Source organism: Diadema antillarum, unplaced genomic scaffold (genome assembly GCF_040938485.1).
Source record: "Diadema antillarum isolate AM-2024a unplaced genomic scaffold, OU_Dant_1.0 scf00000097, whole genome shotgun sequence".
NCBI classification, from domain to species: Eukaryota; Metazoa; Echinodermata; class Echinoidea; order Diadematoida; family Diadematidae; genus Diadema; species Diadema antillarum.
In genome coordinates this window covers 1631072-1689948 of record NW_027270986.1, presented here as the reverse complement: position 1 = coordinate 1689948, position 58877 = coordinate 1631072, and the positions used below count along the sequence as shown (strand labels likewise).

The following is a 58877-nucleotide window of genomic DNA, read 5'->3' as shown; positions in this document are numbered from 1 at the left end:
TGACTTCACTGAAAAAAAAAAAAGATTCGAGAGACAGGACTCGCGTTTCGATAATATACTTGATATGCCATGTTGACCGCTCGATACCCGTAAAACTCTTTCTGTATCTTTATACGTTTCATCTATAATCTAGACTATTTTGCCGACAAATTATTCATGACATTGTGCTACATTTCAGGTCATTATCCATTTTGACATTTCAGTGGATATGATTAGCTTCCACCTTAAATGAGGTGCATGAACTTTGTTAGATCACGTAAATGCTGGAATCAACTCATATACGCCTCTTATCACGGTGACGGAGTCTTCATTGCCTCATACTTGGTCTGTTATATCATCTGGATTCAAAGGTTGTTTATTCAATCTTGTAGATAACCTGTTCTGAGTGTTCTGTTCAGAGGTTTACTGGCATGCGTTAGCAATATTGACAGTGATGGCATAGACACCCGATCGACAAGTCAAAATGCTTACGTTTTTCAAAGTATGTATTCTGGCCCTTCTTTGTGGGATCGCATTCGCCCATATTGGTAAGAATTCCTACTTAACTTACAGCTTTGATTTCTGTAGAGCCTAGGCCTACACTATGTTAGTACTCGCATATCTTTCGCCATAAGAGCAGCAAGAAGTCATGGTAGTGGGAAATACATGTAGTGACAAAGATGTGACTAGTTGGATTAATCAATCATACCAAAATCATTCTAAAACAGCAAAATATAATGTTTCCAAAACAACAGGAGGGTATGACAAACTTGACAAAATAGAATACCTAGTTTCACACCCCCCCCCCCCAAAAAAAAAAGAATAGGCTATTGGGTTCGAGTATTTGAGTGCAAAGGCAAATTTGTATACATATCTCTACACGAACACGTCAGCATACAAATTCTGAGGGATTGACTCATGCAACAATTTACATAATTAACAAGACTTTTTTTTTGGAAAAAGCAGACATTCAAATGCAAAGAGTAACCACATATATAGGCCAGATATGATTTTTTTTTAAAGTATTAACATGTACACCGATGGGGAGTACTTCAGCGTCTCGGCTGTTATGAACGATTTTTGTTTGAAAAAAAATGTCAGAATAATCTTTTGTCTATCTGTCTTTCTATCTATCTATCTATCTATCTGTCCGTCTATCTAGCCAAATCAAGGAGATAAAAGGAAAGTCTTTCAGACTGTTTCAATATTAGTCGATTCTGAAATGGTAGCTGATGGGAACATTTCAAATCGCGCTTTGCTGATGAACACATGATAATGATATATTATAATAGATTAACTTGTAATGAATTTTGAACTCGACAATAATTATGGTATATAGTATCATGGCTTTAAACCAACTCAATATATTTCGGTTTTGATCCAGCATGTAATATGATTGCAAAGTCAGAAAAACAGCCAAAAGTGTGGTCAGTTGCTTATTGATATTTGTCTTTGGTCTGATTTGGTGGTTTTGCAAAGCTTCCCTCTCAGCTAGAAGATGATTAAAATTGGACTATAATCCTAATTATCTTTGATCGCCAGATATTATCAATTTGGAATATATTGGTTGAATTATGTATCATGTTTTCAGTGTCTTATTCCATCTGCCAAAGCAGGGTTCCCACTTAGCCGGGTTACAGTGCCGAGCTTTGGCGAGTTGTGGCGAGTTGCCTCAAAGGGGCACTCGCGATCACTCGCGTAAAGCTCTTCATGTAACTAGGGATAACTCGCGACAACTCGCGTAACTCGTAGTGAATCTGCAAAACTCCCCATGAACTCGCGAGTGGTTCCAAAATTTTTGAATATGTTCAAAATTTACTGCTTGTCTAGATGACTGACAAATTGGAGTTTCTCAGGAAAGGACAAGAATCCACTGGGAGAGCTTATTTTATTCTCTTGTTGACAGTATTTGCGCAGAAATTTACTGCAGTGCACAACCGGTGTAATTGAAAGTTGTTTTCATTCCCATAGTCTGGTGGATTGGACCCACTCACCTGTACGCAGATAGCCAATCCAGGACAAAGGCAATTTTGGTCCCAACTGTGTACCATTAAAACTCTTCTCCTATATTTGCCACCTTTTTATTCATTTATTGGAAGCAGATCCCTCACATAATGGTGTCTTGCCTACATCAGACAAATAAAGACCTCGGTACAGTTATAATAATGATTATTATTACACTGATTGCCAAGAAAACTACCTTGAAAATTGCTTATGATCTCAAGTAGGTCACACAGTGTACTCCTCAAGAGGCTTAAGATTGTTGTTACCAACCTCGTCAATATTAAAACAACAACGACTTTACAAGGACCTGTCACGTATTTGCCTAACATTCACGTCATTATGCGATCGATAGCGATAGCTAAGTAAATTCATGGTTAGTTTTGTATCAATAACTCAGTGATCAAAGTATTGTGCGGAGGAAACATATTGCGCATACATACTCGACTTATGAAGAATTTATATGTCTACCCAAAATGATGATGCATGTATGAAGCATATAAAAATTGAAACAATGAGACATGACTTATGATGTGGCTATTGTAATAATCAAGTTAAATAAGATTTTTGAAATAAATATAATGCATTGTTGATAACAAAAAGTCATGATGCGAAATTGAGTGAATCTGTCAGTGTGTATGATATGAAGTCGAAATAAAATTTATTATCCTTAACACAAAATTAAAAGCCTTTAATACCGAATATGGACCACGAGAAAAAAAATAGACGACTAGAATGATTTCATTCGAACGTCTGCCAGAGGATTTTGATTTTTTTAAAGATATAAATTTGGAAGTGAAAAGCATTTCTTGCGGTTTGTTTTTGCTTCGTTCGTTATATCGATGTGGTACAATATCATTATGTAGCCTTTGCCGTTATCCTAATAATTCTGCTCATTTACACCATACGGTGTCTTCTATCCTATCTAGTATACTTTGATAAAGAATAAGTAATGCTATAGTTTGCTAAACAGAATCCCAGCGGAAAACGCTAGAAAATCGAAGTGACTATTTAAATGCGCAAACACTACAATACTAGTAATGTTTGAATTATTCATAGGAGTTCCTGCAGGAGCTGCGGATGTTCGTCTCGTTGATGGTTCGGGAAGTTACGAGGGACGAGTAGAGGTCCTTTACGATTCTCAATGGGGGACTGTTTGTCACAATTACTGGGATATCGTGGATGCATCGGTCGTGTGTAAACAGCTTGGCTTTGCTAACGCCACAGACTCCTATCGCTATGCGTACTTTGGCGGAGGATCACCTGATCAGCCTATCTACCTAGATGACGTACGCTGCAGCGGGAATGAAACAGAGCTAACGGACTGCGAATACAGGGGTTGGGATGTTAAGGGCTGTATACATTACTATGATGCCGGAGTGAGGTGCTTTATAGATCACAGTGAAGGTAAGGATCGAAGGAGAGTAAAGATCTGTGGGATTTGCTTTTACCACATATTACTCTTTAAATACTTTTAGGATAATAGTGAAACGGACACACACAAACACATATATGTGACCCTGCCCCATAAAACAAACGAAAAGTCGTTAGACATGGATTTTTAGTTAAGGGTAGATTCTAAAAGAGCAGACTCTATGCATTAAAATGGTGCATAACTCAATTCAAATGACTCTCCTAGCTCATCTAAATGTTGGAAAGAAAGCAAACACTCTGGACTGAGCCAAGAGACTCTGAAGTAAAGAGTGCTATTTAAGCGCTTAATCTGTTTCAAGCCACGCTAGCTGTGCCATGAATTGGGTTTAAAAAACAGTGTGTAACTAACGGAGCAATAATAATGAAGGAATTATGAAATCAAGCTGAAACTAGGCATATTTTATTATCAAATTTTGTACATGATTAATGACAACTTTCAAAGTAGTAGCGTTATCCTTTCAAAAGTTATTAGAGTTGTAAGTGAAGAGTATTTACAGGGTTTTTTAAAAATGAAAAAGGGAAAAAATGAAAAAGAAACATCCAATCCCGCTGTTCTACAATAAAGTGTTGGAGAAAAGCTGCTAAAAACACAGTTTCGGCAAACTTTAACATAGACACGTGATAGAGTAGAAGAAGACTTGCTCTTTCAGAAAATACGAAAAACTCAAGATTGGCTAGGTTGACTCATTTCACCTATTTTCAGTCCTCACACAAAATCATTGCGTGCGACTTCTTGTTCGTTTCGTGATGCGCGGTCACATAATTATGTAAGCATATACTGCTTCAGAATTATTTGAGAAACTGCGAAACTATACAAAATGGCATTGACATTTATAACCTTTGTACTTCTAACAATGTATTGTAGCAATTGTGGTCGTGTCTTTATTTACATACGTAGCACTTATTCCAAATATGATTATCAATAAAGATTACTATCGGGAAGTGTATAGCACATCTAGTGGAAGTAGACATCATAAAAGAAGAGTAATGGTATACAGGGATGTTTTGCGTTTACGGCATTCATATTACTGCTAAAATCCAAGCTATTGTTTCAAGTAAAAACTTTGTTTGCTCTTGTTTATTGGGGAATTTGGGACCTAGCTGAAACTTATATGCGTAATTTCCTGCGTATGACCAATAATAAACTAAATGATGTAGTATAAAAGTAACCCTGGTTTGAAATATAGATATTACACTGGATGAGATTCTTGCGTTGAGTTGTTTTCATTGCAATGATTGGCAATGATAAAGAAGCGATAAAGGAAATCATGGGCATAACAGAATGCGAACAAACAACCTTCTGATCAATGAACACTACACCATCGACCTTCCTCTCGACTACCAGTGCTGGTTCTACACACACACACACACACAGACACACACACAGACACACACAGACACACACACACAAAATATTCGGTTTTTTTTTTACTCAAATACGTGAATAAATGTTGACACTATAACGACATACTTCTGCGAGTATAACTCACATGTATAACTCATGATTGAAAACACGCACTATGGTGAGTTTTATAATTATGATATTATAACGACTTGCCAAATGAGCATTATTTTTACTCAATCTAGTGAGTTGTTTAACCAATATGTTGCGTAAATTGCTCCACTATATGTGATGAGTAAAATTCTGCTTACTCAAAATAGTTTGTAATTCCGGGTTTTCCTCCAGCACTCTCATTTGTGACCGTGCACCACGAAACACACAAAAAGTCGCACCCCTTGATTTTAAGTGAGGAATCAAATAAGGTGAAATGGTTCAATTAAGTCTATATTGAGTTTTTCACATTTTCTGAAAGAGCTATCCTTCTTCTACATTATTCTCCAGTTTGATTTCTTAACATGAATGTAAAAGTTTGTTTTTAGCAGTTCGTTTCTACTACCCTTTTGGGGGATGAGTAGAATGATCAGGTGTGACTTCGAGGTCGCTTTTCATGTCTTGAAAAAAACCTTTGCACACTCTTCACTTTCAAGTCTAATAACTTGTGAAAGAATAATGCTACTGCTTTGAAAGTTAGCATTGGTCATGGGCAGAATGTCCTTATAAGACATACTTGATTTTAGCTTAATCTGATAATTCGTTCATATGTTGTTGCTACGGTGGTTTACATCAGGTGTTTTGTCCCTTTCATGGCACAGCCAGCACGGCTTGGTAAAGATTAAGTGCTTGAATAGACCGTGTACTTCACAGCCTCTTTTCTCAGTTGACACTTTTCCAGAGTGTGTGCTTTCTTTCCAGTATTTAGATAGGTTGGGGGAGCCATTTGAATTGAGTTATACATCATTTTAAAGCTTAGAGTCTGCTCTTTCAGAATCTGCCCTTAACTGAAAATCCATGCCTGGCGACTTTTTGTTGGTTTTGTGGTGCAGGGTCACATTTTATTCACTCATCACTGAATCATACAACTCGTTTGCTAAATACAGAAATAAACGGAGGATTGAATGGTTGAATGTAAATGACAATTATGAAGGCATTTCTTCTTTTATTGATAACAGTTGAAAGAAAGCATATCAGCGATGTACCGCTTTTGACACTGTTGAGTTCTTGAGATAAAGATGCTATACAAACGTGTATGCACAACAGCATTGCATTATCATACAGCTGTATTAAATGAATATTCGACTTTGACATTTCTTGACTGCAAACAACACGTAGTTAGTGCTAAATAAATGGAATACCAAAATGGTATTTTGGTATTCCATTTATTCAGCACTAACTACGTGTAATGACTAACCATTTTGATATTCCATTTATTCAGCACTAATTACGTGTTGTTTTGTTTTATGGCTACTGTACACATAAAGAAAAAGAAGCCATTCTGATTCTTCTTCATCAAATTCTCTGCTCTTCTCAGAGTCAACAGATTGCCCCAGATAGTACTTTCAGTTCCCGCTCATATTTCATTGCATGAACACAAATTATGATTTTCATGTGCAAGGCTGAAGAAATAAAAGTCGTCACCATATAACAGAACCTTTTGACAAAAAACAAGACCAATGTTTCAAAATCTTCATCTAACTTCTGGAACACCTTTTCTTAAAACACGTATGCTTGAACACAAAAAGACGACAACTGAAATGGTCAAAATATGAATCCCTAACAGGGAAGTTACACCTCTGCTTGAAAATACCTCGTCGGGAACAGAAACACCTGGTGGTAGCGGCTCCAACTGCCTTCAAATATCATTACTTCATTCTCAAAGGATAAGTGCAAGTGTAATCATAATCAACAGAGATCTAGTCTATGTTCTGCTTGTAGACAAACTTTCCGAACTGAAAGAGTAGATCCTTCTTAAGTTCTTGTTGCACAAAACCTGTGGCTAGTGCTTGGAATCCCATTACCCTTCTAGCTAGAGTTCAAGTTCTACAGTACCGGTAGCTTGAAGTAATTTGTTTATGCCAGCTGGTTGAGAAGAATATGTGTTGCACGATGAAGTTTTAATTATCTTGTTGTGTTGTGCAGCTTCACTTCAACGAAAGTCAGAATCTTCCAAGCCTTTGGAGGATACGTGACCAGAAGCAGACACCATGCCTTTCGGACTGTTTTGGTAGTGACAAGTTTCCCATCTTCGAAGAAGATGTTGCACTCTCCAGTGCCCACCCTGAAGAGAGGATGTACTCCCTGTTGTTGTCTTGTTGCTCCCTCTTTCTAAGATACAAGCACATAATAACAACATGGTAGATATCACTTTGCTGACAACTTTGATATGAATGAATATTGATAACACCTTAAAGAAGAAAAAACAACCAAAAGATTTACGTGGTCTAGGAGGTGCAAATGTATTATTAGAACACATCAGTGAAGTTTGAGGGAAGTCAGAAAATCTGTGTAAACGTATTCAATAGTACTGTAATTAGATTTAAGTTTCATAGTCACCATCTCCAGTTGAAGACTACTACAGTTCTTAGACGTCATGTATGGACAAAATTATAAAGAAAATAAAAGATATTACTTACATTTTTTTTAAGGTTGAGGAAGTCTCTCCTAGAAGCTCCGGCACAGACATCAAGAAACGAGACAGCTCAAATTCTGAGATCAAATAAAAAATGATTGTTCTAATTGGACATGCCTAAATGAATGAGGTGGGCTGAGCTCAGTAGGCCTACAGTTGAAACTTGGTCTCAAGAAATTGTTGGGAACATGGAAATTTGTTTTATAACTCTTCAAACTGTGTGAGGACATGTTTTCACTTTATTGATTGTTTGCAGGTACGACACAGGTATTTTTTTCTTCACTGGACCTTCAAAAGAAAAAGGGAGAAGTGGAAGCAGTATATGAAAGTATTTTCCCAACGATGTAATCAAATTCTTAACATGAATTTCATTCTGGAGTAATTTAATTATAAAACTGATAAAATCAAGATGATGGATAGGCATTCATGGGACCAACTATACTAAAAACATGTTTGGTAATAGGAACCTGCCTTAATGACCTTCCTTGTAAAGTAAAATGTTTAAAAAAAAATATGAATCCAGCATTCGAAGCTTCATGCCACGACATTCTTGCCTTCGTACTGTAGGTATTCACGTATAGAATAGCACAGTTAGCGCTGCAGGTGTCAATACACAAACAGTACAGTCATACACACTGACGCATGACCGAGTACGATGTGGAGCTATGAATTTCATGTCATAGAATTTACATTTAATAAAGTAACTTTGCTTTCAGATTAGTTGTCACAGACTTATTAGCTATGGAGCCATATAAGACTAACATGAGTCGATATGTGCAAAGTGCTTGTAATTGGGGACAATTTATGGCTCAAACTCGATCAATGTGTCAAACTCAACACCCTATACACCGCGAAGTATCCAACAGTAAAAACAGTGCATTGGATTACACAAAAGTCACTTATTTGTCCAGTTGCGCAGCCGTTTCTCATTTGCTCTTGGCCACTACTTTTCAGCCTTGGTCCTTTTCTTTGGATGGTTTGTTATGCTATTGAATTTTCCTTCATTTCCCCCCATTGCTTGGTCAAAATATGATGAGTTTTTTTTTTCCAAGATATTTGTCAGCTTTGTGTGATGATTTTAACAGGAAGATGAAAGCCAAAAGCCACTTGTAGTGTATATAGATTAGGTCAGTGGACAATGGTAGAGCGGTCAATTCGATACTGCTTTCTGATTGGTTTATTTCTTTATTGTTCAAGTTAAAGCTTATTTCATATTTCCACTTTCTCAGTGATGGGATTACAAAATGATTGACAGTAAAACAAGAGTACAAAATATATACAACCATATCTTATGTTTGGAAAAGAAAAAAAAAAACCCAAACATATCAAACACAAATGTAAATGGTCATTATCATCTGAGGATATCACAAGTCAATGTCAGAAATATGATGGGGCCTACCTAAAAACAATGATGCTTGTAAAAACTGTAGGTTCTCGAATTCATAGGCGTGAAATTATATGGAGAACGGACATGTTTATCTTGACCAGCTTAAACTGTACCAGTGCAAAATCAATTTTAAGAACTATTGAACCACATGAATATCGCTTAAACGAGACTCTTCATATTTCGCCGCGTTTACGAAAGAGTGCTATAACGGTACCGTTAGGTAACTTGGAGCTGCGGAAAGAGACAAAAAACTTGAACTGGGGGTATTAAAAAAGAAAAAAGTTGTTAAAACCGGGTAGTGTGTATCCACTAAGTAATAGCAGTTTTAATTTGCGTTTGAAGGTGAATAGGGATAAGGAAGAAGTAATATGTTGAGGGAGGTCATTCCAGTATATAGGTCCAGTAAACATAATTGTTTTCCTTGCAAAAATAGTGCGAGTACGTGGGAAGGAGATAGGCGTCACTCTGACGAGTGGGGTAACAATGAATAGAACGATTTCTTTTGAACATGTGGATAAAAACAATGATGTCATTAGATTGGATGTAGTACCTTTTAAAACCGAAATGATTTCTTAATGTTATTTTTTGATACTTTCTGGCTGGAAATTCAGCTTTTTCTTAGGATAGGTGAAAAAAAGGTCCTAGAAATTTTGATGAAAAAAAGGATGTAGTACCTTTTGCAACTCTAAATCATCCATTTATGATTTTGCATATAAAAGATGTAATTAATAGGGCAAGGTATGGAAAAGTGCTTATAATGTTAATATACAAATGATGCTCAGGATAGAGCACGAAATAATCCTGTGCATCATTTGTTTTATAAAATGGGTCGAAAATTCGAAAACTAACAGCATTTTTCAGCGTTTTTCACGTACCTTTGTGGGTCAAGACGTCCGAAGGTGTTCGTCCCAAACATTTACGCACGTCGCACTCGGAAATCCCGCACATACAGTATAAGTATGATGGGGGTTGGGTTTCCGGACACTTAAGTTCCCGCATGAAAACTTACTTATTTTACATAGAATATGCACCCTTTACCTTAAAGACTTGATATAGACTCCTCATATAGGCCTACTAGACAACATACTCTAAAAACGGCGTGAGAATTAACCTGCTAAATCGTTGGATTTGCCCTTCAAAGTGACTCCATGTACGCGTCAGGTCCCACAACGCTTGGTCTACTGTACTGTGTACGTATAAGAGTACGAGTATACGTACGCCACACATGTTATGCATGCACAAGGGAAGAAAGGCCGGCCGGCCGGCCGGCAGCCCGAACTAGAAGTTGTTTACAGGAATGACAGCGCGTACTGTATGCATGCAATTCAAAGGAGCCGCCGCGCGCACAGACGATCGGCAATAGGATTTAACACGCAGTGCAATGGGACTAGAATAGCCAAAGCACACGTGACTCATTTCAGCGCTTCCTATTGGCTACATTCTTGAACCCATTTTATAATACTGAATATTGTAATAAGGCAACATTTGTTATTTCATTTCTTTTTTGCCATGATAAAGGAAGTAGTACCAACGTTTTGGTTACAATGGTAACATAAACCACTAACAACATACAAAAAAAAAGAGGATACCTGCTCAGATTTTCATTTCACTCAAAATTAACTTCAATGAAGGCCACCAAATTTGATCCAGTATTAGTTCTTCAACCAATGAAGGTAGTAACGCTGGTTTGTTAGCAGTGACACTACCTTTATATCATTAGCCTTTTTTCAAACATTCAACAATTCAAAGTTCATAGGACAACAGAATTCAGTGTAATATTTTTACTGAATTAGAAAGATTAGCATGATTAAAAAGATTGCTCCATTGAACTTTCAAACTTATAAAATTCATATCTTTGTACTGTATTCCTCAGTAGATGGAACTTTCATCACATTCTTACCTGTGTAGTTATCTTTATCATCATTTCGAGAACATAATATCTTGGTCTTATGCAGCAGGCATAGGTGAATAAGCATTCTACAAAGCTGCCATATGCTTTTATATTTTGTGGTTTGATCTCATTTTTCTACGAAATAGATATTCAAAAAAAAAAGAAGAAGCTCAATGCAAGTCAAGATATTGAGCATTCAGTTTGATTAGTACTCACCGGATGCACGAGATAATGCATTATTTATTTGATGACTCATCAATTCATTTCTTTTTTTTTCTCCTATGCACTAGCTGAGATGTCCCACATGCACTTCATAAAAAATATAAGAAATATATATATCTGACTGTTATGATTGAAATGTTAGAAAAATACAAAAACATGATCGTCATTAAATCTTATATTTCTTTTCTGTAAGGTGACGTAAGATTGACTGACGGCCCGACGTCTAGAGACGGGCGACTTGAAATCTACCACAACAACGAATGGGGCACTGTGTGCAATACGACCTGGGGTCCCGAGGAAGCAGAGGTAACCTGTCGTCAACTAGGGAATGACGGAGTGAACAATGTGTACTACTCTCCCACACCTGGTAATGGATCTGTCCACCTGTCTCGCGTGGACTGTACTGGAAGCGAGACTGAACTCCTTGACTGTAATGTCACATTCAGCGATGATAGTTACACCCCATGCGCCGACGTGGGAGTAGATTGCTTCACTTTGCTAACAGATTCCTCAGGCAAGTTCTGAATTTGAATGCGAAATATAATTATATTTTCTGATCCCTATAGCTAAATTTTTTAATGAATCTTAAAACGCCGGATACTACTAAACCAATTGCATTAAATAATTTTCAATTCAATCTATTACATTTTGGATTCTTGTGATATTTTCATGGTCATTTTCAAATTTATTACCTTCACGTTATAAATGGATGTTAAGTTAGTTTCAGAAATAAAAACAGCAAGTTTAGTTATATTGGAGTCATACATCGGTTATACTTTATGAGAACAACTATTGTATGTTCCATTATAACCATAGAAAGCCTCTTGAAAGACAGGTGCTTGCTTATGATCAACGATGTTGCACCATCAGTAAATCGGTACCATTTTGTCATTATAAACTGCAGTTTACTAGCTGGTGCTGTGAATCACATACGTAACTACTTACCGTTTAACTCTTTATGTGCCACGTTCGCACGTCCGGCTCAGTCGACGGCGTGCCAACTTCGCATATTCTGCTCAATAAACAAAGCCGCCAAAACCGATCGATAAATCGCTAATCCCGCGGTACAATCAAAGCGTTTCTCGCGCTTTTGTTCCTCTCAAATACGGCTTGCATTCTATGTGGTGATTGACTATCAAGCGGTGTTCCCAACTAGATTTGCGTGTACATTCTAAGTTTCTGTCACTATTTTATGTGCAAATGTCATGCCTTTATAGTAATATAGCAACTGGTAAATCAAAAGAAAAATTGGAAATAGAATTGTTATACATTGTATATGGAAGCAAAGTTTGGCATTCCTCTAAACTTTGCTCACTATCATGTCCAGCTTAACAGAAATTTGTAGAAGTTATACAAATTGGAAAAACAGAATTCTTTCTCAAAGCATGACTACCTTCGTGTCTCAGAATAACGTGGCACACAGGGGGTTTCCACCATGGCACATAAAGAGTTAATAGTAACAACAAATATCTTGAGAGGTATAGTTGTATAGGCCGAAAGTAAAGTTGATGAGCATTATGTAAACTATACCGTAGAAGACTTGTACACAGCTGGCTGGTATTCCTATTTTTCTGGCTTATGCTGTGTTTCCACGAAAATGTCTTGAAGGTCTTCCAGGAAGCATGTCGTTTTACATTTTTAGCCAATCACACTTCTATGCTTTGATTTGATTTGATTTGATTTGATTTATTGGTTCCTGCATGTGGTAATAGATAGAAATTATGTCTTACGTCTTTAATTTATTAATCTTGTTATGCATTTATTTATATTTCTTCATCTCTTTGCAGCGACAGAAGGGGAAATTCGCCTTTCCTGGGGTTCGACGATACCTGCATTTGGTCACCTGCAAATATACCACAGTAACTCCTGGGGTACAGTTTGTACAGACGGTTGGGACGATTACGACACGCAAGTTGTTTGTCGGCAACTCGGTTATTTGCCTACAGGAATAATTTACGGTAGCAATCCTGATCCAGGATTCATTGGGCCTGTATATCTATCGGATGTCAGCTGTACTGGGGACGAATATAAACTTTCTAACTGCCCCCACGATGGTTGGGGAGACACCGGGTGTCGACACACCAAGGACGTATGGCTTCAATGTTCAGCCGATTACACTGGTACGTGTCTATTGATAAAATACGATGTATATTGTGTCAACTTCAGAATAATGACTTCAAGGCGGTGCACGCATGATCACACCATGCAAAGACAACGATGAAAGGTACATGAACGTACAAAAAGAACAAGAAAGAGATGAAAGCTAACAGATTCATTTATTTTTTCTTCGCAGAACAGTGATGATGGTTACTGTCATGAACAGAAAAAAAAAATCAGGTTACATGGAGAAGTTAGTCCGTTTGCTTGCAAACTAATATCCCCCTGTTAATCCAAATCTACAATGTATTGATTATGTTTGACTTAAAAAGTATCTTTAATGTTCTCGTTTATTTCTAGCTTCCTTTGTATCATATGCACATGAAAAACAATTAATAGTGATATCGTCACCATATCTAATTTACATGGGGTTTTGTGATTAACATCAGTCAGCCACATATTCAACTTCTATTAAAAAAAAGCCACAACCACAACGAAACATACAGCGTTGACTCTTTTAGGTGTAAGCATATCGTCATTGTTTAAAACACATTTAATCGCACCGCGCTAAAATCAAAGCAGCAATGAGGGGCTTAATCAAGATTCAAATTCACACATCACTATCTATTGGAGATACAAGAATGATCTTTGCTATCGCGGGATCCATCTGAAAATTAGTCTGATATCTTTGATGTTTAACAAATATCAGCAATTCATTGCCTCAAAGCCACCGATAAGTTCTAGTGTTCTGATCCTTGTACTCTTATCAGTACAACTGTCTATGATGACTTCAACTTCCGTGTTTGTCATAGTATTCATCATCTTATTATAAACCTGTGAGTTTCTTTATTTTCTTAATTTATCAACGGGGTGGTTCTCAGTAACTTCCCCATACTTTGACTTTCCGATGAAGGTAATGATATAGAATGAAAAGTTTCTGGGGCGATATTGCATTGAATCTGATCTAAAGAATTCCCTCCAAAACTGGATTAAGCCTACATAGAGTCAAGCGCTATCAAATGCACCTCGAAGCTTCAAGCGTAATAACATGCACTACCATCTCATTATACATGCACAACACAACGCATCTTACTTTTTCGAGGTGTCTATTATGCAGTGTTTGAATGACGCAATTTCGCTGAAATATATCAATTAGAATTTTGTTTATCAAATATGATTTAAAATGGGTTACAGATGAGAAGATGCAAGTCAGGGAGTTAGAATTTTCCTTGTCTCTTCTTATCAGCTGCAGATGGTGACGTCCGGCTTGTTGACGGGGAGAACTCCTTGGGAGGTAGAGTTCAGGTATTCCATGATCTGAAATGGGGCACGGTTTGTAATGACAGTTGGTCCTACGAGAACGCACTGGTTGTCTGCCGTCAGCTCGGCTACAGAGATGTCGCATCGTCCTACCATGATTTTGGTCCAGGGTACGGTCCAATCCTCCTCGGTGGAGTGGTTTGCTCTGGAGATGAAAATGCATTGACGAACTGCTCGCACAAGGAATGGGGTGTTACTGGCTGTACATCGCACGAACAGGATGTTGGGGTTATGTGCACGGAGAGGATACCAGGTAAGTGATGCCATTTCCCCCAAGTCAATTTTGTATGATTAGATGGAATTGCTTAAGACTGGGAAATGTTATGGAGCGGGTTTCTTTGTCTTAACGAACAATTGAACAGTAACTCTTACGGATTTCCAACGGATGTAATGCAGCGTCAAAAAAACAATAAAAAACAAAAAAAATAGCAAAATCAATTACCAATGACAGCCTGAAACCACGGATAACGACAAACGGGTTTGTAGAAACAGTTTTAACAAGGAGTGCAATATGTGTTGGGTCCAGCACATACCATGGCAATTCGTCAATGAAGATGTCAATGACTTTTGGCCGATGAAATGAAATCTTCTGAATATCGGAAGTCTTTATTCCGTAGTTTTCGAATTCTTTCCGATGTCAGTTTAGTGCAGGTGAAAATCGTCGTCGGATCGGAAACGAGTCGAATATTTCGCTGATGACAGCCATCATGGCTAAAGTACTCAAATAAACCTTCTGTGGTCTACCACTATAGTAACACGGGTTTGATGTGGTTGTTTATTGCAAAAGGAGCGATTCAACATAAGTAGGATTCTTGCACGGGTTGTGAGTGGCTATTGGATGACTACAGTAACGATTGATGAGTTACGAATGAATACAGTCACTATAAAGGTCCACTGTTAAAACTCGTGTTAGAACCCCTTTAGAACTCTGTTGATTGCAAGCAAACAAATGATGGCTATCATCTGTGTGTTACACCTATAAATGAAATGATAAATTTTATAATAGCAGTACCATTTATTGATTACCAGTTGATGTCAATGATTGTTCACTTCTTATTCGACTCATTTCTTAACAGTTCTAGATTGGAAAGTGCTTTCTTTTATTCATCGAAATCATTATATTTCTGTTTGTATGTGTGTGTTCCGTGCAATGCCGGACCAGACAACCACTTCAAAATGGCAGGATGGGTGATTGCACTTACCGTACTTGCATCCGTGGTTGGGTTCAGCTTTCTTGTTGGCCTCATCGCATGTCTTTGCTCAATGAAGGAGAAACCGTGGCGAGTCGCGACTTCAGGCATTAAAGACAGCAGTCAACCCTATGGGTACACTGACTCTGCGGCATTGGCACAGGATGATGCTATGTATCGCAGCCCAGATGATATCCAGTAGAGTGATGAGACATCACCTCCTGATTATTCAGAAGTCATGGCAGACGCACCCATGCCTACAAGCAAACCGTTGACATTGGCGATCCTTCTGGCGATACACCCATACAAGCAGGAGGAACGGATATGTCTTCTATAGATATTGGGGCAATGGATCGTAGTTAATCATTACACTATTTATCCATGTTCCATGAATTTTAGATATTCAAGGTTCATTGTATGGCAGCTGAGGAAGAATCTAAGGCTCGAATTCACCAAGGTGGTACAAATGAAACCATGGTTTAAACCATGGACAAAGACCGTAGTTTTGTTTTTTTTTTTATGGGGCGCCAAGTGTGGCATGGCCTATTTCGTAACAAAATCAGTTTACGAAATAGGCCATGCGACACTTGGCGCCCAATAAAAAACTACGGTCTTTGTCTATGGTTTCTATATTAACCATGGTTTCAATTGTACCACCTTCGTAAATTTGGGCCTGAGAGAGCCTTTGGCTTTGATAATCATCCGTCATGCGTCATCGTTATCAAGATCTTCTTTCTTGTATTAAGATATCAGCGGTTTTTTTTTAATTGTGTTCTCAAATTTTATCTTGTCAACAGCAGTGCCAGGGCTCCAGAGTGAAATACAATTTTTAATGTAATGTAGCTTTCAAGATTGAATGTATCACCCTTTGCGACCACAAGGATGTGATTACTAAAGTCTTATCCAAAGAATAAGTGCCCTTAGCAGTTAACGTATTGTATAGTTTATGTCGCAAACACTGATGATCAGGTATATATCGGTAATCGCGCTCTCTGGATCGCTTTCCTTTTGATGTACAAAATACTCTCTGAGGACATGTATAATCTTACAGAATGTGGTACGACGTAATATTGTGCAGAGAATATGGTGAGCTATAGCGCATAGCATTTGACATATTGAAATCTCATGATGATAAGTACTTGTAGACACACTATAGATGTGTACATAGCCGTGTTATCATTTTCCCCTGTCTATTTCTATAAACACGACTGGCATCCTTGAAGTTTTAGAGACATTAAACAATTGTTCTCACTCTCTCTCTTTTTTATTTGATGGTCACCTTGAATGTCTGAAAAATTAAGAGTTGCATCCCCCGAATTCTATTCAATATAAATCAAATCAAATCAAATCAAATCAAATCAAATCAAATCAAATCAAATCAAGACATATCAAATCAAGCCAGATTCGCATTCAACAGTCTCGAATCTTCCATTTATTTTCAGTTAATTCACTGTACGGGAATACCTTCAACAAAATTTCAATTTTTGGCGGCCAACTGGGATACATCGAAATCCTCAGTGACGCATGAATTGCATCACCTTAAGTCGCATTCAGCACCCTAGAAGTAGAACTATGTTTTGTTGGCCATATTGAATGTTTCTTGATTTTAGCGTTTTTCTTATATAATTCTTTATATTTTGGTAAAAAGCACCCCAATGGGTGACGCTGAATATTGTCAAATGTCAGGTCATGTAGTGTATACGTTGTTCTACATATGTGTCACATGTGACATTACTAAATCATATAATAAAGAAATTATAAAGGAGACGCAATGTGCCCCCCGACAGGTTTACATTATACTGTATTCAATTATCATGCATCAGTTAACAAATTTAGAAGCAGCTCTACACAAATGAATGAATGGAAAATATCGATTCTTTATCTTCGTTTATTCGTACCTTTCTTTTGCATTATACTTTGACTTCTACTTCTTATACAAACTGTCTAAGCAATTTGGTATGACAAATGTATACATGGTATTATGTACTACTTTTTTGTTGAATGCAAATGAAATAATGGGCATTGAATTTGATTTCATTTTTCTGATCAAAGCGACTCAAATACCAATAACGATAGTATGAACACATGCTCGAACTGCCAATGTATTTTCTAATGAATATTCTATAAGAGCTACGTTTTGTGTATCGAGTGATCCAAATCTTATAAAATCAGTTAATCACTCTTTTACGTCTATATCATTTCCTTCTTTAGTATCATTGTATAAATTTCTTTCCTCTTCAAATATTCATATCCGCATACATTTTGTATAATATTTTTACTTGTATTTCTTACCAATTGTTTAAACAATATAATTAGTCAAATGCATACTCTGTATGATATTGCCAAATAAAACAAATTCAATTGTGCATTGAAATATATATAAGTGAAATTATTTTATGCATATATTTGATTAGCTGCTACTAGCTTGTAACATTCATTCTGCAACATGTTAAAATGCCTTTACTGTCAGGCACATCTCCCTTTTTTTTTGGGCTACATGGAACAATAAAGCCTGCTTTCAAAAGATAATTATGAATTGTCCCGCACGATAAACGAAAAATCTGATCACAGAGAGAGAGAAAAAAAAAAACTCTCATCTTTCAGTTTCTGAACTGTTATAATGAAAGGAGAGCCGAGATAACCAATGGTTAAGAAGCAAACTTTTTTTTTTGGGGGGGGGGGGGAAGGGCGGAGGGAACCCAAGTCATAAGATGTCGTCAATGCAAACTTTCGCAAGTTGAACTGTGAACGGGATGTCGTTTCCCATGCCTTTAATAACGAGCTTCAGGTCTGTGACGCGCCCCTGTTAAAGACAACAGATATTACCCCACAAAAGGTTGACCAAACAATTATTTAATGTTTATGAATTTAGAGTTTTTGAAAGTGCTCACACTTCAGTATTAATTTGTCCATTGCGCCAGTTGTTCTTTTTCATCGAAACAGTTCATTAACAGTAGCAGAATTGTTAAAGACTCTTGGTCTACTCCCGTACACGGCTGTTTTGCACATTCCAGGAACACATAATCATAGCAACTGTGGTGTCATGTTAAAGATAATTGATATGGATTTCTTATAATGTCATATCTGATAAAATAATGCAGCGTAAACGAAATATGATATCTCCGATTTCATAAATGATTGCAGAAGTTGTTTTAAGGGGTAAAATTGTATATATGAGCCAGGAAGGAAAAAACTTTGACATCTGTTATTCTTCTCACTGTTCTACCTTTTCGGAAAAGTGCAAGAGTTGAAAAAATTGGTCTCCGTCGGGAGTCGAACCCGGGTCTTTGGTATGGAACGCCAACGCCATGGATTTCAATTAAGGGAGTATATTTAAAGCTTAAAAATGATATAAAACTCACTTCAAATGGACTTTCCTAACCTATTGAAATATCGGAGGAAAGCACACACACTGGAAAAGAGGCTCCGAAGTATAGGGTGTATTCAAGCGCGGCTAATCCTATCAAGCAGTGCTGTGTGCATGAATGAGACAAAACATGATGTAAGACTTTACAGCAACGACAATGAAGAGATTATCAGACTAAGCTACAATGCATGCTCTATTAACGCATTCTATTCATTACCAAAACCAACTTCAAAAGCTGTAGCTTTGTTATTTCAAAGTTATTAAAGTTGAAAGTGAGGGGTGTGTAAAGAGTTGAGGACAAGCCCACATTAATAGACATGTTGGTTATTATGTGAATATTAGTAGAACACATCAGTGAGAGTTTGATTAATATCTGACAATCCGTTTAAAAGTTATATAGATATCCTTTTCATAAGTTTCTGCTCGGTCACTGCTGGACACTGCTGGATGAGAAGACTACTACAGCTTGTGATGTCACATGTGTAGAACGATATAAAGAAAATATGAAGAAAATTCAACGTATTTTCACTTTTGTCGCATAATAAGAGAACACTTGCCTTGACTCCTTATATTACCCTCAACATTCGTCAGTGACATTTCGAGAAAATGTGTTCTTTTATTTAAAAAAAAAATACATTCTGTGTCATTCTCATTATATTTTCCTCATATCGCTCTACACATGTAACACAATACACCGTTGTATTCTTCTCATCCAGTAGTCACTACCCTTAAACATTAAACAAAAAATCATATTTATTTTCAATGGAATGTCCAATTTTTCCTTTCACTGATGTCTTCTACTTATAATATTGATGCATTCACCCAATCTAAATCTGTATGAAGGTGGATTTGTCCTTTAAGGAATGATAAGGATCCTCTAAGACATACCCAATCAAACTATTCTACAAACCAAGGTTTTTCAAGAAAACTGCAAAAACGCAATTGCCATTTGTGTATACGATAATTCAGTTTGTATTTCAAGGATATTCCTTCATTTTGGCCAGCTTTCTGTCTTCTGGCGCTTTCATTCCTCACTTATTTATCTGTCAATCATTTTCCTATTCTTTCTCTATTTCTCATTTCTCTCCCCTCTCTAACCCTCTCACATTCTTTTTTTATATTTATCTAACCTCCCGTTATCATCCTAACGTTGATATCTCTTGATACACAATCTTATACTGCGGAATATGTGGATTTTCTGTTACCCTTATCCTTATTACAAAGAGAATGAATTATCATTTTGCCATCAAACATCAAAACGGAGTTGGAAACCAGATCCATTTCCGTTTTCTGTATATGTTGATGTTTTTTAGATATTAATTACATTTTTTTAGTTCGTATATACGGTTGTAAGTCCATATCTATGATGTTTTTATGCCACAGAGTTTTTCATGTGTATTTCAATGTAATTTTGAATTATTGTAAAGTATAAATAGCAATTCTACCTGTTGGCTGCTTTGTTTTACTGTGTATCTTTTTTTATCACAAACGCAATTCAATTCAATTCAATTCAGTCCACTTCAATGATACCAATTTTTACAATAATTTGCAAGAAGAATAGATCTTTAAAGAGATATGAAAAACCCAAGATCTTTCTAGGTTGACCCGTTTCATCGATTATGAGTCCTCATGTAAAATCAGGTGGTGCGACTTTTTGTTGATTTTGTGATGCACGGTCACATACAAACCATGAAATTGTGTTGCGTTGTGTGTACTGTTATAACAATAAACGAAAGCACTCCTTTAACCGTATCCTATCCTTCCACATTTTCTCCTTGTCTTTATCTTTCAAATTCTAAATTCTGTCAAATTGCTGACACGCTTTTCTTCTTCATTTTTTTTTATTGTAATTGCATTCTGATCATGAAGCTGTACAAATTGGCTGTATTATCACGTGTTTTACCTATAGATATGATTGATATATGAACTGGGTTGAATTTATCCTAAACCTGTTCGTACTTTGACTCTCTATTATTTGAAAACAGAAAGAAAGTCATACATTTTATTTTCTCATCAAAAATAATGATAAGGATATGATAACAATATTGACACAATGCTTGTACTACGCATATCATAGTCACGTAACTACGTCTCAATTAGCACTAAGGAGGGAAAATAAAAGACATTTATATATAAAAAATAATGAAGAAAGGAGCTCATTAAAACCAGCTTAACTAAGCTGAATATGGGCTATTCAGCCATCTTCTCAAGATGGAAATGAACAAACGAATAAACAAACAAACAAACAGACGAATTTTTTTTGAAGGAATCCATATATTCGTGGACAGCCGTATACGGTGCTGAAGGAAAGTGCTTTTGATATTGAAAGATTGAATATCATTTAAATGTGTTGGTGCAGCATGAGCAAAAGCAAAAGATCACTCTCTAGAAAAAAATGGTCTGAATAACAAGATAATGCTAACGATCTTTACATGTACAGTCAATGTAGTGATAAAAATGTCATCATTTCTCACTATTATCTGTATTATCTATCGTGGATGCCACTTTTTTGCTTCAAATAGAAAGGCATTAATTTAGTTTGTTCCTTTTGTTTGGCTAATTCCAAGCAATCAATAAAGGGAGAGTAAAGGTATCATTATATGTTATTTAGATCTGAGTCAATATAAGTGAGAGCAACCAACATTAAATACACGGAAAATGGATTCATATCTTCCTTCACTAAAATATACTAAAAGTAAATCTCTACCGACGTGGACTCATTGGTATAGGAAATATTTTTTCGAAGAATATCTCCAGTAATGCTGCGTCGCACCAGCACAGATCATGAAAAACGGCAAATTAACACTGTTGGGACGCTTTTAGGAAATAATCAATAGAATGTCTTCAATAAAAAAAGAAAGAGGTTAGACAGACATCTCGTTTTGATACACCTATTATGTTTCTCCCATTTTGCCTGATCGGAACCCGTAAGACTCATTCAATATTGTTTCGGTTTATCAATAATTTAGGCCATTTAGCCAGTACACTATGATAAATTCAAGTTGATTATCAACTTGGCCTTTTCAAAGGACTTGATTACTTGCATCTTTGATAGGGTTCATGGACTCTGTGAGATCACGTTATGAGCTCGTATCAACTCCTATCTCTGTGACGCAGTCTTCCTTCTCTCATACGTGTGCTCCCAAATTAGCATACTGGGTTCAAAGGCTGTTTGCTCAATATCGTCGACAACCAGTTCTAAATGATGATTTGCGTTTAACAATATTTGGTGAATTTTACTGGTATGTAGACTGCCTTTTCAACTGTGACAGTAATGGAATAGGCACGCGATTGACAAGTCAAAATGTTCAAGTTTCTCAAAGCATGCATTCTGTCGCTTCTTTGTGGGATCACGTTCGCCGATTTTGGTAAGAGCTCCTATTAGCTCCTATTAGACATTTTATGTATGTATTATCAAATGTACAGCTTTAAAAAATCTAAGGCCTTTACTATGTTTGTACTGGCATATCTTGCCCAATTTTAGCAGAAGGCAGTAAGGAGCAATTCAAAATGTAATATAAAGATGTAAGCTGAATACAATTACAACATAATTATCTTAATGCCTGTCCACCATCCTGAAATCATGTAAGACTGATAATACTTATCCATGGGGCAAACGGCGCATGTCTATACCTTGAAGTATTCCGGTCGAATTAGCGTGCCAAATCAATTCTGCATGAGAAGATTTCTACAGGTTTAATGGAAAGTACATATTAATTTGCCTTGTAACTAACTTGTAACTGCCTTGAAACTGGTTTGTAAGTGTTTAATAACCCAAACTTGATAAAAATTGATACTGAACTGTAAATAATGAAAGTCAAGTATGAATAATATTATAACGATCTCAAAAAGTTCTGATGAAATAAAATACCTTAAAGCAAAAAAGAATAGATCAAATGATTAAAAAAAATGTTGTAATTTGGCCACGTTGCAAAAAAAGATTTAGACGTAGAAACACGAACTTATATTCCTGAAAACGAAACTGAAATGGATTTGTGACTTTGTCATGCCATAAACTCGCCTGGTCAGATGTTGAGATGGAATTATTGTGTTTCGAAATATAATGACTCTTCCACTAATGTAGTTCAAGTGACATCGAAATAATCATGATTACATTTTACAAGAAATCAGAATTCTAGAGAGCAATCATTCATTATATTGTATTATTCACTACTATAATATAGCATCATCATGGAGAATAATGTTTATTTTTACAATATACGTATACATTTGTATCATAATTACTCCGTGGCATATATTTATAGCGGTCTTATTTTTATTCTTTTTTTTCTGAAGTGCAGAAATTTTTTATATGAATTATTCCCGTAGTATTATGCGAATATCATTTCAAATATTGAAAACGGGTATTTTCTTATACCCCTGTGTAAGTGCAGGATTTGCTACATTTTTGTTTTACGCTTGTGCAATACAGAAAGGCAAAGTGCGTATATTATGCACATTCTTTTATACAAGATCCTGTGTGTGCATATGTGTATGTGTATACAATTATGTGGTGGTGTGGTTATGGTGCGTGCGTGTGTGTGTGTGTGTGTGTGTGTGTGTGTGTGTGTGTGTGGTGTGTGTGTGTGTGTGAGTATTCAAGAATGCAAGTTAATGAGCTCATTATAGTTTGACCAAATTTATTCAATTATATGTATTAATGTATGATATTCTTTTATGTCGTGAAACTCAGATGCACTCATGTAAACCCATATACAATTCTGTCCTATGGGTGCCATATATGATTTGAACAAAGACCGTTATCTATCTATCTCTCTCTCAATCTATCTATCTATCTACCTGAGGATAAAAGGCATGAAGCTTCGCCTCATTATGCTGTTCACGAATTTCTGTGATTTGGTGGTTATCTTTTATAAATGGGACTATGCCAGATAGTGTTTTCATAATCTGTTGCATACTAATCAGTTGTACTATAATGAAATGTTGATCTTTGCTCCACAAAATTGTCGAGGGACAGCTTTTATTTATACAAATATTCAAAATCTTTTTTCATTAATTTGCAATAAAAAATATATATATATTCAGTTTCGAAGACTCCTGAAGTAGGCGTAGGACGCCGAAAATTCCAGTCAAATAAATTCATTCTTAAAGAGGGATGGCTAGTAACTGATCAGTGGGAGTCAGTGGGAATGATGGGGATGATTGTGGGATTTATTTAAGTGGAAAATATTAAAGTAATGTGCAGATTAATGTCCCGTCATTGTACAGGCATGCTAGCCTGGAAACATTAAACTGCACACTACTTAAATATGAGACCATTCTGAAGGAAACAATTTTAACACAATAGATATATAATGTACTCTTAAATGAATCCCGCAAGAATTGGAACAATCATACCCCAGCATTTCCACTAATTCCTACTGATCAGTTACTAGCCATCCCCTTTGATTGGCGAAATTTACACACACACACACACACACACACACACACCTATATATATATTATATAAATGTGTGTGTGTATATATATGTCTGTATGTTATATATTCATATAAATTGAAGCATTGCATCACAGTAGTATTGTTTCTCAATGATTAATCGGACTTCCAGAAACAGGCGATATCCGTCTCGTTGACGGTTCGGGACCTCACGAGGGACGCGTGGAGATCTTCTACGACTCTCAGTGGGGGACTGTTTGTGACGATGACTGGGATATCGCGGATGCATCGGTGGTGTGCAGACAGCTTGGCTTTGCTAACGCCACCGACGCCTTTCTGTATGCATACTTTGGAGCAGGATCGCCTACTCAGCCTATCACCTTATATCACGTAGGCTGTAGTGGGAATGAAACTAAACTAACGGACTGCGAATACTCTCTTTGGGGAATTAAACCCTGTGTACATTACGAAGATGCAGGAGTGAGGTGCTATACATATCAAAACGAAGGTAGAGATTTCATGAAATGTAGCCGTTTTTTTTTTTTCTACAAAGGAAACTTCCCACTCGGGATTTCCTTGTGTCTTTCGCAAAGCATTCTTAAGATACTAATACTAAATAGACATGTTATTTACTAGTCCAGAAGTATCTGAGATTCCTAGTGTATGCTATATCAATGAATGATGCCATATTGTGTGCAATGCAAGTGAGAAGTAATATTTATCTTTTACTTCAACCATTTCTTTTAATGCCGATTGACCAGAATAACTCTAATAAGGTAACTGTTACTAAGGTCTACGTGCTTTGTCATTTGTGGAGGCACACTGACAAAAATGATGTACTGAAGTAGTGAATTAGACTCTTGACTTTTAATGAAAGGTGTCGAGTTCAAATTCCGTCAGGTGCCTTCCTTGGACAAGATATTTCATCCACCGTGTCCCAGGTTGTTTTTTCATGAGATAAAGCTCTTTTTGTTGTTTATTGGTCATGTTTATTTTTTTCCGACGACATTGATTGGCAAATTGGCAACACATTTCCGAGATAAAAGTCCCTGTTTCTCTCTCAAATTGGCAAATGTTTGTGCATTTCTTTCTGACTTGGTACATACTAATTAAGTTTTAAATAATTAAACCCTTGTAGTGTTTATCTGATAACAGATATACAGTGCCTGTCGAAAAAAAAAATAATCCAGCTTTAGAGGGCTGTTAATTGATATTTGCCAACTGTGAAGAGCGCAATGTTGGTTGTGAGAAAAAGGAAACTCTTCTTCTTTCGATTGATACCTTGTAAATTGTGTTGATAAATGTCATGCATGACTGAGCACATCAACTTTAAAGGCAATAATGTCAAGTTGCACTTCAGCAAAGTTTGAGCGTCATCATGAAGGAACACTGATGTTTTACTGAAATGGACGAGATCTGTCAATGAAGTGGTCAAATAAACAGACCAGCCTGCACTACTGCAGGTCTATGATTCGGGTTTTCAACATGGACACTTGTTAGATATCCTGGTCACTCCCACAAATGCCAACCAGCACAATCCCCTTTTCTCTGTTCACATTCAAGACGTGGTATGTCGCTTGGAGCTAATGTTTTGAGTATGAACAGAGAAAAATGGACCGTGTGGGATGGCCTTTTTCAGAGTGACCAGGCTATCCAACTTAGGCCATGTTGAAAGTTATGGACCATAAAAAGCAAGAGGAAACCCTAACACAAGCCTGCAGATGTGCAGGCTGGCATGTTTATTTGACCATTTTCAATGACAGATATAATTCATTTCAGTGAGGCACTTCGGTTAACACTTAAAACTTGGGAAAAAGTGCAATTTGTCATTGTTGTCTTCAAAGTTAATGTACTCAATCATGCATGCCATTTATTAATGTAATTAGGTATTAATGAAAAGATAAAAAGTTCCCCTTTCCCCACAACTAAATGCGCCCTCCAGACAATAATGAAACGGTAGCCCTCTAAAGTTGGATTACCTTTTTTGGAAAAACACTGTACAGAGAAATTCTGAGTTGCCATTACAATTGTCACAATAATACTATGATAACAGATAACAGACAGATGATAAAATAGATAATAAGGTATAATAGTATTAAATCGAGAGGCAGGAAGAAAATATTGTTTCTGTCACATGCATGAATCAAAAGTAAGATATACAATAACTATAGAATATGGTGAAGAAACGTCCCAAATGTTAATTAATATAAAGCGATAATCGCAATTTCATTTTGATGTGGTTTTTTTTTTTTTGGTATGACCCAGAAATTATTTTCAACACTTTGGCAAAAAAAAAAAAAATCATACAAGTATTAGAACGCATTAAGTCTATTCATCAAAGAACAATGTTCAAATCTGTCCAGGTTGAGAATGACGTGGTTTTTAAAGTGGAAGAGGATAGTCTTTTCCCACATCCCCATAACGCAAAGCATAAATATGTGACAACAAACTTGTAGTCATGATGTGGTTAAGTATAAAAAAGCCCAGTAGTTATAAATCTTTCATTCCTTGCACTATTAAAGATATCCTGTAGGCCCTACTCCTTCAAAGACATACCAAAAAAAAAAAAATAAATAAAAATGCCGGACATAAAAACTGAAGAAGATGCAGGCCCCTTCAATCTTAAATATCATTTTCTGACTTAAGGTGACATAAGATTGACTGGCGGTCCGACGTCTAGAGACGGTCGACTTGAAATCTACCACAACAACGAATGGGGCACTGTGTGCAGTACGACCTGGGGTCCCGAGGAAGCAGAGGTAACCTGTCGTCAACTAGGGAATGACGGAGTGAACAATGTGTACTACTCTCCCACACCTGGTAATGGACCTATCCACCTGTCTCATGTAGGCTGTACTGGAAATGAGACTGGACTCATCAACTGTAACGTTACATTCAGTGATGATGATAACAGCTGTATATGTACACACGGCGAAGACGTGGGAGTGGATTGTTACACTTTACTAACAGATCCCTCCGGTAAGTTCTGAATTCGAATGTTAAACAGAATTTCTCCTGATGCCTCTAAGATGATTTAATTCACTATCAGCTAGTTTGTAGTATACATGTAATTGAGTACATGATATACCGAGGAGCTCACCAATTTCTATCCCCTTCGTCATGCAACTGTGTTGAAATTCATTCTCACGGTCATGTTGAAAAACGTCCTCTTTACCTCATAAATTGATGTGACGTGAGTATCCGTTGAGAGAAATTAGGAAAATAATTTTAGTTTAGGAGGTATTTGAGCCGTCGGTTCCAGATAGCAACTTTCATATGTCACTTTCTGTCGCAAGACACCCGTTTGCTTATGAACAACAGTTTTGTGTAATTGGTACATCTTATTATGAATTTACTGGAATTGACGTAAATAATGCTGTCTTATCCCACACAAATACTTAAGCTACTTTCCCAAGCTCGTACGAATGTCACTGCTCGTACGAATTCGGGAGTTCGTAGAGATTGGTAGATGGGGCTTAGATTCTTACGGCCTTCTTACGAATTTCTTACGAGCGCTGTTTAATTCGCAAGAACAAATTGTGTACCTACTCTTTACGAGTCCATTACGAACGCCTTACAAACTCGAAGAGTTGTTCGTAAGAACGCCGTATGAATCTCTGTTCATAAGGCATTCTTACGAAAGACGTAACAGTCCTTATGAACAACTTAAGACGTAGGTACAATCATCGTAAGAATTTAAGGCTTCAAGAATTGTCTCTCGACCCTGCAAAATATTGCGTAGTTTTTGCAATGTTTGTACGACACCTTACAAAGAGAGGGTTTCGTACGAAGTAAAAAAAAAAAAAAAAAAACTCTTGGACAAGACCATCGACCAGGCTACGAACTTACGAACGGTCTACGAACGGTCTACGAACGGTGGTTTCGTAGGCCTTCTTAAGAAAGATCTTACGGAATTGTCTACAAATTGTTCGTACGGCGTTCGTAGCAGTTCTTAATGGTATTTGTGATCGAGCCTTTACCTTATATTTGGAATGGTGAAGGCAAATCAGATTTTTCATGACATCAATATAGGTTAACTTGCTAAAGCTACGGTCACAAAGGTTCGTACTAACGATCGATGCGTTCGTACAAATGTCACTGTTCGTACAAATTCGGGAGTTCGTAGAGATTCGTAGAGATAGGGCACAGATTCTTACTGCCTCCTTACGAATTTCGTACGAACGCTGTTTAATTCGCAAAAACAAATTGTGTACCTACGCCCTACGAGTCTCTTACGAACGCCTTACACACTCGAAGAGTTGTTCGTAAGAACGCCGTACGAATCTCTGTTCGTTAGGCATTCTATGATAACGAAAGACGTAAGAGTCCTCTATGAACAACTGAAGGCGTTCTTTACAATCATCGTAAGAATTTTAGGCTTCAAGAATTGTCTCTCGACCCTGCAAAATCTTGCGTAGTTGTTGCGATGTTTGTACGACGCCTTACGAGGAGAGGGTTTCGAACGAAGTAAAAAAAAAAAAAAAACTCTTGGACAAGACCATCGACCAGGCTACGAACTTACGAACGGTCTACGAAAGTTCTACGAACGCTGGATTCTTACGGCCTTCTTAAAAAGATCTTACGAAATTGTCTACAAATAGTTCGTACGGCATTCGTAGCAGTTCTTAATGGTATTTGTGACCGAGCCTTAAAGGTAGGGGATACCTTTTACAGACCTCCCAAAATGCAGCAAAACATTAAATATGAACCTCAGGGGACTTGCTTAGGCCACTGCTTAGAAATTTGGAAGTCAACAGTTATCTAAAATTTGAATAATGCACAAAACTCAACTACTCAGTAGTTCTGTGTGTCAGCCACACTTAAGCCTTTTTGTTGCATTCTTCTGTATTTGTGATCTATAAACACAAATCTAAAAGTACAAGAGCTGATGTAATAACATATAGAGTGTGTGGTAAGAATGTATATAGAAATGTTTGTAAGTGTTGATGAACTTTCTTCACAAATTATACATGATGGACACACATGCAGTACATGGGTCTGCAAAGGTAGCCTAGTAATGTACTGGAATTTACGGTGAGCCCCGAAAACAATTCAATTCAAAATCTAACCGTCAAAAAAATGTACTAAATGTTACCTTCCACTTTCAATACTTGATGGGAGTTTCTAAAATGATATTCTCTTCAACATACCACTGTATTTATACAACTCTTCATTTAAGGCGTGCAAATGGGATTCCCTACCTTTAAAACTTGATGAACGTTCACTGCCATAGAAGACATGTAAACAGCTAGTTTCCCCATCTTTTGGCATATTTTGTGTTTTCACCAAACTGACAAGGAGGTCTGCCAGAGAGCATATCGTTGCATCTTACGCCTATTATATTTCCTGCTGATTGTGGATGAAAACTATGTCTAACCTTTTTTTTCTTCTTCTTTTTACAGCTATGGAAGGGGAAATTCGCCTTGTCTGGAGCAGGTTATTCCCAGGAGATGGTCACTTGCAAATTTACCACGATGACTCATGGGGTACAGTATGTGCAGATGGGTGGGACCATTACAATACGGAAGTTGTTTGTCGGCAACTCGGATACCTCCCTGCTGGAGAAATGTACATAAGTAATCCAACTGCAGGATTTAATGGGCCCGTCCATCTGTCTGAAGTGAGCTGTACCGGAGACGAGAACGAACTTTCGCACTGCCCCCACGCTGGCTGGGGGAACAGCGACTGTCGGCACACAAAGGACGTGTGTCTGCGATGTTCACGCGATTACACTGGTAAGTGTCGACTAATGTGAACTTCAGCATGCTTCACTTTGAGGTTAAAAATCAGTTGGTGCATGGAGTGTTAGATCCAGCAAAGAGAACAATAGATGTCAGATAGGAATTTATAAGAAACAAGAAAGATATGAAATCTATTTCAACAGTTTCGTATATATATGTGACTCTGCACCTCAAAACAAACAAAAAGTCGCCAGACATGAATTTTTAGTTAAGACCATATTCTGAAAGAGCAGACTTTAAGCTTTAACATGATGTATAACTTCAATCAAATGGACTCTCCTAACCTATCTAAATATTGGAAAGAAAGCACAAACTCAGGAAAAGTGTGAACTGAGAAGAGGCTCTGAAGTACAGTGTCTATTCAAGCGCTTAATCTTTACCAAACCGTGCTGGCTGTGCGATGAATGGGACAAAAAAAAAAACAGGATGTAAACCACCAGAGTAACAACAATGAAGAGATTATCAGATTAAACTGAACTTAAGCATGCCTCATTAACACATTCTGTCCATAATTAATGCCTACTTTCAAAGCAGTAGCACTATCCTTTCAAAAGTTATTAGAGTAGAAAGTGAAGAGTGTGGACAACGTTTTTCAGAAATGAAAAAGGGATTCTAAAGACACACCTAATCACACTATTCTACCAAAAATGTTCGATATAAACTGCTAAAAAACACACTTTCCTGCCCGTTTTATGATACCAAATTTTAGCATAATGTAAAAGAAGACCCGCTCTTTCAGAAAATATGAAAAAGTCAAGTTCGGCTAGGTTGACCCATTTCACTTATTTTCAGTCCTCACGCAAAATCAGTGTGTGCGACTTTATGTTCGTTTTGAGGTGCACGGTCACACACACACACACACACACACACACACATATATATATATATATATATAGATAGATATATATATTTGTAGAGGGAAGAAAGATGTTGCTTGCTGTCATAACTGAAAATCACACTACAAGGTGACGTCAGCCTAGTTGCTCGCAGGGAAATAAGTATGTCACATTTTACAATCCTTTGATTTCGATTTTCTATACTTTCTCAAAAATATGAAGTGCAGATGTTATGTGACACGTTAATTTCTAGGTGCCTCCGTGATACCAAATTTGCACAAGCCAAACCAGTGCTTTGTGTCGACGTCGCTTTGTTAAATTATTGCACCCGATATGGCTATCAGCCACTAAAGGGTTCAGCTTCATAATGGGCTTTACAGGATTGTCATTTGTCCGAGATAAATAGAATTTTACTGTTTTGTTAGCGTTGGAAGGCAAAAAGGACATTATTGTTATTATTATTATTATTATTGTTATTATTATTATTATTATTATTATGGAGCGTGTGACTTCTTCGACTTCTTAATTTATCAGCTCATCAGAGAAATACGCAGGGCTGTATCATTTTAGGGTTGTGTTCATGCCCCTGAATAGAAGCAGACTCTGAAACATAGTTACACTGAATATGTTCAATCAAATTCGGTTAAATTTAAGTGTGTTTTTTAACTTAATCTAAAAAATCAAGCAGCTTGCATCCCCCATACTCTGCACTTTTGACTGGCTTAGATATTAAAGTCTGCATGGCCTCCTTTTATTTTGATCTCATCGTGTGTTGGTAGTGTTCCAAACTGCCCTGGGAAATTCTGTTTATAAAGACATATATCAGTAACTTAACTATTCACAACATGACATATACGTCGACTTTCTGCTGAATGCACAGAAATACGATAAAAAGCTGCACAGACATTTGGATTTTATTGGGCGTGCTATATAGAATGCTCTTCAAACCTGGATGGAAACTACTCAAATAAGTCTGTTAAAGTGCAAATAGAAATCTCTGCTTTAAAACGAACAACTATGCGGCGATTGATCGATCCAACATCGCTAAAAAGGTGTTCATTGGAATTTTAGTTACAAACATAGCAACCATGATCTAAGATGAGTTGCAGAAACGAAGATGTAGTGGTGGGCACGTCAGGGCGTTAGTGCTTCTCTTGTTTATTCAAATCAGCTGAAGATGGCGACATCCGGCTTACTGACGGCGGAGCCCCTTGGAAAGGAAGACTTCACATATTCTATGACCTGAAATGGGGCACGGTTTGTAATGACAGCTGGTCCTATGAGAACGCACTGGTTGTCTGCCGTCAGCTTGGCTACGACGGTGTTGTGTCGACTTACGAATACTTCGGGCCAGGGTACGGTCCAATCCAACTTGGTGGAGTGATGTGCACGGGAGACGAGGATACCTTGACGGACTGCTCGCACAGTGAATGGGGTGTTACTACCTGCACATCCCACGAACGAGATGTTGCTGTCGAATGCATGGAGGAGAGGTTACCAGGTAAGTTTCTCCAATAAATTTCGCATAATTACAGGAAATTGCTTAAGACTAGGACAAGTCATGGAGCCGCTTCCTTCTCCTAAAGGGTGAACAGCAATTCCAACTATGTCTAACAAATGGAAAGAATATTCTCTCAAAACTTCACTATTCTGATGGCAAAGTACTGATGATAGCTAGGAACGATGATTCGTTGACAGAAAAGGGAGTTCAAATAATGAGAAAGGGAGTGCATTATAAATGGTAGAAACGCGCAAGATTTGATAAGTAGTCCAATAGGAGGTTAGGGCTTTTCGCTCTATTATAAAGGCAAGCAGATACAATGGCAAAGTAAAAGAAAATTTCCTATATATTAGGAGTCTTTGACGTCCCTTCAGTATAAATAAAGGAGGTGATCGATGGCTTGCTGACGACTGGCTGTTAAGACAGGGGGCGTGTCGAAATCTTTCACAACTACGAGTGGGATAAAATCTGTGATGGTCGGTAGTCCACAAAACTAATTTACTTGAGGTGATATGTTGTCAACTCGTTCGTTCAGTTGTTGTTTATTCAATATTCTGTTACGGGAATTAGTAGCCCTACACTTATCAGTTCACGTATGGTAGAGATCATGTTTTTTAAGACAATGACTAGCAATCTATCATCTGTCATCATTCTGTTGGAATCACTTTTTTTTCTACATTGCGTATCGTGCGTGCGTAAAAGAAAGAAAATTAAAAAAACAAGTTATCCAGCTTTGGTGGACTACTATTTCATATTATATATTGTCAACTATGGAGAGCGCAGCGTTAGTTGTGGAGGAAGACATTTTTTTTTTCTTTCTATTAACACCTATCTTTTTATTGACAAATGTCATCCATTACTGAACACATGAACTTTAAGGATAACAATGACAAATTGCACTTTTTCCAGGTTTGAGTGCTTAATACGTGGAGAAACAATGAATGTCTCTCTGAATAGATGAGATCTGCCAGCAAAAATGGCATAGGCCGGCTTGCCATGACTGCAGGTTAATGTTCAAGATTTGTGTTTGTGTTTTTTCTAACGTTTCATGGTCAATATAACCTTTTACATGGCCACCTTTCCGATAACTTGGTCACTCCCACAAAATCCAACCCACACAGTCTATTTTTCTCTGTTCATATTCAACACATAGCTTGCAGCGACAAGTTATGTCTTGAATAGAGTAACATGGATAATGGGTTAGCCTTTTTGGGAGTGACCAAGTTATCAACAATGTGGTCGTGCTTATGGTTATGAACCATAAAAGGTTAGAAAAAAACAAAAACCCTGCAGTTGTGCAGGTTAGCCTGTTAATCTGACCACTTTCATATTTGATCTCATCATTCAGTAAGATATTCATTGTTACTTAATGATGACTCTAAAACTTGGAAAAGTGAGATTGTCATTGTTGTCATTAAAGTTTATGTGCTCAGTCATGCATGACATTTAACTACATAATTTGGTTTCAATGGAAAGAGGAAAATGTCAGAGAAACTGAACTGCAAGAGAATTTTACGAGGATGAAGTTACTATAATAATGCTGTTGACCCCAAGCTGATATTGTTAACCTTTCATACAAAGCGGGTGGTTGTCACACTTTTGCAGATAAATGTGCCAAAATTATTGTTTGTTAATATTTTTGTTTGTTTTATACAATCAACAAAGGGGAAAGCAACTCAACGACGTTCATTATCTATCTAGATTCGAGGTAATGTTTGTGAAAGTAATACATATTTGAATTACGGAAACTGTAATTTAGTATTTCTGTCATCGAAATATCTTTGAAAACGCATTGATCCTCTTGGACGCAAGGGGATGGAGACATTTAAAAAGAACTAAGGTATAGAAATGTTGCACCAGTCGACTGTGCTGCTTTCACTCACATCGCGTTGGTACAAGGCATCTAAAACGGTATGTCAGCAATATGAGGTCACTTATAGAAAAAAAAAACCCAAAAGAATACCCTCATCTTGAGGACAGGACATAAGAGATATATCAGAGCTCGTGTTCTTCTATAACTTATAAACTCCTTCCAATTTGCCTGATCGATACCTATGGAACTCGTTGAATATCTCTAAGAACTGCACTTTTGCGTTGCTCCTTTGTTATTTGGTCATGTTTTGTTTAAATTTATCACCTTGATGTAATCCTTTTTTTATTTGATTTGATTTGAGAAGCAAAATAAATACGAACGAATGAACGAAGATACATCACGATGAATCATCTACCTTCGACTAGTACACAGTAATACATTGCAGGTCATTATCGATGTTAAGTTGTTTCTGGGCAACTGATTAGCACTCATATTTGGTAAAGTGCATGGACTTTGTGAGATCATTAATTTTTAAGCCCTTATCAGCACAAATAATACACTCCCATAACGCTGTGACGCAGTCATGAAATGTCCCATACATGTTAACATTTCGGGTTTAAAGGTTGTTCACTCTAGCTCTTCTAAACGATGATTTGTATTTACCTGTGTTTGGCGAATCAAAGAATCCTTGGCAAATGATGATTTTGTCTTCTACATAAGTAAGTTGGGCAATCATTTGATAGACACGTGATTTACAAGACAAGTTGCATTTTGGTGCTTCTATGAAAACAATCCATGTGGGGAAACAATTCCTACTGATCAAATGTCCTATAATAGAGGAAAGAGTTTAGTGAAGATTAAATCGAAAACAAAAACAAAATACAGGAGGATGCGCCCTCGGTGAGACGTTGACTACTTACAGCTTGTAAAAATAAGCATTCTGGGGCCTATACTTACAACTCTTTCCAAATTACATCGAGGTAGTCGGGTATACCCTTCAATTTTAAATAGAACAGGACGAGGGGAATAAACCTATTTTGGCAGTGGCGGGTCCAGAGGGGGGCGCAACCGGCGTACGCCCCCCCTTTTATTTTTCGTGAAAAACAAAAGAAATAAAAAGAAAAAATGAAATGAAACCCGGAAGTGCCACAAGAAATATTAGTCACCCCCCCCCCTTTACAGAATTCCTGGATCCGCCTCTGTTTGGTGACGTAGGACTCATATCTATGCCTGAAAATGATATTCTCTTGCTATTACACAAAATGATGAGATATCACACAGATAATTATTCCTTTAGAATTTCTGTATTACCCAATATACATGTTTTTAATCAAGGGAACGTATTGTGTGTCATTTGTGTGTGGTTGACACCCAGACAATGGTCCTGGACAATGGCCATGATTTGAATGTTTCATTATTTATTCATGAGGAATTCCACTATCACAGCTAGTATTTATTCATTCTGAAATGTGGTGCATGCAAGCACATGGAAACATGTGCTTACGTTTTCTCATGTGCATGCATTTCACCCTTTGCCTTGAATGCAGACTTGCAGTGCCCAGGGCAATCCACAACATTCAATAAAGCATTCATGTGCCTTGGAGCAGAGCTCTGAACAGATGGTCTCCATGTCCATTGTTCAGGGTCATTGTAAGCAGACACTCACATACACATCATTAGTTCCTGTGTTCAAGTTCAAGTTTTATACAAAGGGTTAATATTTGACCAAAATCTGGAACCTATCTTTGAAATTAATCATTGTACACTATTCAGCTATTACTCATATCAATGACAATTTCATCTGATATATATTTTTTGAACTAAAAGTGGGAAATGTTTTTTGTAACATACAGTGCATACATTATGATCATAATCATATAATATCTAGATTAATATGCGAATAAATTTTGAAAGCAATTTCATTTTGGTGTAGCTTATTGACCATGACTTATCAGACCATTCCCAGTTTCCGCTCGTCGGAAGAGAAAACTCTGTGTAATAATAAACCATAGATAATAGATTTGGACAATAGATGATAATAAATTTCATAAAGCGTATGGTGACTGAAGCAAATAATGTTGGTATCTAACTGGCATTAGAGTTACACAAATTTGTTGTATTAGCCTTGAGTGTTCTCAATGTTACGACAGTAAAGATATTTTTATTAACAAATTGTATGATATCTTATAATAAGTATTTCCCGATGCAAAGTATAGTTATATAAAGTATAGTTGGATTACTATATAAACAAGCTTGCTAAGTATTGTTCGCAAAACAAGCATACTGTAAGACTTGATTTCTTTTTCCATTCAAAGGTAATATGCACAATACTGAAATCAAATAAATTCCATGCCTGGTTAAAAAAAGAACAAGCAAACATGAAGTAGAGGGCACTTCAAAAGATGATATTGTCAAGGAATTTATTTTGTAGAGTCAGGACATTATTTGCTCATTTGAAGATTATGTTGCATGTGGAAATGTTCCCTTCTTCTTTGTTTCACAAACCTCTGTCCATGAAATCATTGAAAATAATGTCTTTGTGATACATCCGAATCATCAGAACCAAATGTGATACGTCCACAAGTAGTCAGGAAATGTATCCATTATGTCGCTATACCCCCTTTGTGATATCTTTAATGTATCATTAATTAGAAGTAGTATTGTTGCAGAAATATTAAAGATTGCGAAAATGTTAAATTCTTTTAAAGAGATAACCCTGGGTATATTTCAAAATGAATAGACCGATTGCATTAGTTTTCATGTTTTAACTAAGCTGTTAGAAAAAAAAAGTCTTTTAAGAGGTTTTATACCTTTCTGATGAAGAACCATGTTTGCATATCGAAAAAAACCCCACCAATTACATGTCATTGGGTTTTATTCATATCACTTATTTTATTCTGATGATTATTTACACAACCGGAAGCAGTATTAGGTGGTCGATATGGAGGCATTGCACGATGGTAGTAATGTTTTCAATGATAATTTGGGGTTCCAGAAATTGGGGCAGTGCGACTCGCTGATGGTTCGGGAAGTTACGAAGGACGCGTAGAGATCTTCTACGACTCTCAGTGGGGGACTGTGTGTGACGATGACTGGGATATCTTGGATGCATCGGTCGTGTGTAAACAGCTTGGCTTTTCAGCTGCGATCGACGCATTTCGATTGGCCTTTTTTGGAGGGGGATCACCGACGCAACCTATTTACTTGGATAATGTACATTGCGATGGGACCGAAGCAAAACTAGCAGACTGCGAGCACAATGGATGGTACATCGATAACTGTCTTCATTTCGAAGACGCAGGAGTGAGATGTTTCATTGAGTACAGCGAGGGTAAGAATTTCATGAAAACTGAACATTTCTTCCAAAGACAACATTTTCCTTTAAAACCATTTCTTATTCCAAAGACAATCTTCAAAGAAATAACAAAGCAGAATGTATCTGCTCTAAAGAAACACTCTGCAGAAAGAAAATGGTAAATCTGCATTATAGATGTTGTCACTCATCCAAACTTTTGCAAATGTTACATTTCATTTTTCTTTCCAAAATGAAACGTTAAATGTTAAAATGTTAGATTCACCTAATACTTTTTTTTACTGCCGTTACCGATACAGAGAATATAAGATAGATTGATAATTATGTGAATGGTTTATATCTGCTCTTTTTTTTTAAGAAGGAAAAGAATATCAACTTCAAAACACAACGGACTTTTGACGAAATAATGAGCATAATGAGCATAATGAACACATAATGAGCCAACGACTCAGATAAAGTCCACAACACTCTTTTACACTTGGTATCAGTGATAATAAGTGAAATCGGACGAAGAATGTGAGACGAATGCTCTCAAAATCAAGTCGGAAATGAAAGTTAGGCAACTTCGAGTTTTACCTGCTTTCATATGACATCAATATCAAAAGGATATCACGCCATTACCTCACAACTCTCTGTGTCCTTCCAAACAAATTTCATCAGGAACAAAAACTTGCATCTGATCACGAAGCACTGACGGATCACACCGGAACGTAATCGTACTTGCTAAAACATTGAACATGAATATGATAATTCAGATAATGTAATGCATCTTGCAGTAAACGAATATGGAGATGATTAGATATCACCTCGACTAGTTTGGATGATATTCGCAATAAAAAATGTTCGGAATTCCAAAACACATAAACTCCCGAAACCTACAGATTAGTTAATCCGAATTGAAAAGGGCTTCATTGATCCGAAAATTTGCGGCGTTATTCAGAAGGTACGTTAACCAGAAAATTATTAGTGTTCTGTATTCCGAAGGTTATTTAATCCTGAAATAAGATAAGGTTCGTTATTCCCAAAATGAAATACGGCTCGTCTTTCCTATGGTTCGTTAACCCAAAATGCATGGCAAAATACATCCACGCAAACAAACGTATGTTTATGTTTGTCTTTCAACTATAAGCAAGTGAACAATGCCATGATGATGCTGTCGGCAATCCTCTGATGACATTTGTTTTCTCGATATAATAACAAAATAAAGGAAATCTTAGACTATTATTTTCTATAAGGTGACATAAGATTGGCTGATGGTCCGACGTCTAGAGACGGTCGACTTGAAATCTACCACAACAACGAATGGGGCACTGTGTGCAATACGACCTGGGGTCCCGAGGAAGCAGAGGTAACCTGTCGTCAACTAGGGAATGACGGAGTGAACAATGTGTACTACTCTCCCACACCGAGTAATGGACCTATCCACCTGTCTCACGTGGGCTGTATTGGAAATGAGACTGGACTCGTCAGCTGTAACGTTACATTCAGTGATGATGGAAATAGCTCATGTACACACGGCGAAGACGTGGGAGTGGATTGTTACACATTACTTACAGATCCAACAGGTGTGTAGTTATTTAGAATATTAATCATGAAGTTTATACACCTCTAGATTTGTTGTAAACAAACTGTGTCAGAAGGATACACACATTACTAATATAAAAATGGAAGTATTACGTTAGATAATAGTTAGGTGGACTATTTCAACTCCTGAGCACAAGGTGAACAAATATTGCTTAAACGATACGGGTTTAGTTTGCAATTATTTAAATCGTAAATTTATGACATTGTATTAATATCCATTCATTATAATGATTAAGATATAAGCTAAGATGATAACAATTCAGATGTTTATGTATATAAAGATCTTGAGTAAAATCTGAATTGCTCCGATTAATGAATATTGTTTTGATCTTCAGAGAGATTTCAGACGGTATTAGTAATATACACTCAGCAAAAAAAAAGTGAATACTTCTCCCCCAAGTTGATATTTCTAAACAATATTTTGATGAGAACTAAATCATTGTATTTTTTTTAGTTCGAGTTCGAGTTTGAATTTATTCGTTTTTCCACAATAAAATAATATAGACATAAATCTCACTTTCTTGAGTGACAGAAACAATGCATGTAAATTTGTACAAAGAAAACAACAATAATGGGGAAAACTAACAGTATCAATACATTGCAATTGTTGCAGAGGTAACGAAAATGAAAGAATTGTCAATATGCACTGTGTGGGAAAAAAAAAGGAGGGACCCACTAAAAAGTCAATGCTTGTAGAGTGTGGGCCCCTCTTGTATTAAAAAATCGACGCGAAATTTGACTGAATATAGCAACAAAGCAGCACAAAAAGTTTGGCATAAAAAGTTTAGCAGCCCAGTAAGAGAGAGACGGACAAACAGTTACACACAAAACAATAACAAACAAAATAATGAGCATGAGACAAGACTGGGACAGCAACAAGACTACTTATAGGAAAGAAAACTGACTTGACGGCACGACAGGAAACATTTCATTTCATTTCATTTCATTCCAAATTAAAGGTAATTTAATTGGTTGTCAGCCTGGTATGTCGATGAAAGGGGAAACATGAGAGAACACATTAGTTTTATAGGGTAAAAAAATCTACAGAATAAAAAACATGAATAAATTCTCAATATAATCTCTGATCTCTATAATGTCTTTGTAACTCCAAAGATTTAGAAAGGCTGATAATAATAGAGGAAATTGAAGAATCTTTAGTTAAAACCAAATTCAAATGACACTAAAGAGAAAGCAACATGAACAAAAATGGAAATTTCAAATTTTGATGCAAATTATGAAATTTTGAAAAAAAAAATAAATTCTTGCTTCCTAAATTTGTCTCAAGAATTCTTACATTCCTGGACTGAAATTATGAAATTCAGTCCATTTACAGTAGTCACCTTTTGTGGCTTTGCTGCGTATATTATTTGAAGTGTACGGGAGTTGATGATCATGTGTAATATACTTTCATCGAAATCTTTTATGAAAATCTTCTATGGAATCTTCTATGATCTGGAAAAGTGGTTCCTTCCTTTTTGCTCAGTGTATTAGCATGTAGTTGTCTGTGTGCAGAGGTTGGCTTTCCTTTCCGGGCCTGCATTGTGTGCGTTCTATAAGTTCAGATACTTTTTTGTCAGAATGCGTCCATCTCTTGAAAATAGCTAGTGCTAATTTTTTTTTTTATTGCTTATGAGAAAAGACGGAATGCATGTCAGAATGGCTCACTTGCAGAGATGGCATGAGCTTGTAATGTGAATGTGAAATCACAATTATTTCTACCGTTATGAAGTAAAAAGCTTAACAAAAAGAAAGCAACGATCTAAGTTCACCCAATTTTATCTGGTTCATATGCAAGAACACTATTGAAAGCACATTGATGTCTTAATTACAGCTATGGAGGGACAGTTGCGCCTTACCAACCGTTGGACATACATGTCAGATGGTCGTCTGGAAATCTATCACGATAACTCCTGGGGTACAATATGCTCCAACGGGTGGCATCAAACCAACTCGGACGTTGCTTGTCGGCAGCTCGGCTACTTGTATGCGGGACCCTTTTACCAGAAAACTGCGGCAACAGGATTCATTGGGCCGGTCCATCTTGCGGATGTCAGTTGCACTGGGGACGAGTATGAACTTGCCCACTGCCCCCATGGTGGCTGGGGAGATAACGACTGCCGACACATTACAGACGTGTATTTACAATGTATACAAGATAATAACGGTTCGTGTCTGTGTTCTTCAGTTTCAGTTTCAGTTTCAGTTTCAGTGAGTTTTATTTCTCCAATTGTGCATGACAGAAAATAAGTATATTAATATAGAAAAGACAAGTCATGAAAATATAAAGAAAAATTCGCATCACAAATATATAATCACGTGAAGTAATATATAATTATCATTACAGATCTTTAAGTGTACATACAGGTGGAAGAGACCGTTAGCAATAAGCAAAACGCTTGACTTGGACAACGGCCTCTGATCATGATATGTCTTGTAACAATTTTTTATTTAATTAAAGAAATGAACCGAACAATATTATACACAAGTAGAACAAAATAAATGAAATCTTTTAAGTATTTTAAATGGCATTTGACCAAAATGGACAACGCAAGGTGGAATAAATTATATAAAGACGAAAGAAGAACGAAACAAAACAAAACCCGAGAATATAGTACCCGAATAGGAAGAGTAGAGGGAAGAGAGAAGAAAAGAAAAGCGTGGGATACAGTGTTCAAGAGTTGGGAACTATAACAAAAGCGTAATTTCTAATTAGAGTGATACATTGCGAGAAGAACGTTTTTTATAAGATGATTTAAAAAAAAAAATTGGAGAGATGAACTGTGTTTAAGGTCATTATTCAACGACTTCCATGCATTTGGACCATGATGTCTTATGGAATTTTGAGCTATGAGGAGTTGGGATTTTCCAAATGATAATCTGTTGCATGACGGGTAGGATATGAATAAATACTATAATTTGAAATATACATATATCTTTAAATAATTCAGGGAGCTGATTGTTAGTATATTTATACATTAATAATGCCATGTTTGTCATGTATGCATATCAAAAATTCTAAGAGTCTTTGAATCATGATACAAAGATTCGGTGTGTGCTAAGTACTGTGAACCGGTGGAAAGTCTTACAGCATGTTTTTGTAATACACTTTATTTTGTTAACACCGCAATTCCCCCAGACAATATTACAGTAGGTGATATGGGATATGAGTTCATTATAAAGAATTTGAAGGGGATTGTTTGGTAAGATGTTCTCTTACTTTCCAGAGGACCCCGATATATTTTTTTTAATATTGTTGAGTAAACTCGGTGTATATGATCGGACCATGTTAGGTGTGAATCCATAGTTACCCCAAAAATTTTACACAAGACTTTTTGATCCAATTCCTTACCATCAATATATAACATGATATCATCAATTGGTGTATGGCTATTTCTAAAGAAAAGGTAATTCCTTTTTTTTTTTAATATTCAATGATAATTTACTGCACTTAAACCACGTTTAAACCCTTAATATTTCTGAATTAACAACTGTATTGAGTGTATGTAGGTTTTTGTGAGAAAAGAGGATGCTCGTGTCATCTGCGAACAAAATAAAGTTAAATTACGAAGATGAGTGCACTCAATCATTTATATAAATCAAGAACAACAAAGGTCCTAAAATCGACCCTTGTGGGACACCACAGAGAACGTTTTGATAATTGATCTCAGTCGATTGATAAAACACATATTGCTTTCTGTTGTGTAAATAATCTTTAAACCAGTTTGGAGCTTTGCCGCGGAAATCGTGTTTCTGCATTTTATACAATAAGATACGATCTATGGTATCGAATGCCTTGCTCAGATCCATGTAAAATCCCGATAGAATGTTCTTTTTTCATAAACGATTCGATAATTTGATCATGTAATTTATTGCTAATTGCATAATCAGTAGAATGTCTTTTCTAAAACAAAATTGATTAGGAACTAATAATGCAGTATCATTCAAAAAACCCATAAAGTCAATCTTTTCTAAAACTTTTCTAACTCTTTTCTAACTCTCTTCTAAAACTTCGAATGTCACAGTCTTTATTTTGAGAATGCAACTGTTATTAACCTATACAACACTTATTAACCGATTCGATTGTGCGTATAATTTCATGTAATGATTATAATGTAGTAGGGCCGCTGTAGTAACTTCGCTGAGTTATAATTGTCTAGATCATTTCTCGATTTGTAAAGATACTAGTAGTATGTCAGAAGTTTTTTTTCATTAAATTCGCACTTTCTTGATGTTTCTTTTTTATCCAGTAGGATAAAATTTCCCCTACCAACGCGGCGTGCATATCCGTTTGATACATGAATTTTTATACTAAACTCATCAAGAAAAAGGTGTAATACGTCTTTTGCAGGGACGGTGCAGTCGAATTTAATTTGTTATTAGGTATATCACTCTAAGGCAATCCAGTCGCCCTCAAATCGTTTCGAACCGTATACGTGGTATTCAAGGAAGCGTTAGGAGCGTGAATTTTCAATTCCACAAGGGGATGTTGGTTTTAGCAACTTTTGAGCGCGATTTATTATTGGAATATTCACACTTCCACAACTTTACGCATTTGTCTAATCCCGCTAGTATAAACTGAACTGATTTATCTTACTTGGCGACTTAGGGAGCACTGAATACTCGTAAGTAAGCAACCACATGATCAACAGGTTAAAGAGATGAAACAATATACACGTAGTTTTTGTTGAGAAGGGGATTGAGGGTTTTCACTCACATTAAATATTGAAAAACGTACAATTCTAGCAAGAATTACAAGTTGAATTGATGAAAATCTGTTTTGAAATGGCTGAGATATCCGAAAAAACAACAACAAAGCAAACAAAAGGTGGGACCCACCTTATTATGACCACTTTATTTCAATTCAATTCAAACTTTATTTCATTTTTCGAAAAGAACATAAACATATCACTTTCTTTAGTAACAGAGAATAAGGTTGCATAATCAAAACAAAATAAATTGAGAAAAATATAATTGTGGAAACTTAGAGTGAAAAATACGTTGTCATGAAAATTGACTAAAGTGATATAGACGCAAAACATCGCAAAATGGGAGGGACCCACTAAAAATACAAGAGTTGAATGTGGGCCCCTCAGGTACAGAATGTCCATAGAAAAAAATAAACTGATGCAAAAAGAGAAAAAAAAGGTTGGAAGAAAGTCTGGAAAACTCTAGAAGCCCACTTAGAAGACAGAGTTACAAACAGATACACATGCACACGCGAATAAACATTAAACGAGACTGGGACGACGAAACTAATAAAGGAAGACTTTATCAGTTCCCTCCTGGACCTAAAACGCTGTTATCTCTTTCATTTTGTCCAAAAGAACCCGAAGTGTTGATTATGTTACGACACATCATCAGCTTTGGTTCAAAGCAAAACGCACTTCTTGACTTTTAGCGCCACGAAAATAAAAATCGATTGGCCCTTGATTGATGCAATTTCATCATCTTATTTTTCTGTTTATATCGGAACTAGTTGAAAGAAGAAAAAACAAGATCGTTGTTTTGAATGCTTTGACTTTCTTATTTCTTTTCTGTTGCTTCTTGTTATGTGAAAAACGTCGCACAGCTGGTGAAGGTGATATCCGGCTTGTTGACGGCGGGGCTCCTTGGAAAGGTAGACTTCAAGTATTCCACGACAAGACATGGGGCACGGTTTGTAATGACAGCTGGTCCTACGAGAACGCTCTGGTTGTGTGCCGCCAGCGTGGCTACGCAGGAGTCGTGTCTCCGTACCAATACTTCGGGCCAGGGTACGGTCCAATCCACCTCGGTGGGGTGGTTTGCACAGGAAATGAAGATTCTTTAACAGATTGCTCACACAATGAATGGGATGATACGAACTGCACATCCCACGAACAAGATATTGGTGTACAGTGTACGGAAGAGACGTTCGGTAAGTATGCTAAGAAATCTATTGCTGAATTTTTAAGATATCTTTAGAATTCATTAAAGGGGATGGCTAGTAACTGATCAGAGGGAATCAGTGGGAATGCTGGGGGATGATTGTTCCAATCCTTGTGGGATTCATTTAAGAGTACGTTACATATCTATTGTTGCGTGAAAATTATTTGTTTCAGAATGGTCTCATATTCAAGTAATATGCAGTTTAAGGCCCCGTCACTGTACAGGCATGCTAACCTGGAAACATTAAAGTGCACATTACTTGAATATGAGACCATTCTGAAGCAAATCATTTTGACACGACAACAGATGTATAATGTACTCTTAAATGAATTCCACAAGGATTGGAACAATCATCCCCCAGCATTCCCACTGATTCCCACTGATCATTTACTAGCCATCCCCTTTAAGTAAAGTGTGTGGTGACCAGAGAGAATGCCTTTTATTCGGTGATTTTAATATTGATTTACTGAATATTACGTTATGCCCAGATGTTGATAAATATGTTGATGTTTTGAAGACTTACTCATTTAGTTCATTGATACTTAAACCAACCAGAGTAACTGAATATTCAAGTTCACTGATTGATACTATTTTTGTAAATAGACCTGAAATAGTTACAAGGGCAGGGATTATAGTTGCAGATGTAAGCGAACATTTGCCTGTAGTTTGTCATTATGATTTCGGTAATATTGAAAGTCCTGAAAAGATTTATAAACGCAATATTCATGATAATGATATGATACAATTTAGTGAAAAGTTAAGTGAAATTGATTGGAATAATGATGTAAAATACAGGGGAATGTTGATGATCAATTTGATGAATTTATGAAAGTGGTAACCCAATTGTATAATCAGTGTTTTCCATATATATATTAAAATTAAACGGAAGTCTAATCAATATAAAAAAAAAACCATGGTTTGTTCATACTCTTAGGAAAATGTGTAAAAAGAAAAATGTATTGTATTCTAAGTATCTGAAGAATCCAACAGAGTAACGGAAGGCTCTTTATGTTGCATGTAGAAATAAAGTTAATGCTGAGTTACGTCAAATGAAGCGAAACTATTATTGTAATTAATTTAAGAATGTTCACAATTATGTGGAAAATTGTTAACCTTCTTTTTTGTAAGGTGAGGGAAAAAGTGCAATATCGCATTTTGCAACCGAATGGGCAATTTCTGTGTGATCAATATGCCATTGCTGATACATTTAATGTATTTTTTTTAGTAATATAGGTTCAAAAATTGCGAATACAGTTTCGTCCACTGTATTCACAAAGAATTTTTTTCTGTATTTTTGTATTTATAAAGAAATATGTAGTGAGTAGATATCGAACAAGACAGGCGGAAGATTATAGATTGCCCAATTTCAAGTATGAGTTCTCACGATCCACAATATGATGTTCTTTTTGTTATTTATTGTTACTTTTTACTAGGGAGAAGCCTTGACAGGTCAATGGACTTTGCTTTTTCCTCCACACTCTGTATGGCATATGATTGACATGTAGTCCTATATTGTTAATTCTTTTTTACCAGCTGTGCAAGTTGTGGAAATAAATGAAATGAAATGAAACGAAATCAAACGTTAAGATCTGGACATTTCATGGGATTACTTTCTAACTTCGAAAAAAAAATGTGTCAATGGGTTGCAAAGTATTTCTGTAGTATATTTTCTTTTTTCCTTTATTTTATCCGTTCTATTGATATGAAGTACAATACCATTTACGAGTAGAGCAGCCACTATGACTATTGGAATAATGAGGCGTTTCGTCTCTAATTTTTCTATCTCTATAATTCAAAGATCTTTATCGAAATTATGCTCAATTTCTAATCAATTTAACCTTCAGAATGACATAAATTTGTTGTTCATAATAATGTCCTCATGTTATTGTAACATTGAAATATAGGCGTTTATATTGTGTTGTTGTGTTGTGTTATACTCGTATGCATTTTATATGTTTTGCCAAATCATTATGATATGTGAGACCACGTCACAATGGTGTTTGCGATGTCTTGTGTTATACTGATTAGATGTGCTTAGTAATGTTGGAGTTTGTTCAACATAATATTCCACGAAAATTTTGGAAGTGTTTGTCGATAATAATCTTTGTCAAAGATTAAGAATGACATATGCAATGACTGGATTTATCTGAAATCATCTTTCATTTGGGAATTTGTGAAAAAAAAATGTTTTCATTTTAATTATTCATTTATTTATTTTTTTGCCAAAGAGACTAAAACTCGAGTATGCACATGTATGGAGTCATTGCATGATAATATTTTTCAATGTCTGTTCGTAGGGGTACCGGAAACGGGTGCAGTGCGACTCGCTGATGGTTCAGGAAGTCACGAGGGACGCGTTGAGATCTTCTACGACTCTCAGTGGGGGACTGTGTGTGACGATGACTGGGATATCTTGGATGCAACGGTCGTATGTAGACAGCTCGGCTTTTCAGCTGCGACCGACGCTTTTCGATGGGCCTTTTTTGGAGGGGGATCACCGACGCAACCTATTTACTTGGATAATGTACATTGCGATGGGAACGAAGCAGAACTGTCGGACTGCGAGCACAATGGATGGGAAATTGATAATTGTGTTCATTACGAAGACGCAGGAGTGAGATGCTTCATAGAGTACAACGAGGGTAAGAGTTTCATAAATCGTGAACATTTCTTGGAAAGACAATATTTTCCTAAATAGGAATCATTTGTTATTTGCGGGATAATTTGTCAAAAAAAAAAAAAAGATAAAGAGGCTTACACTGTATATCCACACTCTAAAGATATAAAATGGTAAAACAACAGTATAAATGTTGTCACTCCTACAACCTTTTGTAAATGTTACATTTAACACAAATAATGGAAATAATTTGCCACTTCATTATTTTTACCGAAAAGAAATGTTAAATGTTAAAATATTAGGATTACTTCATATTTTTTTTGCTGTTGTACTGATACAGAGAGCATAATTGATAATTATGTGAATGTCTTATATCTTTTTTGTCACGAACACAAGAAGAAGAGAATACATTAACTTCAAAACACAAAGGCCTACAGACGAAATGTTAACACTCAATCAGCCAGCGACACAGATACCATCATGAATGTGATAATTCCGATACTCTTGTGCATATTGCAGTAAACGAAAAGCGAGTTGATCGAATATCACTTCGACTAGTTTGGATGATGTTCACAAAAGGAAGGCTCGGAATTCCGAAACACACAAACTTCCGAAACCTTCAGATTAGTTAATCCGAAATGGAAAGGGGTTCATTGATTCCGATGATTTGCTAATCCAAAACGCTTGCTAAATGCATCCACACAAACAAACGTATGTTTATGTCTGTCTTCATCGCAGCAAGTTAACAGTGCTATGATGATGCTGTCCGTAATCCTCTGATATTCTTTCTTTTCTCCTCGATAAAACAACAAAATAAGAAAATCCTTGAATCTTGATACCTTAAAGGTGACATCAGATTGGCTGACGGTCCTATGTCTAGAGACGGCCGACTTGAAATCTACCACAACAACGAATGGGGCACTGTGTGCAATGCGACCTGGGGTCCCGAGGAAGCAGAGGTAACCTGTCGTCAACTAGGGAATGACGGAGTGAACAATGTGTACTACTCTCCTACACCTGGTAATGGATCTATCCACCTGTCTCACGTGGACTGTATTGGAAGCGAGACTGAACTCCTCGGCTGTGACGTCACTTTCAGTGATACTGGGAACAGCTCATGTACACACGGCGAAGACGTGGGAGTGGATTGTTACACTTTACTTTCAGATCCCTCAGGTATGTAGAGATTAAGAGTAATAGAATCACTACAGAGCTAGATATACATTAAGTGAAAAAAAAAAACGTGTCAGGCAGCTGCTCACGCGTCATTATAAATGATTTTAAAACAGTATTTCGTAACAGAGGTGGACTGATGTTATTGCCGAGTACAGAGAACAAAATTGCTTTACTAACGGAAGTTTTTTCTGCAGTTCATTCCATGAATTCATTCTTAAAGCTCAATTCATTATTGTTGGAAAACTTTTACAAATCAGATGTTCTTCCTCAGATTTAAAGCAAATCTGAAACTTTTCCAAACTATAAAGACTGATTTCCCCATTTCTGAGAAATAATTGAATACTGATCTTTATGTCCCAATAATTGTAAATTCGTCAAAGAACAGTATCAGAACAGAAAGTGGGAGGGGGAGGTTGCATGGAATAGGTTTTTGGGAGAAATGAAAACCATTCAATTTAAGTCAGTTAAATTGAATTTAATTCATTGTCACATTTCATATTAAAAGATACGTCAAATAGAGCAAAATAAAACGATTTATGATATCAAGCCGTAATGCACACTTGACCATTGTACACATATAGAGCATGACGGTTAATCTATAAAAGTTTGAATCCAATTGAAAAAAAAATACTAAAGACATATTATGGAGCGTACTTTCAAGCAAGCTTGTTAATTGGTCGTAATTTTATTCGCCCTCCTTACCTTAATTTTGTAAAGAAAAAAGACCAGACCAAAAAAAAAAAAAAAATGGGGATATAGCAAATTCTCCTCAAAACAGGTGCAGTATAGGAGAACGTTGTCAAAAAAAAACCCCACATGATGCAGACAGATTAACAGTTGTTTTTATAGCAATGTCGCCAGTATAGTGTCATAGTGCGACTTTGATTGGACCATGGAGGTTTTAGCTCCATGATTGGACTATCTGAAGACAAAGTCCTCACAAGAAACAAGGGAAATAGTCCATTTGAAAAAAATATATATATCCAACAATATAAGAATGATCTAGCACTCAGTTGCAATCAAGCGCGCCGGAACATTTTTATTTTTTTTTAAATTTATTTATTTATTTATTTTTATTTTTTTTTTTTGGGGGGGGGACAAAATCTCGACGGGGGAACATTATGTAACGGTGTGAAATCCTCGGCGAGGGAGCGAAGCGACCGAGCGGGACTACTACGGTAGGGATTTTTTTGTAATAACAAAGTACAAAAGTCGCATTTATAGAGCATTTAAAAGCAAATTTCTAGGAAATTACACATAGTAGAAAAACTTTAGTGCGAAGGACTATAACTATAAAATACAGGGGTACATTTATGTGACGGTGTAAGATCCTCGGCGAGGGAGGGAAACGACCGAGCAGGGGGAGTGTGGGGGTTCGGGGAGATTCCCCCCTCGCACGGTAGGGACTTTTTGTGAAAACAGAGTACAAATGTCGCGTTTATTGAGCATTTAAATACAAATTTCTAGGAAATTCAACATACTGAAAAAAAAATTAGTGTGAAGGACTATGGTTATAACATACGGGGGGTACATTATTATGTGACGGTGTAAGATCCTCGGCGAGGGAGCGAAGCCACTGAGCAGGGGGAGGGTGTAGAAGGGAGATATCCCCCCCCCCCCTCCCCATGAAAGAGACTTTTGTGAAAGTAGAGTACAAAAGTCGCGTTTATAGAGCATTTAAGAGCAAATTTCTAGGAAATTAAGCATAGTGAAAAACAATTAATGCGGAGGACTGTGGTTATAACATACAGGGGGGTACACTATTATGTGACGGTGTGAGATCCTCGGCGAGGGAGCGAAGCGACCGAGCAGGGGGGAGGGTGTGGGAATGGGGTACCCCCTCCCACGGTTGGGGACTTTTTGTAAAAACAGAAAACAAAAGTCGCGCTTAAAGAACATTTAAAAGCAAATTTATAGGAAATTAAACATAGTGAAAAAATAGTGCGAAGGACTATAACATACGGGGGTACATTATGTGACGGTGTAAGATCCTCGGCGAGGGAGCGAAGCGACCGAGAAGGGGGAAGGTGTTGGACCGGGGGGGGGGGGGGGGGCTATCACTGTAGGGACTTTCTGTAAAAACAGAGTGTAAAAGTCGCTTTTGCAGAACGTTTTAATTCAAATTTCTAGGGAATTAAACGTAGTAAAACAAACAGCACTGCGAGGGACTATCATCATAAATTATGAAAACTGTTCATTTTACTACATGTACGGGCAGAGCTAGCGAGCCATTTTCACTTTGTCATTCTTCTGAAATGTATTCATTAAAAGCTTAAAAGTGATCGCATTGTTCGAGCAATAGAAATTATTCTTATATTGCTAAAAAGCAATACAAATTTTGCTGCGAAGATAGCAGGGGGAAAAAAAACTCTGATGTGTGATGGTGGTGAATGTGCGTGCAAGTGCTTGAAAGTGCACAAGGGCAGATAGGCTGGAATTTAGAATAATAGAATAGGTTTGCTGGAAGAGGGGACGATATGCGATGTTGCTATCGGGAGACCAACATTAGTCCTATAAATTGTTTGTTTTTAGTTCGTATTTGAAGTATACTGTAATGAAATGTGCTTCTTTAAGTTTGCTTTGAATGAAAACAAGGAGGCACACTGTTTCAACCCCTCAGGAAGAGTGTTCCATGTATCCGGACCGTGATGTCTGATCGACTTTTGAGCAAGTAAAAGCTTTGGATTACTTAAATGAAAATCATGGGAACGACGGGTTGGGTATGAGTGAATAAATGGTCATTAGTTACTAGGGCATTATGCAAAAATGGTAATACATTTCGAGTGTGTTTATACATAAATATGGCAGTTAGGTATAAATGTATATCATTGGCCTTTAGAGGTTTTAGGCGATAAAATATGGGATCAGTGTGAGCCAAAAAATTTGAATGTGTGCCTTTGAATTAAGAGCCTTTTTCTGGAGAATAAAAATTGTGTTCAATTTAGTTTTGCAACTGTTGCCCCATTCGAGTAAGTTAGTGTATAGATATTATAATGTATATAAATAATGAATTATGCTTTTCGAATTTTGCATTTTCAGTTATGAAATCAATAACTTTTAGACAAGAAAAGTGCCTTTATTGTTCATTTTGGTCTAAGAATAATTATTTGTTACAGGGGGCACGGGGGGGGGGAGGGACAAAAACTCGATTTGCCCCCCAAAAAGATTTTTTTTTTTTTTTTTTGGGGGGGGGGCACCCGCTTCCGGCGCTCTTGGTTGCAATGAAGTAATCACAGCAATGTCAGCTGCTACCGCGCCCCGGAAGCCCCTCATGTAGGAAGAACAACTTTGGTATAGCGGAATTTGAACAGCGCAAACATTTAGACCAGTTCTGGCATTGTCTGAATTGCACGACAGCAACCAGGCACTACACCATCATATCAATGAACAACTATCTCATATTATCTTGGTGATAATGATAAAGAAGCTGAGAGACCTCCCTAGTATTTCCACCCTGTGTTCATAGTTTTGTTGTTTTCTCAGAAATTGTTCCAGCACGATGAAGGAGATAAGCCTCACGTTAATAGCCTGTAGGATAGTCATGGACGGACTATTTTTTGTAGAAAACCATCATGAAAATTCCTATCATTGTGACGTCAAAAGCTTATAAATAATAAGAGAACAAAGTTTATTAACCTGTATCCCGTTTATACATGCGGCGTTATTCTACATTTAGAGCACATTTATCTTACAGCTTTGGAAGGAGAGTTGCGCCAAACCAACAGTTTGACACAACCAACATTTGGTCGTCTGGAAATCTATCACGGTAACTCTTGGGGAACAGTATGCTTCGACGGGTGGCATCAAAACGACTCCGAAGTTGCTTGTCGGCAGCTCGGCTACTTGTCTGCGGGACCCGTTTATGAGAATACAGCGGCAACAGGATTCATTGGACCTGTCCATCTTGCGGAAGTCAGCTGCACCGGGGACGAGTATGAACTTGCCCACTGCTCCCACGGTGGCTGGGGGAACAACGACTGCCGACACACTGACGACATATATTTGCAATGCATACATGATTATGAAGGTTTGTTTCTATAATTATTCTCTGAACTTCTCAATTTTCACTTTGAGAACTCCAACCTCAAACCCTTTTCCAAATATCGTGCGTATCATTCTATTTAATTGTCAAAGAAAGTATGCCTGCTGGCAGGACCATATCAAATTCGTTATTATCAAGATTTGTTGATTATTTTCCTGATTAAAAGACCATGTCAAGACGAATTTTCAAGGAGTTTGCACTTTCTTCCTTTTTTTCATCCAATATGGTAAAATATTGCATGTTTTACGCGGTGTGCATATCCGTTTCAAACATGAACCTATAGAGCAAATCAACTCCTACCCCCACCCCCCCCCCCCCCCCCCAAAAAAAAGGCAAGAAAAGGAGAGGAAAAACTTACTTGCTACGGCGTATACATGCAGAGTTTAACTCGTTTGGGGTATTTTATCCATGTGGCACTCAAATCGCGTTCAAGTAGTTTTGGACCGTGTATGTAACGAAACGTTAATAATGTCGGTTTTAGACTGCAGCAGGTGTTGGTTTGTAACTGGCGTCATCTATAACTGGAAATTTCACACTTCCACAACTTTACACAATCCTGTCATCAGTCATGTGTCATCTTGTTCTAAAAGTGTTGCAGTCACTCAATCCACATTTATATTTGGGCTTTCGTTTCTTCTCACATTTTCACACAAAGACCCATGGAGCTGACTAGATGACCCTAGACACTTACACAAAATCACAAAGTTTTCCCTTTCACTAGTCTCACGTGTAAAACGGAAAAACGCGTATTGTACTCAGTTTGTATACTTTTTCCACTTCCCTCATGGACTTGATCAAGACGCTGCCATCTCTAAGAGTTCTTTCAAAACATCCTTAAAGTGTTCATATTGTCCTGACATATCATCGGTTTTCATTAAATTCAAAACACAAAGCACCTTCAGTTCCCTCTTGACTTTTACTGAAATAAAATCCAGTTGGCCCAGTATACTTACTTGATGCAATTTCATTATTAGGTAGAACCATTGATGCTTACTGGTATTTTTTTCTGCTTATCAAAACATTGTTGAAGTAAGGAAACGTGACTGTTGTTTTGAAGCCATTAAGTCATTGACGATGTTATTTCTTTTCTTTACGTGAATAACGTCGTACATCAGCTGGTGAAGGCGATACCCGGCTTGTTGACGGGGAGAACTCTTGGGAAGGCAGACTTCAGGTATTCCATGATCGGAAGTGGGGCACGGTTTGTAATGACAGCTGGTCCTACGAGAACGCTCTGGTTGTGTGCCGCCAGCTTGGCTACGCAGGAGTCGTGTCGTCCTACCGATACTTCTGGCCAGGGTACGGTCCAGTCCATCTCGGTGGGGTGGTTTGCACGGGAAATGAAGATGCTTTAACAGATTGCTCACACAATGAATGGGATGATACGAACTGCACATCCCACGAACAAGATATTGGTGTACAGTGCACGGAGGAGATGTTCGGTAAGTTAGGCTAGTATGTCTCAATTTCTTCTAACATAAATTATGAAATATAACCTCGTTAGAAACAGGATATTTTTGATAATTAATATCATGGTTTTATTCGTCATTTCAGACATTTGACATACACATGGGTAAACACAAAACACATTTGATTCAGCATAACAAAAATAAAGTACAACACTGAGACAAAGCACAATAATGAGAGAAAAAGAACCCTAGATTTCATGGGGTTACTTTAAGATGCTTTAACTGACTGCTCACACATTTAATGGGACGATACCAACTGCACATCCCACGAACAAGATATTGGTGTACAGTGTACAGGTGATGCGGTCGGTAAGTTATACAAGCATGCCTCAAATATTGTTTTTAAACATTTTGTAACATTATTGTAACGTTAGTTTTGCTTGAGCATGGAGCTGTCCAAGCTCCGTCAGCAGTAAGCAGTAATTGGTTCAACTTCACATATTCTTCTTGTGTGGTGTAAGCATGACAGGTTACAAGCAATAGTAAAACCTAGCTATCTTCATTCTTTATGAACATCAACATGCATACTGTAACAAGAAAAGTATGACATAAATAATGATTTATGTTACATCTTAAGAAGCTAAGCAGAAGCCTTTTAGTGCTATGAGAAAGTACATTGATGATCGCGGTTTTGAAATTGTTCATGGCAAATCCGGACTCTAAGGTGGGGGGGGGGGGGGGGGGGGGGGAATCAAGTTGGGGGCCAAAAGTTCAGATTTCAATCTCCTTGTAAACACAGGGTCAGATTTTTAACGAATTTTTACAGGTGTTGAATGTTTGTGTACAATGGGCACGATTCCCTCAGTAGGAATCCCAAAGATGCACTATGCCCTGATTGGGGGGGGGGGGGGGGGGGGGGGCAACTCCCAAATTCAAGGATTATTTGATCTTTAAAACCAGAAATGATAAGCTAACTCAGTGATACGAGTAAGTAGATTGGTGACTGTACTTTTAATAGAGACCAGTAATATATATATATTTTTTTTTACAGCTTGTCCGTTTGCTCGTTCATTGCAGCATGCGATAGGTGATTTTCTGATATATATCCCCTGGCTCGCTTCTCTACTGTCCTAGACTCGAATGCGCCATCACCTGACTTGAATATTTGTGTTTCTCTGTTGCACGCAGTTCCTAAATATAAAATGGCAGGATGGCTGATTGCGGTTATTGTAATTACATCGATGGTTCTACTCTGCTTATTTCTTGACATCGTCTACGCATTGTCAATGAAGAAATCAAAGAAAGCGCAAGACGGTGCGGCTTCAGGAACTTACATCGGCAGCCAAGTCACGCCAACTGGTCAAAGTAACTCTGCGCCGTTATCCGAGAATGGTGCGATGTATCACAACCCTCACTATGATAATATGATATCAGAGAATGATGAGGCCCCGCCTCCAAAGTACTCTGACGTCATAGCAGACTCATCTACGGCACACTAAACCACGGACATTGAAGATCATGTTGGTACAAAAATCCAGGCTTAATAATTATGCACATGATTATGTCTCAGGAATTTTAACAGTGGATACACGACTCGTCTACTCCTAAATAAGCATGATAAGGAAGGATTGAGACATAATCGCTCACATACAAGAAAAAGAACCTTAGATTTGGATTATCATACATCATGCGCCATTGGTTGGTTGTTTTATATTTCTTCCAGCATAAATTCATTCATAAGTCGAAATTCTTTTCAGTAACATCACATGGAATATCAGTTTTCATATTAAAATATACATGTACACGACTTGAGGAAGGAAAATGAATGTGTACTTTAATTCCATTGAAAAGTATATATCCCATTATCAAATGTCCAAATAATTACCAATTTTTCACATATTTGTTGCGAAAAAAAATTGAGCTTGTACCAGTCAAAGTATTGTTGATTTTCTTTTTATTTTCAAGATTCCTACATTTACTGATAATCACTAATAATTGCGGATTTTCTCTCGTATCAACAGTTTTGTCCAGCTCAAAAAGTGTATAGCACAGAGGCTTACTGATTTATATACAGTAAAATAGTTTCAATATTTGTTCTATTTCAGGTTTAACCGAACCACAGGTGGCCAGGTGAAACAATTTAATGATGAAAATGTTATCAGGGGAATTAGTACCTCCAGCAATTTACGTATTGAAAATGTTGAACAGATTTTAATGATCAGCATAGTCAATTATGATTCTGTGGGGAACACTTCAGCTTTTAAGGTCTATTACAGTGCGTATCAAAAAAAAAAAACCCGCAACAAGATTCGATTTCAAATTTGTGAAGATTGTGTTAACTTTACACCAAAGTTAGTAGCAACATCATAAAACCACATATCTCCTCTTTCAATGATATCTTATTTATTCATACATGGTGTCATGGATGGCTGAGTAATCATTCTTTTTGGAAAATGGGTCAAATTGGACTTGGGACCAAGTTCAGACACTGCAAGAATCAATGCACCTTATTAGAAACTAACATAACAAATGGAGTAATGAAATTAATAATCGCAACTTACCATTGTCTTCTGTCGGATATCTCTTTTTAACATTAAACCCCATGCCCCTCAACATGGACACCCTTCCTTTCCACACAGAGATTAGCTCTTTTCTAAATCTCACGCACAGCCCTGCGAATCGTTGGGGCTTGGTGGCGTAGAGCTTCAATCTCATCAGTAATTCTTTGTCTCAGAGTTGCAATGTCAGGTGGAAGGGTAATGAACACTTTGCTCTTGAGATAACCCCAAAGAAAAAAGTCACAACAAGTCAGATCCGGAGGCTAGTCCCTGTAGCCTGGTACTTGGCCACATTTCGCTATATCGTATTATGGTATGTCTCACCTGTCTGACCATTCCGAAAAAAGGAGAATTGAAAAGGATTTATGCTGGTCTTACTAACTGAAACTTGGCCCCAAGTCCAATTTGACCCACTGTCCAAAAAGAATGATTACTCAGCCATCCATGACCGTGTAAGAATACGTAAGATATCATGAGAAAGAAGAGATATGTGGCTTTAAGATGCTGCTACTCACTTTGGTGTAAAGTTAACACAATCTTCACAAATATGAAATTAAATCTTGTTGCGTTTTTTTTTAATACGCACTGTATATAGGTATCAATACTCCCTATGGACTACTCTGCTTTAATTAGACATGATACACACTGTATTATACTATGCAATGTTTGATCACAGTGACTTATGATAAATGATCCATACACTGTATATTTCGCTCCCTAAATTGTAACGGTTATTATCATACCAAAATGGACTAATCTCGGATACATTTGGTCGAATCAATATCTGTATAAGTCTATTTCTCTCAACATATTTTTTTTTTTGCATACCTTTACCGAAGTGCGACAATAATTGCCTGAGTATACCGGTATTTTGTTCATTTAAAGTGCTCTTTGTACTTGGTAGTTGCGAAATGATTTTTCCTTTATTATATTCTGGGCTACACGTATGCATGCATATCTACGTTCTACATATCCCTTTGACAACCTATTAGAGGTTCTGTAGATCTTGACTATACCTAATGATAAATGATACCGATGTAATACTCAATCACTCCTACCTTTCATTTTGAAGTGATATGCACATTTGAAACCATAATAGCGTAAATACTTTTGAGTGTGCATATAGTATGTTTGTAGATGTATTTTTAAGAAAATTACTTTTTATCTCAATTCAAGCATTTTTTGCCATGATTGTGTCAAATGATTATTCGTATTATGTTAACACAAAGATGCGCACAGACTGCAGGCCCATATACGTATAAAGGTCTTTTGTTCATATGTAATATCGCCGGCGGAACCGGCGGGGTTGGGGGTGGGGGGGGGGTGGGCTCGGGCCCCCAGACTTTTTGTGTACCATACAAAGGAATACATATGGTGTCATCACTTTGGGCCTACACTTTTTTAACCCCGAAGTACGTGGCACTAAAAAGAAAGAGATAGAGATCTTGAAGTGGGATCGCGGTAAGGTTATGTCTTCCGCTGAAGATCATTTTTTTTTTTGCTTGTCAGCTGAAGAAACACGGAAGTGGAAGGGGAGAGATAAGCTGAGGACCTTACTTTGTTTGTGTGTTTTTTGTTTTTTTTTTGAGAGAGAGAGAGAGATGACCTCGGGACTTTTTTTTTCGCTTGTTAGCTCATCAAACCCGGAAGTGCCCCCCCCCCCCCAACTTTTGAAAACGCTCCGCCGGCCCTGTGTAAACCTACAATAGCTACATACACTGTTATGAATAAATCTGTTAATTCATATGAAAGGTTTGATAGCCCAAGGGGTCACTGTATTCCTGTCAATTTCAAATATTTGTGATGGTATAAGCCCGCTTAAAAAGAAATTAGAAAGAAAGTATGGGATTGTTTTTAGAACTTCAAGACTATTCCTCGATATGAAACAAATGAAGTATCTTTGGAATGGTTAGTTTTTGCAATCTAATGATGCACTTACTTTAAAATGTTTGCGGATGTGTCTTAGCCCATTTTGCTATTAAGCTCCCCATTGTAATGTTTAGTATTTGTACATGCGTCTCAATTCACTGTACACGATGTTTCATGAACTTTAATTGCAGTCTTTCTCATTCATTCTGTAAGGTCAATTTGACCCATTTCCTAGACATTTGAACTGTCCGGTTCAA

General features: G+C 37.0%; 1 protein-coding gene across 1 annotated transcript; it reads left to right on the top strand.

Moving 5' to 3' along the window:
- Window positions 1-3020: 3020 nt before the first annotated feature.
- LOC139718596 (scavenger receptor cysteine-rich domain superfamily protein-like) lies at window positions 3021-55692 on the top strand. Its single transcript, XM_071630062.1, has 15 exons — window positions 3021-3359; window positions 6893-7044; window positions 7639-7649; window positions 11076-11396; window positions 12670-12753; window positions 14226-14552; window positions 24427-24762; window positions 26901-27233; window positions 29657-29989; window positions 32003-32332; window positions 44612-44938; window positions 47247-47591; window positions 48413-48742; window positions 53900-54226; window positions 55382-55692. The coding sequence occupies exons 1-15, from the start codon at window positions 3021-3023 to the stop codon at window positions 55690-55692; spliced, it is 4206 nt and encodes a 1401-aa protein (XP_071486163.1).
- Window positions 55693-58877: the final 3185 nt, after the last annotated feature.

Bases quoted from the DNA above. Each gene is read 5' to 3' on its own strand.
- LOC139718596 (XM_071630062.1), top strand. From the start codon at position 3,021: ATGTTTGAATTATTCATAGGAGTTCCTGCAGGAGCTGCGGATGTTCGT. The intron at 12,754-14,225 runs GTACAGTTTGTA...TCTTCTTATCAG, and splicing joins ATACCACAGTAACTCCTGGG to CTGCAGATGGTGACGTCCGG. The intron at 47,592-48,412 runs GTAAGAGTTTCA...GATACCTTAAAG, and splicing joins CTTCATAGAGTACAACGAGG to GTGACATCAGATTGGCTGAC.